The sequence below is a fragment of the Taudactylus pleione genome, unplaced genomic scaffold (genome assembly GCF_031769625.1).
Source record: "Taudactylus pleione unplaced genomic scaffold, aTauple2 ptg000178l, whole genome shotgun sequence".
In the NCBI taxonomy this organism is placed as follows: Eukaryota; Metazoa; Chordata; class Amphibia; order Anura; family Myobatrachidae; genus Taudactylus; species Taudactylus pleione.
In genome coordinates, this window is record NW_028284580.1 from 6,603,763 (window position 1) to 6,675,851 (window position 72,089).

Consider the following 72,089-nt stretch of genomic DNA (forward strand, 5'->3'; position numbering starts at 1 on the left):
AAATTTATAGGGGTATTCAATAAGGGAGCGAAAACATCGTTTTAATGACGTCATTATCGCAGGTTTTAGTTTTACACCGTATTCAATTTCAAAGACTTTTCACAGGTTCATAAAAACGGGGATAACTTTTCACCATTGAATAGGTGTCGAAAAAAAGTGCAGAATTGGGGTTTAGGGGTGCAGGCTTAAAAAAATTAGCCTGCACCCCTGGGAATGACATTTAAAAAAGAACTGTGTCAAAAAAAGTTTTTAAAAAAAATAGGGACACCCCAAAAAATTAATTTAAAAATTGGGGTGAAAAAACAAAAATGGGAAAAAATTGTTTAACAATAGGGAAATAGGTTCAGGGCTATTCTGCAAGTATGCAGCAGGTGTTTTCTAGAATAGATTTATAGCGGCAGGTGCACAATTGCAGAATTTTTAAAAACTTACTTTAAGGACATCAAAATATGCTAGTACCCATTTTCATGTACCCCAAATTTGATGGGACCACTTAAAAAAAACGAAAAAAATAACCTAAGTGCTCTTCTGCATCACTTCTTCAATGTCGGGAAAAAACACCTGCTGCGGCTATTTAAATCCCGACTTTCAATTACAGGCTAAAACGGGGGTACCCATAGTGATCCCCATGTTTTTACAACTTTAGGGGGGTCCTACAATTTTTTTAAGGAAAATTTCGTAACTTTACGCAAATCCCACTTCGCAGGCTCCCGTTTTCGTTAGTTTCATATTGAATACGGGGATAAGCGGGCGCGAGCCCGATACTTTAACGCAGGTAAAAGCTCCGATATGAAACGTAAACTTCGACAGCGAAGTTTACGTTTTATATTGAATACCCCTCGAAGTCTCCCAACAAAAAAGCAGTCACATAGTATTTACATTTGTGACTATGTTTCTGTCTATGGGAATGTATGATCTGTGCTGAAACTTCTGTAACTAAATTATATAAACAAATTAGTATACAATCCCAATAGTATAAAAAATAAAACATTTATTCCACCATATAAAATGTAATAATAGTAATCATATCTAGAATGTAAGCTCTTATGAGCAAGGCCCTCTACCCTCTTGTGCTTCTCTCTACTTTACTTTCATCTACTTCTTAAGCTGCATACACACACAACGATTGAGTTAATGAACGATTTTAGTAAACGATTTTCTACCTTGAAAAAATGAACTAAAATTGTTTACTAAAGTTGTTCATTTACTATGTTCATTTAAATGTAATGAACGATTTTTATGAACTACAAACGATTTTTGCATATTAACTTAATGAAAATCGTTGAGTTGACAAGTCTGACTGAACTACAAACTACAAACGTGAACGCGCATGAACAATAACCGTTCATTGTTTGACTCAGAAAGTGAACGATTTTTTCAAACGATTATCGTTAAACGATATCGTTAAACGATAAACGTTCAAAAAATCGTTGTGTGTGTATGCACCTTTACTCCCCACTAGGGCACCGAACACTTAAGCTCTACTGCTTATGTAGGTGTTATGGTTACTAAAGTAGCAATGTCTATTATCCATGTCCTTGTCCTGCATTGTATTGTAAGTCTTTGGTCACGTATTTGTTTATATACTTTGTAAGGCACTGCGGAACACTTGTGGCGCCATTCAAATAAATTATAATAATAATAATATATTCTTAAAATAATGGTGCAGTTATTAAGTGGCAATAAGTGCTATTCAACCACTATCAGATTAGCAGCAAAGATTATATGCATCAATTGTCTCATTAGATTCAGGGGGTCATTCAGACCCGGTCGTTAGCGCCGATGCGCTCGGACCGGGTCGATGGACCCCCACAGAGCATGCGCACGACGGTGCCGTCGTGCGCATGCGTGAGACCCGCTACGACCGACAGCGCCGGTCGTAGCGGGTCTCGATCCAAAGGGGGCGAGCTGTCGATGTTGATTGACAGCTCGTCCCGTTTGGAAGGCGGGCCGGGGGGTGGCAGCTCAAACGGGGCGTTCCCATGGGAACGCCTACCGTTTGGGGGCGGCCCCACTGACATCACTAGTGATGTCAGTGGAGAGCTTCCGGCTCAGACAGAGCCGAAAGCTCTCTGGGGCTTACGACAAGGGAGACCCTACCCTAGGGTCTCGTCGTAAGCCCCGATGGTCGCGATGGTCTTGACCATCGCGACCATCACCTTAGGCGGTCGTAAGGCTGTGGGTGTTAACCCACAGCCTTACCACCGCAAAGGAGGACGTCTTGAAAATTCAAGACGTCCTCCCCTCATTCAGACCGACCGCACGCTCTGTGCGACCGGCTCTGAATGAGGTCCTCAGTGTGTTGTACAAGGTACAAACAGGTGAAACTGGCAGAAACTATGGTATGCATCAATCATTTACCTGAGTTCAATTAAACATATCTACAGTAGTTTGTGTTTCATATAAGGTAATTTCATAAATGCTGAGGCAGTCTTATGGAATTCTGCTGGTTCTTAGTTGTCCAAATGAACCTCCAGAAAGTTTGTCTGAATTCTTCTGTTTTGTAGTATTTACAGTATTGTTGAGTTGAAAACTATGATTCTTAGCAATTTGGCTCTTCCGTCTTTTGTATAGAGTATAGTTTAGCGCTAGTTTGATTCCTTCTGAGTAATGCATAAGATACACTGAGAATTACAACTCCCAGAAAGAATGACATATAGGGGGGTATTTAATTTAGATTGAAAAGTCCGGACTTTTCGCTACACATCAGAGGTTTGGCAGGGGATAAAGTATCGGGCACGTGCCCGCTTATCCCCGTAATCAATTCCAGAAGCTGTGGAATCGGAACCCGGTGGAAAGGTAAGTATAGAAAAAAAAACAGGGAATTTTTGGGAACTGTTCCTGGCACTCCCCTAAAGATGTAGAGACATGGGGGATCACTATGGGTACCCTCACTTTTGCCTGCTGAAGGAAGTTGGGGTTTGTAATAGCAGCGGCAGGTGCATAAATGCAGGTTAAGAAGAAGGGTTGAAGAATAGCATTTAGATTATTATTTTTTTTAAATAACTATTTCCATCAAATTTGGGGTACATGAAAATGGTGCAAGCATATTTTTAAGTCCCTAAAGTTATTTTTAAAAATTCTTCAAAAATGCACCTGCCGCTACCACCTGCAATAAAGAAAACACCTGCTGCATACTTGGGAACCCCTCTGGAATCAATTTCGCTACTTTAGGATTTTTTCCCCCGGCAAAAAGTCTTTGAAATTGAATACGGGGATAATTAAAACAGGCGAAAATTAAGTTGAATGAAGAAATGATAATGGGTTTGCACCTCAAATTGAATACTGCCCATAATGGTTAAAGGCAACCAAGTCTTGCGAAATACATTCATGTGAAAATAAAATAATTCCTTGATTTCAGGTAGAAGGAGCATGGGCAAATTTTTGTCAATCCAAAATTTAATTAGAATACATAAAACTTGGATGTGTACGTAGAATTAACCTGGATCTGATCCGCTGACTGAGCAGGACAGCAACTTGATACAGAAAAAAGACAAAAAAACATATTTTAAAAAGAAGTTCCTTGTTCCAGTGTTTCCTCAACCAAAGGAGAAAAGAATATTGTTGGAAAAGCGGTTTTATGCATATAATAAAATTTATATCTACTTACTTGTAGGATTGAGTAGTCCGTCTCCTCCTGAGTGATAAGGATTTCTTCCTCCTTAGATTTCTCTTTTTAGTAATAATTACTCCACCGGTGGACATACAAGTCTCGTCCGAATCATCAATTCCTTGTTTCATTTAGGGAAAATTGTGTGTACACTTGGAAAAAGAAAAATTGCTAAAATTTGGCACAAAACTATTAGGGGTAAATTTACTAAGAATCGAGTTTGGGAGAGTTTGTTTTTTTTTCAACTTGATTAGCTTCGCTGAAACTCGGGTGATTTGAGGCTCCTGAAACTCTCAAATTTACCAAGAAGTGAGTTTCGCTGAGAGTGAGATGTCCAATGGTGAAGCAGAATGAGATACCTCCCCCGAGTAGCAGGTTTTCCAGATTACTTACCCGAGATTGCAGTATCTTCCCTCTGCAAAACTCTCTCGAGCAAGCAACCTACACATATTAGTGAGATATGTGAAAGCTGCTTGTGTTGTAGCTGTAAAAAAAACGGGTTAAATGTTTGTTAAAAAAAAATGACATATGGTCCCCCCACCCCTAAAGCTTAAACAGCACCGGACTTGCCAGCCAGTCCTGGTTTCTAAAATTATGGGGAACAAAATGTGTAGGGTTCCACCGTACTTTAGAAACCAACACCAGGCTGCAGGGCCAGTCCTGGTTTAAAATATAGGGGAAAAAAATTGCGTAGGGTACCCCCTATATTTAAAACCAGCACCGGATCCAAAACGGCCGGGCTGTAATGCCACAGCCCGGAGACCCTATTACTGAGTCTCCAGGGCCAGAGCATTATCAGCCCAAGCCGGGGATCTCAGGGGAAGTGGGGACCCCCCAAGAAGGGGTCGTTGTCGTCCCCCTGAAACCCCAGGCTTGGACTGAAGCCCGGGGGCTTCCCCGCACCCCTGGAGCATTGGGTACGGGGGTAATAAAGTTAAAAATAGAATGAAACTATTGTATTTTACAGTGGGACTACAGGTGCCCCCCTCTCCCTTAACCCCAGGCTTGGGCTGAAGCCCGGGGCTACAGGTGCCAGCATGCCTGCCCTTTGGCACTTGTGGAACTACAAGCGCCAGCAAGCGACCGGTACCAGTACCCCCACTGTAAAATAAAGTTAAAGAAAGACAAAACACACACAGTGCCTAGTATAACTTTATTGCATCCACCTACCCACTCACACATACCTACCTGTTGCCAGATGTTTCTGTCCACTTCTCCAGTAGATTCCGCAGCTGTAGCTGCATAAAAGATTCTATACTCACCTAGATCCTGGCGCTGGTCTCCATAGTATCCCCGGGACTTTGCAAAACAAAAAAATTAATCCCGACCAGACGAACCCAGTATCTGTATGTATGTTGCCACACATACAGATACCTCACGAATGCCAGCTGACGGGACTGAATGGAGTTTGCTCGTCCCGCCAGCCAATTAGCGGCCGCTAACTGTAGAGCGGTTTCGGCTACTGACAGTTCCCACTTAAGTCGTTTTTTTTTTTGCCAAGTCCCGGGGATGCTACGGAGAGCATCGCAAGGATATAGGTGAGTATGCAATCTTTTTTTGCAGGGCCATTCATTAAGGATTCTACTGGAGAAGAGGACATAAACATCTGGCAGCTGGTAAGTATGGGGGAGGGGGTAGGGGTATGAAATAAAGTTATACTTGTCACGGTGTGTGTGTTTTATCTTTAACTATTTATTTTATAGTGGGGGTATGGGTGCCGGCTGCTTGCTGGAACTTGTAGTTCCACAAGTACCAAAGGGCAGGCATGCTGGCAGCTGTAGTCCCACTGTAAAATACAATAGTTTCATTCTATTTTTCACTTTATTACCCCCGTACCCAATGCTCCAGGGGTGCGGGGAAGCCCCCGGGCTCAGTCCAAGCCTGGGGTTTCAGGGGGACGACGATGACCCCTTCTTGGGGGGTCCCCACTTCCCCTGAGATGCCTGGCCTGAGCGGCTTGGGCTGATAATGCTTTGGCCCTGGAGACCCGGTAATAGGGTCTCTGGGCTGTGGCATTACAGCCTGGCCGTTTTGGGTCCGGTGCTGGTTTTAAATATAGGGGGTACCCTACACATTTTGTTTCCCCCTATATTTTAAACCAGGACTGGCCCTGCAGCCTGGTGTAGGTTTCTAATTTACGGTGGAACACTACAAATTTTGTTCCCCATAATTTTAGAAACCAGGACTGGCTGGCAAGTCCTGGGCTGGTTAAGTTTTAGAGGGGAGGACCGTATGTAATTTTGTATTAAAACTTTTAACCTTTTTTTCTATTTACAATACATATATGTATGGTCTACACAATTAGCAGCATCCCCCTTGTCCCTCTGCTCTCCTAAGGCCACATGAGACATTCTCCCACATTACTATAGACCCAAGATATAAAATACGTATACTACCATATTTTAGTATAGCTGCATGTGTTCTTTCTTGGTGGTTATGAGAATACAAAATGTCTTAAAACCATATATGTGTGCAGTCTTCATTATATGTTGATGCAGTGAATATCATGAATTTAGAACATGAGAAGAATTATATTTAGGGCTTATATTTTATAAGTCATTTATTAATAAGTTATTAACTATAAATAGTTATGGAATGGTCAATAGTATATTTACTGTACTATTATAGATAATCCCTTTAGTGCTATAATATAGAGTGAAATAGCATGTGCCTTTACAGTGATGTGTGTACTTCTGAGTTAGACATGCTGACCACTTGGGAATATGAGGAAAAGCAGCTTCTGCAATGTTTACCTCTTAGAGAATATATATATATATATATATATATATATATATATATATATATGTGTCATGTACCCAACTGTAATGTTTTGATATACAGTATGTGCTCTAACACACTCCCAATGTATACTTCATCAAAACTACAAAGTATTATGCAACACTTCTCTCCTCTTAGACAAGAAAAACAATGAAACATATACAAATATCTTCACTATATGAATAAGTTAACCTATAAAGTGAGTCTTTGAGGAGGTCGCTGTTGCCTTTCAAAATAATAGGGGTGAAACCCTGGGGAGCAGGATTATGTAAGTTATACTTCTTTTGGGACATTCTCAAGTACACTTGAAGATTCACATTCTTGTTTGTATAACATGAATGTGTCTCTAAAGTTGTATCTTGTTGAAAAGACATTTCTGTAGAAGCAACTTAATGCTGCCCATCTACTACAGAGAAACGACAGCACGATTACGACATTGTAATCATGCTATCGTTTCTATGTCTGTGATAAGCCTACACTGAACGAGCAGTCGTTCAGTGCAGGGTCATCAATCATCTGGTAACATGCTGATGCTGACGTTATCGCCAGGTTGTCCGGCATGTTTGCCCGATGATAGATGTCCAATAGACCAGCGTGCACGCGCATCGCTGGTCGTATTAGACATTAAACTGCACGATTTGTGTGCGATTACCAAGCGATTGAGCGATAACGATGTTCGTTATCGCTCAATTGCTAGGTTTAATCGCCTAGTAGATGTGCAGCTTAAGGCAGCTCCACCAACATTATATTAAGCTCATAAATTGATCCAAAATTTGATCTCTTTTAAATTGATTTGATATCTGAGCTTGCAACCTCTCTCCCATTTGCATTAAGCATCTACACAACTGTTTAGTGCCTTCTGATGAAACCAGGGGATGTTGTTTCCCGGAGAAATGCGTCAGTTATTTTATGTGATACATATCCCAATACCTGCAAGTGGTTGTTTTATGTGTTCCTGTATTCCCACCATATCCAGCAATGCTGCCTGGTAATTACTACAGCTAACCTCCATAGACACATGTGGTTTCCCCACACTACAGAGGACTGAGCACAAGGAAGGGTGAACAGAAGGGTGAACAGCTCTAGTTACACATTGCTGCATCTGCTTCTCAACATCCTCCACACAGTACAAGCTTTGGACAATACCAGGCTGGGCATCTCTCCATACCAATACTGGAGGATGTAATGGTCCAAGTACCATATGAGTGCACGGTGTCCTAATACACATAGTTAGATCAGGGAGAATAACTTTGTCTTCAATACGCTGATAAACAGGTGGACTTCTCCCCTTTTAAAAGTGGGACATTTGCATATTTGGACTTCTTCATTTGGAGAGGGACTATTTCATTAACCCCGTGTTATACTCCTTAAGAATGCATAACATGGTTTTTATTTAATCTTTTGGAGGATTGTGGATTTTTGTATACATTATTTATACCATATCGCTAATTGCTGCTGTCATTTTAATAAAATTGTATCATCTTTCATCAGCTCAAATAAAGCGCTCCCCTTGCTCTTTTCTCCAGTTATATTTTCTGTAGGCAGCACGGACCACTGTGTGAGCAGCTGTTTTTAGGTGATATATGTAGATAGGACGTGAGGCACACCTAATTTATTTCCATACACAACATTATAAGCCTCCTTCAAATTGGTATTACATAGTACACATTAAGGGACCAGACCTTAAAATTAATTGCTTTTACCATTTAGCTCAATTAAGTGATTGGATAAGAAGTATTTTCCTCAGTCGGCATAAGAGCAGGGATTTAAATAATAACCCATCACAGACTTGTGTTAGGGATCATCTCAGAAGCATTCTTTTTCCATTCCAATAACCCTCCTTATGCATAAATTGTATGCTCTTATGTGGGTTTTGCAGGTGCATGGAGCATTTATTATCCATTCTTTAGGTCTAGGTTCCCAATGTTTTCATCTATTGGGTTCACCATGAAAAATTGAGGAGTGCCAATTTTAGGGGATACAAGCAGACTGTTTACATTATACTTGAAGCCTAATGCTGCCCATCCACTAGGCGATTATACCTAGCGATGGAGCGATAACGACGGTCGTTATCGATCCATCGCTTGGTAATCGCCTGCAAATCGGGCAGTAAAAGGTTAAAAACGACTAGCGATGCACCCGCCTGCTGGTCATTTTTAACATCAATCATTGCCCGAACATGACAATCAACCTGACGACCGCCGTCAGGTTGCCATGTTCGGGGATGATTGATCTGCATACACTGAACATCTTAACGTTCAGTGTATGCACTTCACCCCGCGGGAGACGACGGCGTCGTAATCGTGCCGTCGTCCCCTCATCGTGTAATGGATGGGCAGCTTAAAATAGTTAAATCAAACATGCAAACAAACCATAAAATACACACAGTTGCAAGTTAAATGTCATGTTCTACAAATTAGTATGGTAGCCCAATAATGTTCTTTGTCCTGGCTCCTTACATATCATATCCTTGCAAGTGTAATGCTTAAAATATTATGTGAAGGTTATGTGATTAAAAAATAAATTACACATTTTACTTTTTTTTTTCTCCTCATGCCTATATGCATACTGTATTCAGCAGTTACATATGGTTACTGTCTATTCATGGTCTTTGCCTTGACCTACAGAAGTAGCAGAACATTGGTCACACTCCACCTCTCCACTCCTTGTGTTTGGGATGCATCTGGATTACACGTCTGCCACTTTTGTGATATTGGCTATTTATCATTTACTGCTAGATTAGAGCACATCTTTAATCATGGAAATCAAATTTCTCTGTTGAGGTCTTTATTCTGTTATAGCCTTTTATCTGCAACATAAGAACTTCTCTGCCATTTACGGATCTGTCTGTGACCCCTTTCCCCACAAGCCTAATATACTCCATCCTTTCTAAACAGAGACATTATTTACATTAACAAGTATTAACAGGCAATCTGTCTCTCCAGAAAAACCCTCCAGCTAGTCACCAGAGCTGAAAAGGTACAGGAAGGTGGGGGATAGTTATATACAGACAAAAGACAGAATTGTCAGCACTACATATATACAGACACAAGACAAAAGTCTTGGATTGGGTAAAGAGAAACACAGATTATCAACAATATGCTGCATGGAAACTGTCAGTTCAGCTGCCGAGATATCTGGAATAAAGCAGGACTAGCACAGAGAAAGCAGAATGACGAGCACACGTTTAGCAATACAGCTTTAGCTTGTGAACTTGACCATTGTTAATGAAGGAAGTTACTGTCATGTGCAGAATTGTAAGAAATAAACACAGCAGTATGTAACTACATATTCTTACTATTTTATGTAGTGCAATCAGTTTTTTTCAGCTTTGTACATTGACTTATTCAGGCACACTCCATTATTATTTAGGCTCTTCTCTGTCAAGTTAGTAATCTAGTTTTTGGTGCCTGGATTATAGGGACCAATGTCCTAAAATGACCATGGGCAGCATCCTCATCTGACAAGTTTTTCTATGTTTCAAATGCAGTGAATGACTATTTTGTGGCCTATCTGCCGTAGAATATGAACAAACTGGCTGTGTGTACTACAATAAAATGCATCGTTCTACCCTAAGTATTATAGACTGTGCCATGATAACACATGCTGTCCTTGTTCTAGTGCCTCATCATTCTCAACCCCCTGGAATATGTACTGAAAGTAGCCCTATGGTGGACTGCCATATAATGTAAACGTAATATAATATAAAACAAGCATATTTTATTTTGATCCAATGTATAAAAATAAGAATATATCATACAGTGGCATTTGTCCATGGCCATCTGTATCTCATCATGCATTGTCTTTATTTAGATTGGGTGTAATATGTGAACTATGCCTAGGGATTCTGAGCACTGAACATGCTTTGTGTTTAATGGAGCACTGATATAGTTTTATTTAAGCTAACAAATTAAGAGGGCGTCTGTAATTGGTCTGTTTGTTACAGTATTTCTCACTTAAGCCATATAATTGCTAAACTAAAGCTAAATACGCCCCACGCAATTATTGGGCCGAAGAGCAGATTTCCGTCTGCTCTGTCCATTTATTGCACATTGTGTACACAGCACCCAAGGCCAATTATGGTTTCAAAACTCGTCAGATTTGCTTATCTGATCTAGCCTGCTGCATGACATATGCCGGTCATGATGAACAATTATCGTACATATTTTCCAGTGTGTACATGATCAGTCTGACAAAAATCATTTGAAAAGTCAATCAATAGGACATAAATTGTTCAGATAGTAACAGATAATTGAATAGTGTGTGCACTGGACATCAGCTCAGAAAAAAATAAAAATTGTTTTCCCTGCAAAGCCAACTCAGTGTGACTATTGGAGTAGGGTCAGTAATTTTCCATATGTTTATGTAATGGTGCATACACACGGTCCAACTTAAAAGAATGATATAAATGATAACGATATAGTTTGATCGTTTATATCGTTCATTTTTTCAACCCCTCTAACGACCAAACGATGGTCGATGCGTGGGCATGGATGGTCGATATCGACCATCGCCCGTGCATGCAGGCCAACAGGTTAGCCTGTTTGTTCTAGGGACCCGCGATTGTTAAGTCGTTAGGGGGTTCGTGCATGTTGCTGGATTTTCGATATCGAACTAAGGGAAGTCTTTAACTTGATGGGCTAAGGACAAGTTCAGAAAATGTGCTCTAGGACAACTGTAAAGTACACCAACTTCAAAATGTGCTTACTTTGTCTATTACGGGTCGTACATATGCTACAGAAAATACAGTTATACTGGAACCCTTATTTTGCATAGGTCATACGAATAGCTGCCTCAGTCAAGAACATTTGTATCACAAACCAATAATGGAATTTGTAACTTTATTTAGACAACTGCTAACAGGAAGCTTGCTTATAAACCTATGGTTGTATTCTGCGAAAGCAAAATCGAAACCCACAAAAATTATTGGAGGCCCATATTTGGGATTGCAAAAGTTTAGTAATAGCCCAGGGATAATCAGAGTAATGCCACAAGAGAGAGTTGTGTTCCTGCATATAGTAGACTGTAACAGGCAGCATAAGTGCAGAGTGTCTGACACACAAACGCTGATTTGTTCTGTAAGTACATCCACCATAATTCGACTCACTGGTGTGTGTGTCTGCTTACAACTATCAATGCAAGGGAATTTTGTCACTTTTGTCTCTGAAATCTTGACTAGTTGGCTCCATGGACCAGTGTTATTCTTCTGGGCGTTCAGTCAGGATGAACTGGGTTTCAATGATGTCATGCAAATGTAAGTTTTGTGCTGGGTGACCCTCTCATTGACAGTTTCTGCTGGCTCCGATGTCTTACATAGAAAAGCAGCCTGTGCTTGTACAGCATAATAATATTTATGAAACATACAGACCAGTCCTTCTGATGTCACAGATTGCATTAAGGTCAATTTCCTTAGTATGGTTTTTTTTTTAATTTCCTCCCAATATGGACTTGGTACATTGTGATTGTGGGAAAGTAAGAGGTTTATTGGACAGTGGTAATGTCTGAAACAAATATAATTGGTTATAGCATAGTCATTGTGACTGCATTTATTTCAGAAGCCGAGACATAAACAATGATCTCTAGGTTACTAAGTAATGGATGACGGCGTACGTTAGGAGGGAGTTGGCATGATGTCGTGGTCAGACACAATAACAATGTGAAATTGGTCTCCAGCTATTTTATTTGCATAGGGAGACGCTATTGCATCGGAGCTATGTACTGTGCAGCCAGAGACCACATCATACACTGAACTCACTAAAAAGCTCTTGTAGCTCCACATCATACCATATACTAATCTGGCGAATATGGCTCTAATTGAGGGAAAGTGGTTGGGAAGGTAGAGTATTAGATTGGGGCTGTTTCTGAGTCGCATGCAGCAGCATCTACTGGCGATCACCCATCTGCAAGTTTATCCAAATGCTGCTACAAACTCCTCCAGTGTACATCCATGTGTCTGACTGTGCAAGGTTTGAGACACCTTCTTTTAGAGTCCATACACACTGTAATACCGATTGGTGTGTCTTTATATGCCACCATTGGTTGCACCATCGAAAATTGCACCAGACCTATTGCAAGTGGTTTCTCCGACTCACCATGGCCACCTATGCCTGTACGTAAGTGACTGCAGCCGCTTGCATTGACACGGCTGCAGGCCCTCCATAACAGGCCCACTGAATGGACCATTTCTGCATGCACCTACTAGCCACCTCCCAGTCACCGTCCATCACTTTTCAGCAACATTTCTGATACGGTCTGTCCCTATGGCAACAGCACCTTTGTGCGTACACTCTGTGTAATGCATGTGCAGCAGTTTTCAGAAATTTTCACACATGCAAAAAAATCACTAAACTGTGTGAACATCGGGCATTGTGTGCGGCTGAATCAGGCCCATTGTCTGTTTTGCATTGGACCTTCCCTACGTGTACCCCTTCAGTGCCCAGATCTAATTTTGGCTGTCAGGGTTCAACACATAATACAAAGATGAATGGAGAGAGTAGAAACCCTGTGCAATGTCTCAGTGTGAATGTAGCCAAAGTGATTCCATTTGTCATAAATGATGATGGGTTGGAATGTAGCGCTCTATTTGCTGGAGGAAATATCTGTATTGCTTGTAGAGTGAAGGGCAAAGACAATCAAAAGATGTGACAAATGAGGCTGATATTTCAGATATCTGCCTAAGGCAACAAAAAGGGTTGATACTCTGCTAATATTTTGGTGACCAAGTCAGGGTTGGTGATCAAGGGGAAAATGGATCTATAGTCTGTGATCCTATACTCAGGAAACATGGCTCTGGCATCTTACCTCTTATGGCCATTCTGCAGCACTATAGACTTACTCAGGACTGCAGCAATTGAATGATCTCCGACCAATGCTGTGACTTTTTACGCAGATGCTTGGATTTGCAAAGCTGCAGGTGGGTGTCTCAATACTTCTCCTAGTGGCTGTAACATTTGCATATTGGCATGACACAGGGCAAAGACTTTCGGAGGATGGCCTGGTGTCAAGAAGTGCAGCATAGAAATCACTTCTCTCCAGCAAAAACATCAGGGACAGCTGATATTTTGAAAAAGGTACAGGGATTGGACTGCTGAGGACTGGGGTAAAGTTATTTTCTCTGATGAATCCGATTTCAGATTGTTTGGGGCATCTGGAAAAATGCTGGTATGGAGAAGGAAAGGTGAGCACTACCATCAGTCCTGTGTCATGCCAGCAGTAAAGCATCAAGAGACCATTCATGTCTGGGGTTGCTTCTCAGACAAAATTGTGAGTGAGCCCACTCCCTTGGCTAAGAACACAGCCATGAATAAAGAATGGTACCAAAATATCCTCCAAGAGCAACTTCACCCAACCATCCAAGAAAACTTTGGTGACGAACAATGCCTTTTCCAGCATGATGGAGCACTTTGCCATAAGGCAAAAGTGATAACTAAGTGGCTCAGGGAACAAAACATCAAAATTTTGGGTCAATGTTCAGGAAACTCCCCAGACCTTAATCCAATTGAGAACTTGTAGTCAATCCTCAAGAGGCGTGTGGACAAACAAAAACCCACAAATTCTGACAAACTCCAAGCATTGATTAGGCAACAATGGACGGCCATCAGTCAGTATGTGGCCCAGAAGTTGATTGACAGAATGCGAAATTGCAGAGGTCTTGGAAAAAGGGTGAACACTGCAAATAATGACTCTTTACATAAACTTAATGTAATTGTCAATAAAAGCTGTGAGACAATTATGAAATGCTTGTAATTTTACTTCAGTATACCATAGTAACATCTGACAAAAAGGTCTAAAAACTTTGTGAAAACGAATACATGAGTCCCCCAGGATTGGGTCAGCTTGTATCATGTTCCAATGTCGTAATATTGCACGTTTTAAAATAGTGGAACTGATTGAATATGTAGTTGGGAATTTAATGCGTTCAGGTTTTACTCTAATGTCTGATCTCAATAATGTAGATGGATCTACCTCTGTGCATCTCTTGATCGCCTCTTCTACCTCTAACGAGGCATGTCCCCGCTGGATAAATTTATCACCCATTTTCTCAGTTCACCTGGCAATTTAGTTTGATCCGATGTTATTCTGACTACCCGTACAAGTTGCGTATAAGGAAGTCCTTTTTTAATGGGAGAGTCTGAATACTGTCTGCTGCAAGTAATGTATTTTTGTCTGTGGCTTTATTATAAACCAAGGCATCAAAATGACCATCTTCAATCTTAATCATCACATCCAAATAATGTATCATTGATGAACTAAAATTCAGGGTTAATCTAATGGTACTATCGATAGAATTCAAGTCATTCAAAAACTTAAGGAGATCTGCTTCATCTCCAGTCCACACCACAAACAGGTCATCAATAAAGCGAACATAAAACAAAATGTATTTGGATAATGAATGTGCCAATATAAGTTTCATCTCATAACTTTGCATATATAAATTAGCATATGCCGGGGCCATATTCGAACCCATCGTGGTCCCTCAGCGTTGCAAAAAAATAAATTCATTATTAACCAAAAAATAATTTTTATGCAAAATAATAAGAATCAAAAGCCTCAAAAAATCAACAGGTGGACCCTTGTAGTGTGGACTGGAGGTAATCGCTTCCCTCACAGCCTCCATCCCTTCATCATGCGGGATGTTTGTGTATAAATTTACAATATCTAATGTAACCAATAAGACGCCACTGGAGGGTATTCACCTTATTCAAAATATGAGTTGTGTCTTTTAAATAAAAGTCTGTCTGTTGAACCACAGGCTGAAGCCAAAAGTTTACATACTGTGACTCTGACACAATGACCCCCGGGAGGAAATTATCGGCCTTCCCGGAGCATTGTGCAGTGTCTTATGTACTTTTGGAAGCTTATGTGGCATTTTTGCACTTTGTGGAACTGATTGTGGGACATTTGCCTTGTACAAGATAAATTGCTTTTTTGCATTTCAACTGGTGAGCTGATCGTCTGCTTTGGACTATTGCTACATTTAATTCTTTATGGTCATGCACCCTATTATTGTACCAAGTTTGAGTGTGCAGATTTTCTACTTTTATATATATATATATATATATATATTATACATACACACTCTTATACTGTATGGTAAAAATTTTTATTGCCCGATCACTGTGGCCAGCAGTGATCGGGACACATGGGGAGGCAGAACTGAGACCAGAAGGAGTGGGCGGGGACGCTTCTATAGTGGCAGTGTACATAGCAGCAGCCGTGGCTATCGGAGCCGCTGCTGCTTCTACACAGTGATCACACTGATCACTGTTGTTTCAGAGCCGCTGGCGGCCCAGATACATAGCAGCAGTGGCGGCTACCAGAGCCGCCGCTACTGCTTCTTACTGAAGGGGGTAGGGCCGTCTGCCTGATCATTGCTGGCCACAGAGATCGGTTCACAGCAGCAGCCGCGGCTACATGAGCCGTGGCTGCTGCTTCTATGGAAGTCCACCGAGTGGTGGGTGCCACTGGTGGCCGATCACTGTGGCCAGCAGTGATCGGGACACAAAGGAGGGGGAGCCACAGGTGTAGAGGGACAGCAGGTCCCTCTGAGATGGGCGGCTGCTAGAAGTTAATTTCCAGCAAGCCGCCCACTGTGCGTTTCTGACTGGTCGTATCGGATACGACCATATCAGGGAAAGCCCTGTCTGGTATGGTCGTATCTGGGGCTGAATTGTTTTTTTTATAATGGTCACTTTTTTTCGCTTTTTGACAATAGTGTCATTTGAGTATTAAGGTCTTCGAGTAGTGTCAGTAGTATAGGTACATTATTTGTAATGTTTTAGTACATGGGTCTTTTCTTTTTGAACCATCTGGAAGTTGTCTAAGCTACTTTGTTTCAATCATTGGATTGTGAGTATGATTACAGTATATTACATATTATGTACTTAGTGCTTGGTTTTTATCTAGTAGTTATTTTTTACCATACTTATTCATTAGTTTGCATGTGGCTGCGGTGTTGCTAGTTTAACAAGGAAAAATTATTTAAAATTATTGCATGGATGCAAAAAAATAATCAGATTGTGTTTGTTTCATTAGTAGGTTGTTGTGTCATTTAATGTGCCATGTTATTGATGCTTTCTTTTTTTTGTCATGTTCAATATCTTTAGATCTGCCAACATGGTGGTGTTATGAGAATGTCTGATTGCCATGGTCACATGCTCCTCAGCTGCTGATCAGATGACCACGGCTGCAGCGATTCTCCAGAGTGATGTCATTGATTGTGCGCTGGTATCCTCCGGTGTTTTCTTTGACACCCAGAAATGTGGCTGGCGTCCACGTATTACGAGTTGATGGGATCCAGGTGTATACAGGTATTTAAGTAATTATTTTTGTATTGTATTGTTTGTCTGTGAGTGTCCTGAGGAAGGAGGCCATGTCTCCGAAATGTCGATGATTAAACTCCACATCTTTCACCATGATTTAAGTCTTCATTGCAAGTAAACAATATATATCATTCTAGGATTTGTATTTGAGGTGATAATATGTTGATGGCATAATTTTTTTTCTGATGAGTAGCAAAGATTATAATTGTACCTCTAATTACTGCTTTGTTGGCTTAACAAATCCTTGTTAATTAGGATTCAAAAGTTAGATTGTTGAAAAAGTAATTTCAAAATTGCTGTATTATTAGATAAGGCCATGATTAAAGTGACAATGGACATTTTCCAAAGATACTCTTTTAGGGGCATTATTCATTGTGAATTCTTGCTCTCTTGGACTATGGGCCTGATTCAGACCCGCTCGCTAGTTGCGGTCGCTCGCTCCCAGCGTATGGAAATTCAGCTAAGTAACGTCAAGGCAGGTGATCGCACGGCAAGGCAAAAGCACACCCACTATGTCTGGGCGAGCATTCACCTTTTGTTTCTAGATGCCCACCAGCCTGTCTTTAGCCGCCCACTTGCGTACGTCATTTCCAGGATGGATGTATATACAACCATCGGTACATCGGGATCCATCGAATCTGACCGCAGCGCTTGCGGTTGTCTGTACCCTACCACAAGCACTGCGAGCAGTTCAGTGTAAAAATCAACCAAGTGACGTGAACTATGATGCTGCTTGTTAACTATTAACGCCCCAGAAACGGCGTGAAAACACTCTGGCACGCCTGCGTTCACAACTCCACTCCCCCGTTACTACTGCCCTGCCACTGTTACCACCCACAAATGGCCTCTCCTGTCACTCATTCCACTGGGCTGTCTTGCTGGGCGAGCGAGAAATTTCTGATCTGTGCTGTTTATGATATATTGTTTAAGAGATGCTGTAAAGGCGTTGTGCCTAATACCTCATACTTTGTTGATTTTATGTTTTTCTCAGAAAAATCAATAAATATTACAAAAAAAAAAATTTAAAGTGTGGTCAGATCAGAGATAGGCAAAAGGTCAAACTGGGAGAGGTCAAACTGTGTAACGTTCTATAATCATGATAATGCAAGTGTCCAGTGTTGACACAGCATGTAAAACAGCATGTAAAACAGCCCTAAACTGGTCAGCCCTAGGATGAAAATCCTGGGAAAGTCGGGACCCTAAAAAATTATTGGGGTCCCCTCTCCCCGAGGATCTACTAACCCTGGACTGAAAGCCCAGTGCTATTCCTTTCACCTCTGGTGGTGGCAGGTATAGGGTTAATTGTGTTAAAAATACATTTTAATATTGTTCTTTACAGTGGGACTACAGGCCCCAGCAAGCCTGTCCTGGAATGCTGGTACGTGCAGAACCAAAAGTGCCAGCATGCCTGGACATTAAGTGTCTGCTGACACCTGTAGTCCCACTGTGAAGAAAATATTAAAATAACAGGACACATACTGTGCTAATCCTCTTTTAGACACACTCACAATCAGTGCTGTATCAGGACCGCAGTGCGCCCTGTGCTGGACTGCCGCCCCTCTCGATGAAGGACAAAGTGCTTGCTGAATTAGACCGCATGACAAGACTCGATGTAACTATCTCAGCAGAGGAAGCAACACAGTGGTCTCAGCCATAGTAGCTGCAGTAAAAAAGACAGGTCAGTCAGAATATGCATAGACCCAGTACACCTACTAAGCACTGTTGAGGCCTCGACACCCATTGAGAACTGTTGAACAAGTTATTGCTGACTGAGCCAAAAATCTTCAGTACCCTAGATGCTAAATGCTGATCATTGGCAGATACTTCTGGACAGAGGGCGTGATTCATTACTGATCGCAACTGCATTTGCAATAGCGATTACGCATGCAGTCTCACTGCGATAGTATGCTAATCCACTGTGATCGCTATGCGGTTGCAGCACAACATAAGGACACCCACTTGACCTTACACACATCCGTAATCCTTAGCAAGACTGCAAAACCATTGGTAACATTGAGTACCATTGCAGCCTCACGCACAATTGCACAAGCTCTGACCTTACTCAGGAATTGCTAACTCATCGCACACTATGAGTACTCAAGCTGCATATGGCATCACACTGGATAATGCAAGTACATGCAATGGCGTTCAAACGCACAGGCACACCTGGCACTTTCTGTCAATCACTCTGTGATGGGTCTGTGTAGTCACTGCGATCACAGTGGCTGGCTCTCGCACACGCACTGCGATGGATGCGTATGTGCAGAACATAACATTCAGCCGATTGCATACGTAATCGCAGTTGCGATCGGTAATTTATCAGGCTCAAAGTCGTCCAAGCTCACAGCATTCATGACACCTGCTGGGCAATATGCTTGTTTATGTATGCCTTAGGGCCTAACCACCGATGACATCCTCATCTGGGGTACAACATGCAAGAGATGAGCTCAACCTAGACAAATGCAGGTTTTGGGTGTCGGAAGTCTCACATGTGGATCACCTTCTCATTAATAAGGGGGGTCAAGCCAAACCCTGAAAAAGCGGCAGCCATTCAGCAAATGCCGTCCCCTGAGAACAAACTCAGATTTTAGCGCTCTTTGGAATTACAAACTATCTGTTAAAATTTCTTCGCAACTACAGTGAGACAAACGCACCACTTAGACAGCTCCTACAACAAGATCCAGAATGGTGTTGGCAGAGCAACATCGGGCAGCAGTGTCAAACTTAAAACACAAGCTAACAAGCTTTCCAATACTCTAACGTACATTTACCGATGGTGATTTTTGCAGATGCCTCACAACACAGTCTGGGTATAGTATGCCTCCAAAAGGACAGACCCATTGCCTTCTACTCCAGTGCACTGACTGAGACAATAACATTATGCACAGATTGAAAAATAACTTTTAGCATTGACGTTTGCCTGTCACAAGTTCCATGACTTTATCTATGGGTGTCCCGTCTGTATTGAAATGGGCCATCAGCCACTCATCACCATTCTGAAAAAACCTCTGCATAATGCTGCTGCCCACATACAAAGAATGATGCGCAAGTTAGAGATACCACCTGGATGTTATCTACAAGCGTGGCAAAGAATTGCTTGTGGCCGATGTCCTCTTTTGGGCCTACTTATCTCACACGGATGAGCTGCAGCATGAAACCATGGTTGTCTCAAATCATACTACGAGGATGGCCTCAGTCCTCTAGGAAGATATCAAAGGATCTGTGCCCCTTCCTTGCCTTGAGCTTATGCTGTCTGATGGAGTCATTTTGAGATATCAGAGATTCATAATACCATACATCCTGCAGAAGAGAAGAAAGAAAAAGTACTCACCCTACCCGATATAATGAAGCTAAAACGTAGTGTTTATTGGTATGTATTAAAATAACATCTGTAAACTAATGCTATAGTATAATCAAATACAAATATACACCGCTTTGCAAAAGTATTCACCCCCCCTTTGCATTTTTCTTGTTTTGTTGCATCACAACCTGGAATTAAAATGGAATGTGTGAAGGTGTGCATCATTTCATTCACAGAACATGCCTACAACTGTGAAGTTGTGTTTTTTTTTTATATTGCGAATCAAACAACATTTAGGACAACATAATAGAAAACTTCAGCGTGCATAACTATTCACCCCCCCTAAAGTCAGTACTTTGTCGAGCCACCTTTTGCAGCAATTACAGCTGCAAGTCACTTTGGATAAGTCTCTATGAGCTTGTCACATCTTGCCCCTGGGATTTTTGCCCATTCCTCAAGGCAAAACTGCTCCAGCTCCTTCATGTTGGATGGTTTCCGCTTGTGAACAGCAATCTTCAAGTCTGAAAACAGATTCTCAATTGGATTGAGATCTGGGCTTTGACTATGCCATTCCAACACATTTAAATGTTTCCCCTTAAACCACTCGAATGTTGCTTTAGGAGTATGCTTCGGGTCATTGTCCAGCTGGAAGGGGAACCTCCGCCCCCTTCTTCAAATCACAGGCAGACTGAAACAGATTTTGCTCAAGAATATCCCTGTATTTAGCACCATCCATCTTTCCCTCAACTCAAATCCGTTTCCCAGTCCCTGCTGCTGAAAAACATCCCCACAGCATGATGCTACCACCACCAGGTTTCACTGTGGGGATGGTGTTCTTGGGGTGATGGGATGTGTTGGATTTGCGCCAGACATAGCGTTTTCCTTGGTGGCCGAAAAGTAAAATTTTAGTCTCATCTGACCAGAGCACCTTCCTCCATACATTTGGGGAGTTGCCCACATGCCTTTTGGCAAACTCAAATCGTGTCTTCTTATTTTTATCACTAAGTAATGGCTTTTTTCTGGCCACTCTTCCATAAAGCCCATCTCTATGGAGTGTACGGCTTATGGTCACATGCACAGATACACCAGTCTCTGCTGTGGAACTCTGCAGCTCTTTCAGGGTTACCTTTGGTCTCTGTGCTGCCTCTCTGATTAATGCCCTCCTTGCCCGGTCTGTGAGTTTTGGGGGGCGGCCCTCTCTTGGCAGGTTTGTTGTGGTACCATGTTCTTTCCATTTGATGATGATGGATTTGATGGTGCTCCGGGGGATCATCAAAGATTTGGATATTTTTTTAGACCCCAACCCAGAATTGTACTTCTCAACAACTTTGTCCCTGACTTGTTTGGAGAGCTCCTTGGTCTTCATAGTGTGATGCCTCTTGCTTAGTGGTGTTGCAGCCTCTGGGGCCTTAAAGAAAAGGTGTGTTTATACTGACAGATCATGTGACACTTAGATTTCTCACAGGTGAACTTCATTTCACTAATTATGTGACTTCTGAAGGTAAATTGTTGCACCAGAACTTTTGAGGGGCTTCATAGCAAAGCGGGTGATTACATATGCACATGCCAATTTTCAGAATTTTATTTATAAAGATTCTTTTTTATATGTATTTTTCTCATTTCACTTCACCAAATTAGACTATTTTGTGCAGACCCATCACATAAAATTCAGATAAAAAAAATAAATAAATTACAGGTTGTAATGTAACAAAAAAGGTAAAAAGCCAAGGAGGGTGAATACTTTTGCAAGGCACTTGTAAATATAAAAAAAAAACTTTTGACAGATAATGACCTCAATTTTCCACCTGAAAAAATTGGCATCAGCTGTCTTGTCTTTATACAATACGGGATGCAATAGTTCCAGATAAATTCAATCAGGTTATACATCTGTCATAAACCATGGTGAAAATATGACCAAACAATTGTTAAATAAATGGGACAGAGGGGGTCATTCAGAGTCGGTCGCAAGCGCTGAGCACTCGCAACCGACTCAATGTTGCCCCACTGGGCATGCGCACGACGGAGCTGGCTGGTGTGAGACCCAGCTAGCGATGGACGCTCCGTCGCTAGGGGTCTCGTAGCAGACGGGGCGAGCTGTCGATGGTGAGTGACAGCTCGCCCCATTTGGGAGGCGGGCAGGGGGCGGGCCTGCCCAAACGGAGGCGTTCCCACCGGAATGCTTGCCGTTTGGTGGCGGCCCCACTGACATCATTGCTGATGTCAGTGAGTAGCTTCCTGCTCGATCAGAGCAGGAAGCTCCCTGGGGCTTACAAGTGCCCAGACCCAACCTTAGGGTCTGGTCGTAAGTCGCGATGGTCTTGACCATCGCGACCATCACCCATGTCTGTTGCTAGAGCTGTGGGTGTTAACAGGTCTAGCAACCATGTGTTAAGCCACAGCTTAGCGATCGACAAGGAGGCAGTCGTTCAGGATGCAAGCGGCCGCCCTGATTCAGTCCAGAGTCCCAATAATGATTTTGGGTACACAGCACAATTCAAACAAATTACATCAGTATGTCAATTACTACACATAAGACCTATCCAGGTCCAAAAAGTACAGTCTGTGCCTACAAATGTATTCTACCTGCAGAACTACTATGCAAAGAAACTCCACCAGGGGCACCCAGGCCTTGAAGCCACCAAGCGCAGTGCGAGAGAATCGCTATATTGGTCCACTATGTTCAGTGACATTGTGAGAGAAGTCTCCATACGTTGTACCTGCAATGCTCTCAAAGCACATCAGACAAGGTGCTCTCTGCACCTAGACAAGGTTCTTGACTTGTCGTGGTCTGTCACTGCTGCAGATGTCTTTGAATGGAGAGGAAAGGATCATCTAGTTTTGGTGGACTCCTATTCAGGGTAGTTTGAGATTGAATACCTGCCATCAAGAGTCACTTGGCTACACAGGGCATCCTACAACATCACGCTCAGGTAGGCTTCTTGGAAATCATTAGCCAATCACACTTGATTTCGTTATGATGTCTGGTCGGGTATCCAAGCCCAACCCTAAATTCCAGAACTATGTAACTTAGGGCCGTATTCAATTAATTTTGCGTCCGTGGAAAAGATTTGCCTGCCCGACTTTCCGCTGACATCGCGTGTTTTGGAGGCGGAAACTTATCGTGCGCGTCCCCACTATTCACTGTATTCAATTCCAAACCACATGAAAACTGGAAGCAGCGAAGTCAGAACAGGCGGAAAGTGCTGTCCGAATAGGGGAAATCAGCCTGAACCCCCCAAAAAGATACACTAACATTGGGGGTTAATGTAGATGTGTCTGAATAGCTCTACTAAAACAGTTTGGGGTACTTAAGTTGTTTCAATAGCTTCTTATTAGCGTCTTTTCACAAGTGGTGAAGAATGGTATTAAGCAGTATGTTTTGGTGAAAATAAGTAGTCCTGTCAAATTTGGGTTACTTGAAAATGGGTGCTAGCATATTTTTATGTCTGTAAAGTAAACTTTTAAAAAACGTGAAAATCCACCCTCATACATGTACCTGCAATCCCAAAAACACTTGGCCCCTCCTTACAGCACCCCAAGATGGCTATTTCGCTAGTTTCCATGCTTGTCCCCCACTTTTTACCCCAAAATTAAAGTACTTTTTTGGGGTGTTCATAATTTTTTCCCAGGAATTTTTGACACAGTTGTCCTTTGGGGGGCTGTACCAAGGGTTCTGCGTGGTTTCCCCACCTTTGCACCCCAAAATAAAAAAAATTGTACTTCTTTTCACCTGCATTGTACTGACTTTCCACCTAGGCTAAAACCTGCTGGAATTGAATACGGAGATAAGTTCCGACCATACAAAAAGCCCCGATCCGCAATACTTTTCCGCGGAAAACTGCTTTTCGCTACTAATTGAATATGACCCTCAGTGGTAATTCTTCTATGTCTCTTTCTCTCTCAATAACCTGTTGCCCCTTCGCACCCCACTGCCACTCTAGGCATTGTCCATCATTTATATCGTGATGGGAAGGATGTAAATATCTGACACGGTAGAAAATGAGGTATTTAGGTCTATGCATGCTGGGACGTTACTGTTCTCTGTGCTCAGTCTTCATCAGTCATGTTCAAATTCTCTTTTGGACTCTGATCTGTTCTCAAATCCCCCCCCCCAGAGGTGGAAGGCAACAACAAACATTACTTATTACAAAACCAACATTTTAAATAAAGCCGGGTAGCAGATTGTGCCTTTCTCCACACTCTGCAATAATTTGTATGGAGTCCTGAAGCCATCACTTACTTACCACATACATCACATAGTTATTAATGATTTGCATTTACGAGCACTGTGTGGGGAAAGAGTTTTCTCTCATTTTCTTTGGCACCACTGAATGGTTTTACGTTTCCGCCTGTACAAAAAAAAAAAAAAAAAAGCAGCCTGCACTTTAAGTTTAGAGACTTAAAATACATTTTCTGGTTGACCCAAGCATGTGGGTTTGTGCAAATATGGCTTGTAGGGAGACATAGAGATGGGAAAATACATCATCCCTAGAGAGCGAAGTCTGAGCAGGCGGGAGAGCAAAGGGAAAGCATGAGAATTACCCTGCCAGACTCATTTCTCAGTTTCCTTTTCTTTTTTGTTTACACTAGCAGTAGCTGCATAACCTTACATTTCATTGATTATATAAATTCTCTCTGCATGCTAGCTGGAGTTCACATCACTCACCAGTGGTCTACAGTAGGTATGATCCCCTGGTTTAACTACATTGTTATTAACAACCACCATGTTTTGATCAAAGAGGAATTCTGTTTCATATGTATAGCCTATTATGGCTTGCTATACCCCTGATGAATTCCTATGGACGAAACGCGTAGAGGAATTTTATATAGAACCACCATATAGGTCTGCTAACAACCAAGAACCTTTACCCCAATAATAGGGCCAGATAAAGGATTAGTGTTGCCAATATACCATTGGTGGTGCTATATTATTATATGAAGTAAGCTTTTTATGTACAGTGCATCCGGAAAGTATTCACAGCTCTTCACTTTATCCACATTTTGTTATGTTACAGCCTTATTCCAAATTGGAATAAATTCAGTTTTGTCCTCAAAATTCTACACACAATACCCCATAATGACCACGTGTAAAAAGTTTTTTTGAGATTTTTGCAAATTAAATAAAAAAACCCAAAAAAACTAAGAAATCACATGTACATAAGTATTCACAGTCTTTGCCATGAAGCTCAAAATTGAGCTCAGGTGCATCCTGTTTCCACTGATCATCCTTGAGATTTTCCTACAGCTTAATTGGAGTCCACCTGTCGTAAAATCAGTTGATTGGACATGATGATTTTGAAAGGCATACATCTGTCTATATAAGGTCACACACTTGACAGTGCATGTCAGAGCACAAACCAAGCATGAAGTCCAAGCAATTGTCTGTAGACCTCTGAGACAAGATTGTCTCGAGGCAGAAATCTGTGGAAGTGTACAAAAAATGATCTGCTGGTTTGTGGCCTCCATCATCCGTAAATGGAAGAAGTTCAGAACCAACAGGACTCTTCCTAGAGTTGGCCGGCCATCTAAACTGAGTGATTGTGGGAGAAGGGCCCTAGTCAGGGAGGTGACCAAGAACCCGATGGTCACTCTGTCAGAGCTATAGCATTCCTCTTTGGAGAGAGGAGAACCTTCCAGAAGGAATCCAGCAATCCACCAATCAGGCCTGTATGGCAGAGTGGCCAGACGGAAGCCACTCCTTAGTAAAAAGCATATAGCAGCCCCCCTGTAGTATGCCAAAATGCCCCTGATGGACTCTCAGACCCTGAGAAACAAAATTCTCTGGTCTGATGAGACAAAGATTGAACTCTTTGGCGTGAATGCCAGGCGTTATGTTTGGAGAAAACCAGGCACCGCTCATCACCAGGCCAATACCATCCCTACAGTGAAGCATGGTGGTGGCACCATGATGCTGTGGGGATGTTTTTCAGAGGCGGGAACTGGGAGACTAGTCAGGATAGAGGGAAAGATGAATGCAGCAATGTACAGAGACATCCTGGATGAAAACCTGCTCCAGAGTGCTCTTGACCTCAGACTGGGGCGACGGTTCATCTTTCAGCAAAACAACGACCCTAAGCACACAGCCAAGATATCAAAGGAGAGGCTTCAGGACAACTCTGTGAATGCCCTTGAGTGGCCCAGCCAGAGCCCAGACTTGAATCCGAATGAACATCTCTGAGAGATCTGAAAATGGCTGGGCACCGACGCTTCCCATCCAACCTGATGGAGCTTGAGAGGTGCTGCAAAGAGGAATGGGCGAAACTGCCCAAAGATATGTGTGCCAAGCTTGTGGCATCATATTCAAAAAGACTTGAGGCTGTAATTGCTGCCAAAGGTGCATCAACAAAGTATTGAGCAAAGGCTGTGAATACTTATGTACATGTGATTTCCTTGCTCCCCAATTGTGGAATACCGCAGGTGTGCACGCTCCCGATACCCACCTTATTCGATTTAAAAAAAATGCACGTGGGGTTTTCAGCACAGAAAACCCAGCGGTGCAAAAAAAACCAAAATCTACTTACCGGTCTAGTGGTCTCCACAACTCCCAGTCATCTTCCCTCCATGTTTGCACTGTGGCAGGGGCTGCTGGGAGGGGAGGTGGCTGCTGGGAGATGTAGTTTTACCTGCAGCTGCCTCTGGGGGGTGCTCAGACAAACATGGGGGTCACACTCACACAGACTTACACAAACTCACACAACATACTTACATACACACACGCTGCTGCAGGAGACTGGCCACTGACGCTACTGAGGGAGAAGACAGCTCTTCGGAAGGTGAGTATTTACTGACTAATTAAGCTGATTATAAACTTTAGGTGCCGGGGTCCCAGAGCATTTCCCGAACATTTTTCCTAAAAATATGGATTTTAGGAAAAATTGGTCATGCTCTGGTGGTGCACAAAAAAACCTCCCAGTGCTCAAAAAAGTAAAAACACTGCACCTAATTAAATAGCAAAAATCCTGCACCTGCAGGAAAAACACAGCTGGTGCGGGATTTTGCTGTTCTCGCCTCTCATTGAATACCCCTCTAACATACATCAGCAATTGATTGCAGAAATCATGCAATTTGCAATCGATTGTGTCTAAAAATCTTTCCCTTTTTCAATTGATTGTGGCAATTCTGCAAACAATTGAAAAAGGGAAAGATTTTTATACACAATCGATTGCAAATTGCACGATTGCTGCAATCAATCTCTGATGTCTGGAGGCCTTTACTTGCAGTCACTGCTTGCAATCAGCTGAGTAAGTAGCAATTATGCTTTGTTTATTTGCAAAATCGTGTCCTTAATGAACTAATACGGCGCACCATTTACATTTGGGGCGTAAGAAAGTGGGGGAACCACTAGAAGCAGGAACAGCAGGATAGAGCACTAGATTTGAGCACTTTTCACCGTTTGCCTGTCAAGGGAACAGATCACCCTGGGAACCGCAGACTCACACAGATGTTATTGGACAACAAAGGAGTAAATGTTACTGTATAGACTTTGGAGTTGTACAATTTTGATCTTTTTTTTTTCTCTTCCTCTCAAAATACACCTTCCCAACACAATTCAGATACGACATCAGAGTGCCAACCTCAAATAAATCCCAATCTGTGTGATATTAGCCTGAAGGATTGAATGGCTAAATGGCAGGATCACTAGTAACATCTTACAATCAAGACTACAGGCTAGTTCTCTGCGGAAGACAATATCTAAATGTAACTGTTCCAGCTCACCCCTCCTGCTGCCCAATAGTTGCCTTACAGACCTCCAGACAGTGCATGTGCCCAAATTTGGATTTTTTTTTCTGTAGTCTAGTCAATAGGACAGCAAAATAAAGTTGCATATTCTCCTCCCTTGTGAGCTCAGCAAAGTACCAGTGGACAACACTTAATCCTACTTCTGATGATATACATGCTGCAGTGGTAGTAACGCTTTAGTAGCAAGAGAAACCTTTTTAGTAACAATATGAGCAGCAGAGTTTAAAACTTTTAAGTAAATCTGAGCTGATTACATAATTAAATGTTTAGCATTATTGAAACCAGGCTTCATATTTGCCTTACTGTAAGTATTGCATACACTGTACATAGCCTGCATTAAAATCAGTGTGGCTCTTTGAGATACATTACAAATGTCTTCTCAAAAAAACATGAGCAACACAGTTCTGTGGATAAAATGGAACAAAGGTCTGTGTACCTTAACTGAAAACTGAAGAATACCACAGGAAAACCTTAAAAACCTGTCTTTTACCTCGCATTTGAGGTTTTTTTTTTTTTCTAGTCCCAGTCTGTGCCCCTCTTCACACAGAAAAGCAAATTCCCGGGTCAAGCATTTGGACCCGATAATTTTTGATCAACTTGGGTATTTCTTCTGTGTGAAAGGGTCAACACGGATCGCAATTCCCGGGATTTCAACCCATGGTTGAAGTCCCAGGAATTTTGACCTGGGTTGACCCTTTCACACAGAAAAAGGATCCGTGTTGCTCTGCAAATTACTGTATCCAAATGCTTGACCCGTGAATTTGCTTTTCTGTGTGAAAAGGGTATAAGTGATATATATATATATATATATATATATATATATATATATATATATATATGTGTACTCATCACTTTTTCTGTAGCTATTAAGTAGAACAGAATGTCTTACTCATTAAAAGTTTAATAGTGAGTGAGAAAAACAGACTTTTTATATTAAAAAAATGATAAATGAAATTTTGTTTAGGTATGCAAGTAAATAAAATATTTTTAGATCCTAAATTGTTTTAAATATTTTCCAAAAAAAGATTCAACATAGAAACTTCATTATACGGTATAACATTATTCAAAGTTGTAACAGAAAATATCAAGAAATATAACAATGATGGATGGGAGCTAATAGAGTCATGTAAGGCCTAAAGTCAAGGGTTGCATGTCACGCTCTGGCTTGGAAGCTGGAACGCTGCAACAGCAAGTTAACACTGGAAGTAACAACGTTGTATAGGCAACTTCTTGTTGTCCAGAGCCCGGTTATATACCCTAAGGTAGCAGTCCATTGGAGGACACTGTCAGCTGACTGCAACCAACGCTACCATTGGGTAAAGGGTTAGTCAGGTGAAAACACACTCATGTCTGCGTCCATGATGGTAACCGCAGAAACTACTTCACGGAGCAAGCACATGGATGTCCTAACAGACCCCCGGTATAATCCTCACTCTAAGGTCGGAGCGTGGAAACAGTCAGACTGGAGACTTTGTGGCTCTATGCTCCGTGACTAGTGGGATGCGTCACCTGTGCTGTGGCTGAAATGCCCAGCGGTTCGCGGCAATCTCAGGGCGAAGAATGAATGGTATGTGGATAGCAGAATCGTATGGTATGTGATTGAGAATCCCAACGTCTCGTGGCGGGTAGCCAGCACAGGGAGAGGGCATTAGGCAGCACTCAGTGGAAGATACCGGTCTGGTATAACACAACGGAAATTACATGAATAAAAAACAAACATAAAAGGTGATGTGAAAAGTAACTATGTGTATTAAGTGGTGATGCCCTGAGGAGGCCCAGCCAGAGTAGCCTCGGGGGCCCTACGCCCAAACGCTCACCCCAAATGTAATATATACCAATTATAAGGCCTCATGATAAAGGCACAAATATATTTTGTCAAATGTAAGTCCTCATGATAAAGGCACATACATAAATGCATCCAAATTGAGAGCCAGCTTACCTGGGAGTTACCCCTGGGAACTCCAACTAGCACTACAAGAACCAGTATGCCTTCCTAATGCTGGTTCTAGTGGGGCGCCCTGTGCTCCGTATGTGAACCCCTTAGTGTTAGGGACTGCTAGTGACAGAGAAGCCGTGACGTGGCCTAGCAGCTTCCCATGTATTTGCAAATGCATGCAACTAATATCTCTGAATTTCTATTACCATATAGTCTTCATATATTGTTGCAAGTATAATTCAGTGTGCTGAGGAACAATAGGGGGTTAAACCCCCCCCTTTTCTACTTGGCGTATTAAGACAGGCTGGTGGGTGTCTGCCTACACAATGCGATCGCACACTAAGACATAGTGGGCGTGCTAATGCCTTGCCGTGCGATCTCATGCCTTGCCGAATTTACATACGCATCTAGTGAGCGGGTCTGAATTGAGCCCCTAAGCCGTAACTTGACACTGCATTTATATATCCATGGAAGAGAAGATGTTAGTAATCCTTTGGATGTGCACAGGCACGTTGTGGACCAGGATGGCATCTGTCCTCTGGCTGGTCTCCCTTTGAACTCTCTTGGGCTGAGGCAGAGAGCCATCTTTCCTAATTGGCTGCTGCACAGGACGGCCACAAATTATGACAATATTGACAGATTCGATGTCAATATTCTTTCAGTGTCAACATTAATGATGTTGACATGTTATCAATGTCGACCTTCTGCTATCTAAATTGCGAATGGCGCCATTTTCAACATAGACATGCTGACGGCATACCCATACAATGTATGTTGTACCATTAACCTACTTTTGCCAGATTCCATGGCTTGCATGCCCTCCCAGACACACACACAATGTAGGAAGTCCACACTCATGTCAATGGTAGCAATAACTGGGGTGTCACACCAAAGCTAGGAAAATATAATGCTCAAAAAATAAAAGGTGCACTCCCCATAGTTGAAATAAACATACCTCTTTATTCAGTAAGAGTGCACAAACACACATATATAATTATATTATATATATATATATATATATATATATATATAAATACATACACACATACACACACACACACACGCAAGCTAAAGTACCTGGTGATGCCTAGGTTTAAATCTTCAAGTTATCAGACCAATTTCCACCCCTCTGAAGTTTTCATACAAATCCATCCAATGGAAGGCTGGGAACAGGCTTCCCGGGTCAAAGTTATGCCCAGTGTACACCAACGGGAGGTCCGACTGGGGCTCTAACCCCCCTAAAACCTGGTCAGGATCCAACTGGACCACTTCATGTTGGTTTCATCCCAATCGATGCAGGGGTGTCCAAATGCATAATCGGACAGACAAAAACAGACCAATGAATTTTATATATAAGATATTTTGGGGCTGGAGCAGAGATGAAAGTAAAGCAACTCTTACTAAAAAAGAAAAGCTGCATAAAAAAGAGCATATTTTCACATACATGATACACCCGGCCCTGCATAAACAGCATATACATAATAATTAATGGTGCATCACCACACAGGAGTATTTGCAGATATATTCGCTCTGCATGGCCCAGATTGCACTTTGCCTACTTGAGAACGCCCAGTTCCAACCAGACTTCTGACACTCCAATTTTAAGGTGAGATGCAAGCAAAACAGGTCTGCCTAGGGAGTATGTGCGTGCACTGTAGTCCACTTGGTCTCTGAGCATACACAATAAAAACTGTTATAATTCTCACTCTGCATCAGTGAAATTGTTATTATAAATGCTACCTTAAACCATCTTAAAAGATGGGCTAGAGGTCAGTGCTATGTGTTCACTCCCTAGGCTAAAATTTGCAACCAGTCCCTGGATATAACAAACCAGCTAGGCAGGAGGATGGTGACCTTCTGCACCAGTGGAGTTACAAAGGGGGTGTACGGGCCTCAAACGAGTGACACCATCCAAGGGGATGACACCAAAATAGCAGAGCTACTCTGCTAATTTGGTGTCACCCCCTTGGATGGTATCACTGAGTGGTGAGCCTGCGCGGATAACCCTTTACACGCCCCTCTGTGTCAGGAAAGGCTGGGGGCTGCCCAGCAGCTCCCGGAGCACTGGGCAAGCCCCCAGAATGACATAAACGGAGCGTGACAAGCAGTCATGACCCCGAAACTGCACACAATAGGGGGTGTAGCTGAAGAGCTTAGGGCCCATTAAAAAGGAGAGATATGCTTGTTATCACTCCTTACTGATTTTAAATGGTGCTCCAACCAATCAGATCATAACCATCATTTTTTTAAACACAGCCTGTAAAATGACAGGAGCTGATTGTTTGGAACACCATTTAAGATTAGTAACGAGTAATAACAAGCATATCACTCATTATTAAATGGGGCCCTAATGCTGGGTACACACTGGGCGATATAATGGTCTTTCAATTGATCGGTCAGTATATCGAGGGCGTGTTGGCAGATGTGTCCCAGCGATATGTCTGAATGACGTCGTTCACAGACATATCGCTTTGTGATGGCTGATATATCTGCAGATATATCGGCACATCGTACTGTGTGTACAGGCAGTCAGCCGACCGTCAGTACACTTGCTGCAGAGGCTGCCGGTAACTGACATCACAACTAGCAGGCACATCTAAATGTCCACCCAGATGTGAAGTCAGGCACGACACATTGGGCCGACGATTGGGAAATGTGTATGCACTTAGGGCCTGATTCAGAGACGGACGCTCTGAAAGAGCGCTCGCTCTGAATCAGGGCGTTTTTTTTTTGTGCGGCCTCCTGGCCGCTCGCATAGCTGTGGGTGACCACCCACAGCTATTGCGAGCGGCCAGGATGATGGTCGCGATGGTCAAGACCATTGCGACCATCGGGGCTTGCGACGAGACCCTTGTGGTAGGGTCTCGTGGCCGCAAGCCCCAGAGAGCTCTCTGGGGCCGCAAGCCCCAGAGAGCTTCTGGCTCTAATAGAGCTTCTGGCTCTAATAGAGCCGGAAGCTCTCCCACTGACATCACTGGTGATGTCAGTGGGGCCGCCCACAAATTGCAGGCGTTTGCTTGGGAACGCCTCCGTTTGTGAAGCCAACCCCCCTGCCACGCCTACAAAACGGGGTGAGCTGTCGATCAACATCGATCAACATCGACAGCCGCCCTTTTTGTAGTGAGCCTCGGAGCGAGAGAATTTCTGTCTCGCTACGGGTTTGCGCACGCGCAATGCGGCCGCTGCGCGTGCGCAGAACCCACCATCGACCCGCTCACGAGCGCTCAAGCGCTTGCGAGCGGGTCTGAATCTGGCCCTTAGTGTGTATCAGAAAACAGGAGAAAAAAAAGGGCTTGTTGCTGGGGCACTCTTAAACCAATATATACATTAAATATAACTTTTAATGATTATACTTAAACTATTATTATGATCCCCTTGCTAAACAAAGTAAATTAAAAATGGATATGGCGAAAATATTCAAGAATTCAAGGTGATCAAACTCCTACAATAGTGTGATGGAAATCGAAATACTATGTAGATTCAATACAATATTTATGTAGGAAGTGGTCGCCTTAGTAACCCTAAAATTAACACCCACTTGGGTATATGAACATCATCATATGAACACTTAGCTGTGTTGCTAAGTGTTCCCAGTCCACCTCCTATATATCTCTACCTTCAGCACCTGGTATTCCCAAGTGGTCTCCCATCCAGGTACTAACCAGGCCCAATACTGTATAGCTTCCAAGATCAGAAGAGATTGGGCATATTCAATATGGTATGGCTGTACCTCTCCTTCCTGTCCTAGTGTGTACCCAGCTTTAGTCTTGTGAGAGTGTTGGGGAGGTGTATCAAGGCTTGGAGAAATATAAAGTGGAGAGAGATAAAGTACCAACCAATCAGCTCCTGTCAGTTTACAAGCTGTATTCGAATAATGACAGTTAGGAGCCGATTGGTTGGTACTTATCTCTGTCCACAGCTTGATACATCTCCAGTGCTTTGCATGATTGTAAATCATATGCAGTAGAATAGTGTAACAACGGAGGTGATGGAGGAGAATGTGTTGCAATAGAGTTGGACACGAATGTGTTACTGCAAAAATGAGAGGAGGTTAAATGTGTTAAAGGGCTAGGGCATAGATGGGGCACACCAACTAAATACAATGGTCTCATCACCCTGGTGGTGCACAGGATTTAACAGCAGTGCACCTATTTCTGTACCCATGAGGACTTTTTAGCAATGTTGAGAGCTATGGCATAACTGTAAAGAGGTTCCTCTATCCTTTAGTAAATTTGATATATTTTATATGTTTAAGCAAGTCCCAAAATGGCCCTTTAACCAAAAAAGGAGTGTGCACCCTTGGTATAATGCAGGGTTAGAAACACATTGGGAAAAAATGATTTACACCCATACAATTTGTACTATTTATAAAAAAAACCTGCAGTACTCATTATTATGTATTGCTGCATATGTTTATATATTACAGTTTTCTATGCAAAATACTTCCTTTTCACCCTACATGGAAATGCAGCTATACTCCATTATAAACACTCTCAATGGCACAAGCAAATGAAAAAGGAACAGACACAGGGCCTGATTCAGCAGTGCAAGCAAGTGTTCTGCTGATCGCAGATTCCCGATTATCGGTAATCTGTGCGTGCGCAGTGCACATTCTGCGAGTGTACAGAATGGGTGCTGCGTAGTCACACGCAGACCCTTCTATGCCTCTGCATGATGGACAGGCAGATGCGTTTAAGGGGCGGTGCGGCATGTGGTCCGTCAGCGTTTGTATGTCCATCCCGTTTTCCGGGAGTGGCAAGCCCAGGGACTGCGTCGACGCAGCGCCCTGGGCTTGCAAGCCTGCCAGCCTGCAGCCTGAGTAAGTTGAGACTTCCTCAGCTGGCTTTGTGGCAGGTCTGACGCCCATGTAACGGCGTTTAAACAGACAGGCACATCTGTGTTTCTCAGACCACCCCTGTCAACACCCCCAAATGCTGACAACTAGGGGTGTGCACCGGCCACTTTTCGTGTTTTGTGTTTTGGTTTTGGATCTGGATCTTTCTTCGTGTTTTGGATCTGGATTGGTTTTGCCAAAACCACCCTTCCGTGTTTTGGGTTCTGGGTTTTGTGTTTTGGATCTGTATTTTTTTTTTAAAAAGCATAAAAACAGCTAAAATCACAGAATTTGTTGGTTTCTCTGCTCCTATGCTATTATTAACCTCAATAACCTTAATTTCCACTCATTTCCAGTCTATTCTGAACACCTCACACCTCACAATAGTGTTTTCATGTCCAAAAGGTTGCACCGAGGTAGCTGGATGACTATGCTAAGCGACACGAGTGGGCGGCACAAACACGTGACCCATCTAGGAGTGACACTGCAGTGGCAGACAGGATGGCAGTTAGAAAAACTAGGCCCCAAACTGTACATAATGCAAAGAAAAAAAAGAAGTGCAAGATGGAATTGTCCTTGGGCCCTCCCACCCACCCTTATGTTGTATAAACAGGACATGCACACTTTAACAAATCAATCATTTCAGCGCCAGGGTCTGCCACACAACTGTGGCTGAAATTATTGGTTCGTTTGGGCCCCCACAAAACAAGCTGGCAATTAATGTGTCCCTGCACAAACTGGCTCTACGGAGGCAAGATGTCATCCTCATCCTCCTCATCCACCGATTCCTCACCCTCTTCAGTGTGTACATCCTCATCCTCACAAAGTATTAACTCGTCCCCACTTGAATCCACCACCACAGGTCCCTCTGTACCTTCTGGAGGCTGGTCTCCCTGGAAGAGCTGATAATTCATTTTGATGAACATCATCTTCTTCACATTCTGTGGAAGCAACCTCCTACGCCTTTCGCTGACAAGGTTCCCGGCTGCACTAAACACTCTTTCGGAGTACACACTGGAGGGGGGGCAACTCAGGTAAAATAGAGCCAGCTTGTACAGGGGCCTCCAAATTGCCTCTTTTTCCTGCCAGTACAGGTATGGACTGTCTGACATGCCTACTTGGATGCTGTCACCGATGTAATCCTCCACCATTCTGTCAATGGTGACAGTATCATATGCAGTGACAGTAGACATGTCAGAAATTGTTGCCAGGTCCTTCAGTCCGGACCAGATGTCCAAACTTGGTCCTGCCTGCCCTGCATCACCGCCAGCGGGTTGCTTAGGATACCTAAGTTTTTTCCTGGCAGCCCCAGTTGCGGGAGAAAATGAAGAAGGAGCCGTTGACGTGTCACGTTCCGCTTCAGCTGACAGTGTGTTCACCAGCAGGTCTTTGCACCTCTGCAGGCTTGTGTCGGCCGGAAAGAGAGACACCACATAGGCTTTAAACCTAGGATCAAGCACGGTGGCCAAAATGTAGTGGTCTGATTTCAACAGATTGACCACCCTGGAATCCTGGCAAAGCGAATGAAGGGCTTCATCCACAAGTCCCACATGCCGAGCGGAATCGCTCCATCTTAGCTCCTCCTTCACTTTCTCCAGCTGCTTCTGCAAAAGCCTGATGAGGGGAATGACCTGACTCAAGCTGGCTGTGTCTGAACTGACTTCACGTGTGGCAAGTTCGAAGGGCTGGAGAACCTTGCACAACACGGAAATCATTCTCCACTGCGCTTGAGTCAGGTGCATACCCCCTCCTTTGCCTATGTCATAGGTGGATGTATAGGCTTGTATGGCCTTTTGCTGCTCCTCCATCCTCTGAAGCATATAGAGGGTTGAGTTCCACCGCGTCACAACCTCTTGCTTCAGGTGATGGCGGGGCAGGTTCAAGAGTGTTTGCTGGCGCTCCAGTCTTCGGCACGCAGTCGCTGAATGGCGAAAGTGGCCAGAAATTTTTCGGGCCACCCAAAGCATCTCCTGCACGCCCCTGTCGCTTTTCAGAAAATTCTGCACCACCAAGTTTATTGTGTGAGCAAAACATGGGACGTGCTGGAATTTGCCCAGATGTAATGCCCGCACAATATTGGTGGCGTTGTCAGATATCACAAATCCCCAGGAGAGTCTAAGTGGGGTAAGCCACTGGGCGATGATTTCCCTCAGTTTCTCTAAGAGGTTGTCGGCGGTGTGCCTCTTACTGAAACCGGTGATACACAGCGTAGCCTGCCTTGTAACGAGCTGGCGTTTCTGAGATGCTGCTACTGGTGACGCTGCTGCTGTTGCTGCGTAAGGTGATACATCTACCCAGTGGGCTGTCACAGTCATATAGTCCTTAGTCTGCCCTGTTCCACTTGTCCACATGTCCGTGGTTAAGTGGACATTGTGTACTACGGCATTTTTCAGGACACTGAGGACACTTTTTCTGACGTTTCTGTACAGTCTCGGTATCGCCTGCCTAGTGAAGTGGAATCTAGACGGGATTTGGAACCGGGGACACACTACCTCCATCAATTGTCTAAATCCCACTGCACTAATGGCGGATACCGGACGCACGTCTAACACCAACATAGCAGTCAAGGCCTCAGTTATACGTTTTGCTTCAGGATGACTGCTGTCGTACTTCATCCTCCTCGCTAAGGACTGTTGGAGGGTCAATTGTTTAGTAAAAGTAGTGGTGTTCCTACTTCCTCTCTGGGATGATGAACGACTCCCAGCAGCAGCAACAGCAGCAGCGGCAGCAGTAGGCGTAGCAATGCAGGATCCTCCAGAGGAATCCCGGATAGGAGAGTCAGTCATGCCAGTGACATGGCCTGCAGGACTACTTCCGATCCTGACTAAGGAGGAAATTGACGAGGAGGGAGTTGACGGTGTGGTTTGCAGGCGCTTGGATACAACAGGACAACGGGATTTAGGTGTCCCTGGACTGCTTACGGTCTTAGCCAAAGTTTCTGAACTTGACAGTAACTTTTTATGAACGCGCTGCAGGTGCCGTATAAGGGAGGATGTTCCTAGGTGGTTGACGTCCCTACCCCTACTTATTTCACCTTTACATATGGTACATATGGCAAGACAGTTGTTGTCCGGATTTGGATAGAAATATTGCCAGACCAAAGAGGTGGAATGTTTGGTCTTCTGCCCAGGCATGACCGTGATGGGCTTTTTCATCCCACGGACAACAACTGTCACCCCCGGAGCCTGATTTAAACAAACCACATCACCATCAGAATCCTCCTCGCCAACTTCCTCCTCAGCGCCAGCTACACCAGTATCCTCATCCTGTTGTACTTCAACACTGACATCTTCAATTTGCATATCAGCAAGTGGACTGTGGGTGCTCCTTTCAGCACTTGCAGGGGGCGTGCAAATGGTGGAAAGAGCCACCTCTTCCCGTCCAGTGCTGGGAAGGTCAGGCATCGCAACCACCACCACACTTGGACTCTCCTTGGGGATTTGTGATATCTTCTTAGAAAGCACAGTTCTTCGCTGTGCTTTTGCCAGCTTAACTCTTTTGATTTTTTTAGTGGGAGGAGGGCTTCCATCGTCATGTGAAGCTGAACCACTAGTCATGAACATACTAGGGATCGACCTTAGCCGTTCCTTGCCACTCCGTGTCGTAAATGGCATATTGGCAAGTTTACGTTTCTCTTCAGCTGATTTAAATGTCTTTTTCAAGGTCATTTTCCTGAACTTTGCCATTTGGGATTGTATGTGCCCTCTACTATGACATTGGGCATCGGCCTTGGCAGACGACGTTGATGGCATGTTATCGTCTATGTCATGACTAGTGGCAGCAGCTTCAGCACTAGGAGGAAGTGGTTCTTGATCTTTCTCTATTTTATTTTTATCGGAGAAAGTTTGGTCCTCCATTTATGTTATATCGATTTGATATATACGTGCGGCTAAACACAGAAAATAATTTTTTTTTTGGTTTGGACTGGAGTGTACTTTGTGGGTTACAGCACCCTTTAACGGTCAAGCCAGCCGGCCCTTTACTTATGACACAGGCGCACTCTTGGCACTACTTTGTTGATGCACGTGCGGCTACTGCGCACACAATTCACAAACACAGAAAATAATTTTTTTTTGGTTTGGACTGGAGTGTACTTTCGGGGGTTACAGCACCCTTAACGGTCAAGCCAGCCGGCCCTTTACTTATGACACAGGCGCACGCTTGGCACTACTTTGTTGATGCACGTGCGGCTACTGCGCACACAATTCACAAACACAGAAAATAATTATTTTTTTGGTTTGGACTGGAGTGTACTTTGGGGGTTACAGCACCCTTTAACGGTCAAGCCAGCCGGCCCTTTACTTATGACACAGGCGCACGCTTGGCACTACTTTGTTGATGCACGTGCGGCTACTGCGCACACAATTCACAAACACAGAAAATAATTTTTTTTTTGGTTTGGACTGGAGTGTACTTTGGGGGTTACAGCACCCTTTAACGGTCAAGCCAGCCGGCCCTTTACTTATGACACAGGCGCACGCTTGGCACTACTTTGTTGATGCACGTGCGGCTACTGCGCACACAATTCACAAACACAGAAAATAATTTTTTTTTTGGTTTGGACTGGAGTGTACTTTGGGGGTTACAGCACCCTTTAACGGTCAAGCCAGCCGGCCCTTTACTTATGACACAGGCGCACGCTTGGCACTACTTTGTTGATGCACGTGCGGCTACTGCGCACACAATTCACAAACACAGAAAATAATTTTTTTTTGGTTTGGACTGGAGTGTACTTTCGGGGGTTACAGCACCCTTTAACGGTCAAGCCAGCCGGCCCTTTACTTATGACACAGGCGCACGCTTGGCACTACTTTGTTGATGCACGTGCGGCTACTGCGCACACAATTCACAAACACAGAAAATATATTATTTTTTTAGCACTTGGGGGGAGCACCCCTGATGGACAGAGCACCCCCTGGACAACACTACAGCACTCCTTTAGGACTGGGACACTGCACAGGACTTTGGAGTGGACACAGCCCCTATGGAGAACTGACTGCACAACACAGTCCAGCCAGCCCCTATGGACTTTGAAGTAGTGGACACAGCCCCTATTAACAACAGCAGCACAGCACAACACAGCCAGCCCCTATGGACTTTGAAGTAGTGGACAACAGCAGCACTACACTACACTACACTACACAGCCCTAACTCCCACCCTCCCTCTTCACTGTCCACAGCCGAGTGAGAAAATGGCGCCGACGCGGGTACCTTATATAGGATCCAAAACCCGCGAGACTCGGAAGGCGGGATGATGACGTTTTGCCTCGATTTCAGATCCGAGTCAGGCGGGAAAAGTCGAGCCTGACTCGGATCGGACTCGGATCGGGGGGGCTCGGGGGGGTTCGGATTTCAGAAATCCGAACCCGCTCACCCCTACTGACAACCTGTCATTCACTCTGCAATGGATTCCTATGCGCGTCTAAGATCGCTGCGCACAAGCAGTGTGGCTTATACGCAATGGCAAACAATCACCTGATCCGCGTGAGAATCACAATAGCGTCCATCTCTGAATCAGGCCCTCTGTACCTGTCAAGGTGAAGCTGGAATTGGGTAATACTCAACATAACTTTACAGCCGGACTCACTGCTCAACTATCTCGTCTGACTAACTTTATGCAAACTGACGGAAACACATTCTTTGGAATGACTGCTCACGTATGTTGCAGGTCTGGCTCTGGATATGTGTGTGACATGCATAAATTAAGTGTTAGGAATATATAAGTGCAAGAACATTAGGGACTGGCCAAGCTCAGGAGAAGGAGGGTAGGGTTGAATCACTCTAATTCCTGGTGTCCCATGTCATTGTATAAAGAGTATGAAAATAACTTCTGCATCATATTATAAAACTCCCTCAATATTCATAAGCAAGATAAATACAGTACCCCCTTGTTTATATTCATATATACAGTACATGCCTGTTCACTGCACCCACCAGCAAATGTACAGACTTTAAAACAAGGTTTCTATATAACCCTTTCCTCCCTTTATGCCTTGCATTATCTCTATGAGACTCCCCTTCCCTGCTGCTCCTTCCTTGGGGCTTATCAAATTGGCAGTTTTTAAGTGGCTGAGTTTCCATCTCACCAAAAAAGATCAAAACCTTGTAATTGGTCATGGCCACAGACTATCTTCCCTTTCTCACATGTCTAAACATTGCTTCCAAATGTTGATATTATGAAGGCAATCTGCCAGGGGAATAATCCCAGCCGCTCCTGGCTGTGCAGAATATACACATAACTCCCAGACTAGTGAGGTTAAACTCTGGATGTATAGTGCCACTAGCAGGCCAGGTTAGAGCTTGCATTCTAATTCCTCTATCACACCAACATGCTGATATTTATTTGATCAGAGGTCAGCTAACCTACCGGTATGTGTTTAGAATGTGGGAGGGCACTGGAGTTCCCAGAGGAAAACATACAAATAAGCATTCAATAACAAGCAAATTTACAAAAGTGAACTTCCAGTATGAAACTTGCTTACATCGTAGCTTATGTCTGCAATGGGCGCACTCATGAAATGCGACAATCAGGGGCATATCTATAATGGGTGCAGGGTGTGCGGGGAACACGGGACCCTGGGTCCAGGGGGGCCCCGCACCGCACACCCTGCACCCATAATATTACTTACCTCTCTGGGGTCCGTCAGCGCAGAGGTCCGGTGCTGTAAAATAACTGAAAAATGGCCGCACATGCACAGTACAGGGGAAAATGGCCACCACAGTGACCTATGCATTAATTATAGACTCTGGGCACACTCTAGTGTCGGAGACTGCACACGGGCCCCCTCCTCTCCAGAAACGCCCCTGGCGACAATTCAATTTGAAATGGCGATTTGTGGGGATCGTGGCAATGTCGCATGATTGCATGAAAGCACCCTGAGCCCCCAAAAATTGACAACTGAGACAGCAGGATAATATAGACTGTTAATGGCATGTATGGAAGGCTTGTTGAAAGATTTGAATGTTTTTTATAGCAAATGTAAGTATTTTGGGTTATATTATATTAAAATGCATTCAATGTGATTTATCGTTGTTTTTAAACAAGTTTATAAAATGTTAAAAATAATAATAAATACAAAAAAATTATAAAGATATAATATAAAAAATAAAATATACAAATTTTAAAAACATATCTGCAAGTTCAAAAACCCATTTCCCATAAACACAACACCTCAGCTTGCCTGTCTCATAATTTAACCTATTTTTGATATTTTTATAGAGAAAATCAGAAAAATTAAATGTCCTTTTTGGCCAAAATATACTATTTAAACCTCTTCAAGTGTGTCATTATTCATTGGGAGGGGTGTTCTAAAGGTTCTGCAGTTGTACCTTAAAATAAAGATTTGTCCTACCATTTCACCTACTCAGGGGTTGTGCACACAAATAATGCAAATTTCCTGGGAAAATGAATAGCACATTTGGTATTGAATTGTAAATGAAAATTGCACTGCAATATTGCTGTGAAATGGATCATTTAGTTCACATATTTATTACATAATCATTATAGTTTATAGTCTTAGGTGAAAGTTCCAAAATTCACATACATTTGATTTTGTGATGTATTTGAACATTAGTTGGAGGTAGAACTATATAGGTTAGTAAATCAGCTCTCACTGGAGGATCTTGCTGTATTACTCCTAAATAGTTTATTCTCCTGACAACTGTATTCAATATTGGTAAATACTGGATATCCATTGCACTACAGATCTTCATGATCTTTTATATGCAATTTATAAATTACTACATTTTTATTATAGCCCTCTCTACCCTTCAGCTTATATCTAAACCTTCATTATCCTCTTATGTAAATGTTCAGTTTATTTGTCTAATTTGCATATTGTATAATTTGATTTGTAATTATACTGTCCAATGCTGCACTATTGTGGTGTATTTTATTCTGATTGGCTTTTCTGCAGAAGTGTTATAAACTGGTAATAGTAAAATGTATGTGAACTTTATTACATGCTTATAAAGCAGCGTGCATTACAAAGTACAGCCACAAGCAATGTGCACCCTGCAGAGCCAGAACTGTTATCTGTCTACCATATTGCTTCACATAGCTAAAATGCTGGTTATAGCCCTCAGTACAAGTGTAGGACCAGCACTGTTGTTTGCTTGCTGTGTCGCCTCACAGAATCTTTACCTGTGGCATCCACTGTAATCAGGTGGATAACTATACAGGAAACAGATCAACAATGGGGACGTGTGACCACTAAATACGCTACCGTTATATGTTCATTCTAGGTCCAGTGCGGGGCAGGGCACCGAACCACAGAAAGGGCACTCCAATGCGCCAAAGGCTCACGTGCGCCCGAAAGGGGGCGTCTTTAAGATGCACCACTTTTTTAGCCCTCTTGGGGGAGTGTCAAGCACTTACGGACATGCTGGGTTGCCTCCAAGGTCTCCCTTCTATGGGGATAGATGCCGTGCGCACGCCATTTATTAATCGGGAATTTTTCCCACCCGCAAGTGGGGACGGCACCCGGCAGGGCGCATTCTGCCCTTTTGAATTGGCAGGGCGAGGAGCTCCGCTACAACAGCTTAGCGGGAATGCTATGTTATATGCTTATCACTATTGTCCCTGAACTGACATTTACCAGCAACTGACATTTAACACCGAAACAGTAAGTCAATACTTTTACTAACCAGCTTAATTTATTACTTTGGTAAATGCATCAGTACTTTTATCTATAGGTTTACAAATTAACAGGTTTTTGGAAATCCTTTTAGGTTCATGGTTGCAGACATTAACCCTTGTACCCCCAGTGATTTCTGGTGCTTATGTGCATATTCAGTTAGGCACAGGGTTTTTACCGTGCGGGAAAAAGCTATGGGTTTCACGCTTGTGCCATTCATTTATTTAGCATTTTCCTTACGCGGTAAACCCTGAAGTAACAGACGGTAACCCATAGATACTACGTAAAATGCTGGAATCTATGGGTTTCCCGGCCCATAAAACCCCAGAGGCTCCATTTAACATAGATTTTTTCCTTGCAGCTCTTGAGGCTGTGAGGAAAAATCATGCGGGTATCCAGGACCTCTTGAATAAGTACGGGCTGTCAATTAACTAATTGTATTGCACCTTAGTGTCTCTTTCTTTTAACAGGAAAAGGGGAATAAGTACCTATAACTGCTTTACCTTAGGACTAGGAGTATTGTATATGGGAATTTATTTGGCCAGTGGCAAAGTAATATGAGAGTATCAGCCCTGAGCCCAAATTGGGCATTGGGGACTCAGCTGGGCTTCTAGAGATCCTAGGCATCATTGCAGTTGGTGCCGCCAAAATGGGCAATGGGGACTCAGCTGGGCTTCTAGAGATCCTGGGCAACAATACAGTTGGTACTGCCAAAATGGGCAATGGGGACTCAGCTGGGCTTCTAGAGATCCTGGGCACCAATACAGTTGGTACTGCCAAAATGGGCATTGTGGACTCAGCTGGGCTTCTAGAGACCCTGGGCCCAAATGCAGTTGGTACCACTAAAATAGCAGTATCAACTGAATTGGGGCCCAAGATCTCTAGAAGCCCAGTTGAGTCCACAATGCCCATTTTGGGCTCAGGACTGCCAGACTTTAACACTTTTTGCAGCAGTGCAAATACCAGCATGTACTGCCTAGCAGCTATAGGAGGGATAAACTATGGATTCTGTATGATGACTTCACTGTCCAATATATCTGCTAGAATGGAGAACTAAAGAGGCTCCCATATCTACTAAATAGGTGGCAAAAAAAGTCTGAGCAGCCAAGTTTAGAATTTCCACTGGGCTCAGACATTTACTGTAGATAGCTTGTCAGACTTTTTTCTGTCACCTTTGAGTACTGGATTCATTTTCAAAAGAAAGCATATTTAAGGTGTAATTGACATGTTGATGATTATTTTTCATTCTATATTTTGTTAAGATGAAGGAGCAATACAAATACACACCACCCAACAATAATATCTGGCCATGGTATTCACAGAGAGACTACCAGTAATGGCCGCCAGAGACCAAGTGCGATTCAGCACATGCCCACAAGAGTCTATGCCCTGTGAACTCACCAGAGCAGCGACACTTAGCTGCTATAAGAAGCTCTACAGCATTCTCTGTGTCTCCAGGCATTTCTTACCTGTGCTAACTCTGCAATACAATATTATTTTATATCTACATTTATATATAAATCATGCAATATATTCAGTATATTAACCCTAATTATATTATATACTTTACCAGTAACACTTGCCTCCATATAATTTCCCTGCAATCTTTATAATTTATATACAATTGGAGAGTAATCCCTGGCCCTATATATAGGTATAATATGTGTATGAACATACATACCAGAATGCAATAAATAGGTATATAGTTATTAAATACCATTAAGTACAGTCTGGCAAATGTTCTGGTGGGAAAGTCCCAATTATGCTCAACTGTCCCACTTCATGCTGCTCAGCTTGGGGACAGAAAGCAGCATACACCTAACAGTGGGGCACACTCCATTTCCTGTCTAGCAAGAGAATGGAACGGTATGAGGGAGGCTTATCAAAGAGATTGTCACACTCTTTTATGCTGACACAATGATAGCCAAAATGCTGAACATGAATGGGTACCAAGGAGAGGGCTGGAGGATAGGCCAACGCTTGCATAGGGCTAGACATAACCCATAGTAGGTGGTATCTACTATCTCTCCCACCCATATATTAGGTGGTGGGCAGAGCCGTAAGTAGACTTTTTGGTGCCCTGTGCCAGAAAGAGCATTGGCGCCCCCATCATTTTTCAAAGGGACATAATGCATCCAAAAAAGGGCCATGGCCTCATGGGGAAGGGCCAGGGAAGAGATAGGGGAGGCCAGGAGATGCTGGGGATGAAATAAGAGGAAGCTACAAGTGAGAATGATAATAAACAGACATTTGACAGGCCCAAACAGCGCCCCCTGCCCTGTGGTGCCCTGTGCGATGGCACCGACCGCACTACCCTAGCTACGGCCCTAGTGGAGGGACCAATGTTCAATCTCATCTAGGACACTGAAATGTCCAGTTATGGCTGTGGTAATCACTAGCTAAATAGTGGATCAATACCAAAATACAGAGTTGTACCTATACGAGATGGGATGTTGTTACCATCCTGGCATTCAGGGCACCGGCATCCCGATGGTAAGTATTAGGGTTAGGCACCAGGGGGAAGGTTAGGCTACCCTTTTAGACTGTGGGAAAGGTGGGTTAGGACACTTACCTAATTGGGTCGGCATGTTTGCCATCGGTATTCTGACTGCCGGCATCTTGTACCCAACCCATACTAGATATACAAACAGAGGGAGGGGCACTAATTCTAATTAATTACCTTATATAGTGATACAATTACTTGATATGACTAATTGTGGAGATACAAGGAAGTAAGAGGGGTACTTTCATTGGGAGTAATGCTGGATGGGATTCCTACGTCATTTTGTCATATGCCAACAACAAAAATTGCAGCTATAGCCCTAGCCTAAAGTTTATTTTCACTCTGTTATTGGATGCACTAGCAATGGAAGTGGAAGAGAAGAATCATTAAAGTAATCTGGTTACTTGAAACGCAGGAAGATATAAGGAAGCACACACTGCTCCCTGCTGGTAGAAGTAGTTAATATCTGTCTCCTTTTGAAGCAATACAAAATATTTTATTTTAAATGTAGAGGTCAATTTAATTAGGAACAAGTTGGGTCCTGCAAGCCGTTTCACAGTGGATTTCCACAGCAAATTGTATTTGCCATTCAATTCCACATCCAAAATGCTTGGGAACAGGGGTATTTTGGATATCGGAATATTCGGTATTTTGGAATAATTGTATACCATATTGAGATATCTTGAGAATGGGACCAAAATCTAAACACAGATAGCATTTATGTTTTATATACACCTTATACACAAAGCCTTAAGGTAATTTTATGCAGTATTTGTAATAATTTTGTGCCTTAAACAAAGTTTGTGTACATTGAACCATCAAAAAGCCAAAGGTAACGCGATCTCAATCATGCTAAAAAAAAATTCTGTATTTCAGAATATTTGGATATGGGAGACTCAACCTGTATTGCATTGCCACCTTAAATTCACCTTTTATGTGCCCACCCCCTGAGCAAGTACAAATGTAAGGAAAATCTTTATTTTAAGATTAAAAAAAAAAAAAAGTTGGGACAAACACACAACCTCTATTACACCACTCCCAATCAATAATAATCTAGGTAGAGTATTTTAAATAGGAAAATATGGGCAATAAAGACATGTCAGTCTTCAGATGAAGGGTTCTCTCATGGGTTACATGATGTGGGACAGGTGACAGGTTTGCTGCGGTATAATAATGGGAATTAAATTTTTGAACTTTTCCAACATTGTACAAACTTGTATATAACACTGGAATATCACATTAAACACATTTTTCTGTACCCCAAAATTGTGGGCAGACTTTAATTTTCTGAAAAACATTTGTTGGATATAATTTTTCCACCATCAAAAAAATGCAAATATTAGCCATTTGAATCTTTTTTTTCTTAGAACCTCCAGCACTTTCCTTATGGCCCCACTAACAGCCTTCTATATGGTCCACCAGTTGTCACTTTGTGGGCGTCCAGGAAAATTTCCCACTTTTTCATGCATTTCTCCCAGTTGCTTGTTGTAGAGGCGCTGTGAATCCTTGCTGGGAATCTTGCTAATCACCATTTCTAATAGAATCTTACATTTTGTGTGCCCAGGCATTGCTGCGATTTAAGCAAGTTTTATGATGCAAATCCACTTTTGCAAAATGACATCTAATTGATTTGAGCACTTAGTGCTACATTAAGTGGCTTTTTTTAAGCAGAAACTGTTACATGACAGCAATAATATGTGTACCAGGAAAGTGCCCAATGCTTATAATAGTTGCTTCATCCTAACTATAAACTTTATTGATAAACTAAAACATAACTGCATCCAAAATAGTTGTTATTGGGCATACACACGGTCAGATTTCTTGGTCGATTTAAACAATAACAATATAGTTTATTGTTTGATCGTTTAAATCAACCTTTTTTTGTCCCCTCAAAGACCAAACGATGCATGGGCACGGATGGTTGATATCGACAATCGCTCGTGCATGCAGGTCAACCTGGTCGATATCGACCAGCAGTGGCGGGCTGGGCCTGGGGGCAGAGTGCCATGTGCCCCCCGGGCCGCAGCGTCATGCGGGCCGCGGGCAGTCTGTGTCACTGCACCGCGTGTGTAGCGGTGAACGGACGGAGTTCGGTCAGCGCTACACAAGTGACAAACATACAGCCGCCGGCTCCGGGAGCTGTGTGTTTGTTTTGATCATCAGCCAATGAGAGTCTGTCAGACTCTCATTAGCTGCAGCTGCGCCCACTGCAGGAGCAGCTCCATCTTCCGGCTCCCGCAGTGGGCAATGGGAGAGGCGTCATGACATCACATGACGTCTCTCCAATAATGCCCGGGAAAGACAGACGGAGGAGCGTATGGCGACGGCTGGAGCGGGGATTCAGGTAAGTGTTTTTTTTTTTTTTTTTTTACTACGTGTGTCTACTGGGGGGGAGGCTGGCACTACAAGGGGGAGACCACTACTGGGGGCACCACAAGGGGGGAACCACTACTGGAGGCACTGCAAAGGGGGGACTGCTACTAATGGGGGCAATACAAGGGGGGGGACTACTACTACTGGGGGCACTACAAGGGGGGGACTACTGGTGGCACTACAAAGGGGGAACCACTACTGGACTGGGGGCACTACAAGAGGGAGGGACTACTACTAGGGGCACTACAAGAGGGAGACCACTACTGGGGGTACTACAAGGGGGAGATCACTACTGGGGGCACTACAGGGGGGACCACTACTGGGGATTATAACTGGGGGCACTTCAAGGGGGGGACTACTACTGGGGGCACTACAAGGGGGGACTACTACTACTGGGGGCACTACAAGGGGAGGGGACAACTACTAGGGGCGCTGCATAGGGGGGAGGGGACTACTACTAGGGCCACTACATAGGGGGGAGGGGACTACCACTGGGGGCACTGCATTGGGGGACCACTGCTGGGGGCTCTATAAAAAGGGCAATACTGGGGGTACGGCATAGGGGGAGACTACAACTGGGGCCACTATTTAAGGGGCACTGCATAAGGGTTACCACTATTGGGGGCACTGCATGGGGTGTGGACTGCTACTGGGGGCACTATATAAGGAGCACTGCATAGGGGGTACCACTAATGGGGGCACTATATAAGGGTCTTACTACTGGGGGCACAAGGGGCACTGCACAGGGGGGACCACTACTGGGGGCACTGTATAAGGGGCACTGCATAGGGGGATCACTACTGGGGGCACTACTGGAGGCCTGCATAAGGGGATCCTCTCCTGGGGCACAGGGGGGCACTGCATATGGGCACCACAACGGGGCTGTTGCTAATCTTTATTTTTACTTTACATTAATCCTATATGGACCCGCCTCCTCCCTGGAACACTTGAGAGGGGGGGGGGGGCGCCGTAGCTTTCATGTTCTTCGGGCACCCTGGCCACATGCTACTCCTCTGCCAGGGCCGCCTGCATGCATTTCCCCCAGGCTAAAAGTTACCAGCCAGCCCCTGTCCACCAGGTTAGCCTGGTTTACTGTAGGGACCCTTAATCAAGGGTCGTTATAGTAGTTGGGGGAATGGAGCATCTGCTGGATGTTCAATAACGATCATCCAGCACATGCTGGTCGACCAGACAATGATATCTAATCGTTGTTTGATCTGACCGTGTGTATGCACCATTAGAATGAACTGTTTTTAACTAGGGTGGATTTACATTAGTGAACAAATGTGCCGTGCTGTAGCCGGGTCTGCAAAACTGACACTGGAGGAGTTTCTCCCGAGCCCACCTCCTGAACCCTGCAGAGAGACAGGGAGCTGGGCTTTCAATTCCCGCATCTGTGTCAACTCCACGGACGGTCAAGTCAAGGTGAGTGACCCTGTCAGCTTGTGCTGATCCAAGAAATTGGCGTTGTTGGGGATCTCAAACTTTACTCAGTGTTTTCTTCCACTAAACAGGAGTAACTAGCTTGAACACAATCTTTATACTCATTTTATTTTTAATGATAAAAGTTTTCCTTCAAAAAAATAAACTGATGGTGTGCCTTGCCAATTTTAGCATCTTGTTCAGTGTACTGTGGGTGAAAAAAAGATTGAAAATCATTGCCTTAGATCAGTGGTTCCCAAACTGGGCGCCGTGGCACCCTGGGGTGCTTCAGGGCACTTGCAGGGGTGCCTCAGGTTGGTAGTTCAGTACCAAATAAAATTATTTTTAGTCAGTGTGATTGGTAGCCAATAGTCATGGTTTTGCCTATCAAAAAATATGTGGACAAAATAAAGCGCAACCCTGTCACCACCACATAACGGAACCTAAGGGTGACATATATAGTAAGCACAATTTACTGCATTTAATTTTTGCTGAATTTCTCGATAAGAAACTTTTGGCTTATGGGTGCCGTGGAAAAAATGCTGACACTCTACAGCAGTGGTCAGGGAACAGGGGTAAATTACCCCACATGGGGTAAAAATGAAATTCCTGGGGGTAATGGACGGACAGCCGGGCATGCATATGAGTCCTTCTATAATATGAATGATTCATATGCATGCCCGGCTGTGCCGCAGGGAGGCTCCAAACCGGATGCCTGCTGAGATGTTATTACCAGCGGGCGCCCGTCTCCTTCCCTGCAGCGCTGCATTAGCCGGAGGCTAAAGTTCTCTTCTGAACTCCAGCTTCCAGCTCTCTCCATGCTCACTATGGGAAAGACATCATGACGTCTCTCCCATAGTTCCGAGGAGCAGCCGGGCGGACAGGACGGTGGCGGATGCAGAAGCGGGGATTAAGGTAAGTGTTTTTTTTTTTTTTGTACAAGCGGCACAACAGGGGAATTATATGGGGGCACTACTACAGGGGCATTATATAGGGGCACTATATGGGGCACTACTACAGGGGAATTATATGGGGACACTACTACAGGGGCACTACTACAGGGGCATAACTATGGTGGCACTACTACAGGGGCATAACTATGGGGGCACTACTAAAGGGGCATTATATGGGGGTACTACTACAGGGGTATTATATGGGGCACTACTACAGGGGCATAACTATGGGGGCGCTACTTCAGGGGCATTATATGGGGGGGTTACTATATGATTTCCTTCCTTTCAAATCAAGGGGGTAACGTCGGAGTATATCAATATATATTAAAAGTTCCCTGACCACTGCTCTAAAGCACAGTGATTCAAAAAAATTTGGGAACCACTGCCTTAGATGCTAACAAGAAAATGGTTATTCAACCTCTAAAACACCAGCAGTCAACAAGGAAGGCAAATCCCCAAAAGAATGAAACAAATTAGTGCTGGATATGTGCTTCTAGGTGTTTATGGTAAAAAAATTATATTAATGACCAGCATATATAATATTCTTAATTTATGATCACAAAAAACAAATTGATTAAAAGTCAACTCCTGGGAGCATAAAGTCAAACAAAAACAATAAAAAAATATATAAAATATAGGTATTATACACATCAAATACTACTACAATTATAATTACCAAGCCAAAGCATTAAGAAGTATTATAGTATAAAAAAGGATTTCATATTCTGTATGTGGGATAGCAGCAATAAAGGCAACCATATGTTGTATTATATTCCTCCAAAAATTTGATCCAGGACAGTGAAATCAAACATTCAGTATAATAAGGAACACACAGAGTCCACCAAACAAAGCAAAGAAGGAGCAGTCACTAGTAGTATAATGAAATGCTAGTATGCAAAGTTGTAATACATAGTGTTTTGCCAAGAGCGGTGTTAGGACATGGGGGCATGCAGCTGACTGTAGTGCTCTTTTGGAGAAAGTGCTGCAGATTTGGTGAAGTAAAGCTTTAGCTTGAATTTACTGTGCTGCTGTCAGTTGTGCTTGATGCAAATATTGGCATTAAACAGATTCCTTCCCTGTTATTGAGACAGAGCATGGTGTTTTGGGTGTGGAAAAGGTAGCCTCTGTAGAACATTAGACTCTTTTCTAACCAGCATTGAGCAATATTGATTATATGTCTAGTGACAGAGGTTGTTGAAGGACCTAGACATTAGTGATGCTTAATCGTTTCCTGTTGACCCTAACACTGTCTCTGTTGTTTCAGGAGTGGATCAAGTGCCAGTTCTACCAGTCGTTGAGCATCCATTGTCAGACTGGCCTTCCCAATCCTGTCCCTGGACCTGATACCTGTTCACACATCCTTCGTCTTGCAGTTCTTTGAAATGTAACCTGACAGAAGTTTGTGGGTCTCTCATTCTTATCATCTGCAATGACTCATTCTGATAGGACATATCAAAAAGCTATCTAGGGACTTGCAGCACCCTGGCATATTGCTGTTGAGTTGCTACTGAGGGTTTGGTCTCGACTCCTCGGCTTGATCAGAATGTGTTTTGGGTCAACACCTCTTCTGTCACACCATGGAAAAAGAAGAGTTCTTTACCTGCCCAGTAATTCACTTGATATAACAAGCTGGTCTTCACCTTGTGAACCTGGCCTTTCGTCTATTCTACTATTTCTATTGCCACAACCTTGGAGAACACAGAACCAGATATATTGTGATGAAGATGATTTTCTAACATTGTTTATTGTGGCAATATAAAATCATTTATATATGTAAAATATTAATAAAATTTTAAACAAAATTAATTGCTCTGACATGCCAGTCATGTAAGAGATGATAAGCACATGCATGACTCGGCTAGCCTTGGTCAGACTTGGACATTCACATTCACTTAATTATTATTATTATTATTATTATTAATAATAATAATAATAATAATAATAATAATATGTGCACAATTCAAATAAATATGAAAAAAATATATGCCACAAAAGTATTTAAATAATAAAGCATTTTTTTTTCTTTCTATTATCACCATCTGGAGATGGTAACAGCAGAACCAGTATTGAGATGGTACACTGGTTTATTGTCCTTTTTAGTAAATATGCCCATAAATGTTTAAATATTCTTAATTGCAGACTATGGGGCAGATGTACTAAGCACTGGAAAGTGATAAACTACCAACCAACGGCTCCTAGCTGTCATTTTTAAAAGCAGCCTGTTACATGACAGTTAGGAGCTGAGTGGCTGGTCGTTTATCACTCTCCAATTTATCACTTTCTGATGTCCCTAAAGCAACAACATTTTCTGTATTTGTACATATAGTTTAATACGCTTCTGATGCTTCCTAATATTTCAAAATTGTCTGGAAGATTTCCAGATTGATCTCAATAAGAAAACGACAAGATGATCATTGTTACATTAATTGGCCTGGTGTTGTTATTGAGGCCTCTAAGGAGTTTATGAAAGGACGTTATAGCCTTCAGAGCCAAATAATTAAAAAGAATACTTAAATATAAAGCACTGGATTATTCCTATATGGTTTGTTACCAACCCCTCCCTTGAATTGTAAGATATAGAAAATAAACTTTTAGAAAACTTTCTTATATCACATGTACAGCAAATTGTGGATCTTTACATTTTATAGAAGGTGTAACATATTAGGTTGACCACATCATATAAGGAAGCTATTCAAATTTTAATTTACCTCACCATCTGAGATACAGTACTAGCTCATCACATTTATTTATAAGGCGCCACAGATTTCACACCACCAGACAGTCCACATACCTATACATGAATACAACATAATAAATTAATGGATACACATAAGTATAATAACAAGCACAATTAAGCATAATAGCAATTATGTGGTACAGAACCCAATTAGGAGTTATGTTCGAACAATTACATATAGCAGAAAAACAAGTACAAAATCTGTGTGTATGATTAATTATGATGAATTAGTATAGCGCTCACACAAAGAATTTAGAGTAGGACATCACAGGGGCAAAGAAGATGCATAGACAGATGTAAGACCTAAGGTAGAGTCAACCATACCTCTTCCATCCTATAGACAGAGGTAGTGAGAAACAGTAGATGCAAGTGGGTCACAAGTGAATGTGATGGTTTTAGGTAGTGGATGGAGATCTGCTTACTACTCATGATTAATACTTTGGGTCTGCCTGAACATGAAACTGGGATACCCAAGTAGCTGAAAGATTGTTCAGCCTATAAAAGCCGCTCCATACTTTTTTTTGGGAAGAGAATCCAGTAACAGATGGCCTTTAGTTTTATATAATCAGAATCTGTTTGGATTTCAAATGTCATGGGTTATGACGTGAGGCGGCAGTGGTGCGCCATTCAAAACTGTGGGAGGCAGTTGGTTAAGAATTACTGTTTAGATGCCATTATACTTTAATATTAAACCAATAAGTGCAGATAATGGAAATTACATTTTATTTGGTTGAAATCCCACTTTGTATGAATCACAGATAATTCTTAATGGCTCACAAACTTGTACTTGACAATTGATATTATTTACATGTCAGATAATTTAGATCGAGGTCAGTATGTGACAGCAAGAACCTTATTTAATATTCCCAAATTCCAATTATTTTCTTTAAAAACTTCTTCTGTTGGTGTTTTCTGTTTAACCAGCAAGGCATTGCTGATATTTTCTTAAACTTCTTGAGGCTAAAGTAGTGAATTACTTTTGGCACGTCCCTCAGTCCTGGGGAATCTCTGAACAGCACTTGTGTTGTTTGACCTTCCCGAAGTCACTTAGGAAAGGAAGTGGAGATAAATGTTTGGTTGTTCATAGTTCATCTGTTACTCCTTTTATTCCATACAAGACATTTCTCAACGATCTGTTGAAATACAAATGATACATCTGCTATCCCAGCACATCCTGAACAGAGGGCTGCTGTTGACATAGAGGTGTGTCGTGTGCGAAACACTGAGCATCCCCTTATTCCCGCTGTGGACTTTGTTTATACAGAGGCAGGTGAGTTAGGGCTAAACAGGTGTCTGCAATCCAAACATAACCTATAAACCAGACAAGCTAGGAACATTATTTATTCTTAAAAAATTAACCCCTACTGTAAAATTACTTTTATTCTATAAAGCTCTGATTGCCGTTTTCTTGGATTGGTAGTCATAGGGGTATGTTTACTAAAGTGCTGGTTTTTAGAAGTGGAGATGTTGCCCATAGCAACCAATAAGATTCTACTTAACATTCATCTAGCACATTCTAGAAGATAAAAGCTAGAATCTGCTTGGTTGCTATGGGCAACATCTCCACTTCTAAAAACCTGCATTTTTGTAAATATATCCCCTAGTGCAGTGATTCCCAACCTCGGTCCTCAAGGCACACTAACAGTCCTGGTTTTGGTGATATCCAGGCTTGAGCACAGATGGTTAAATCAAAATAACTGAGGTACTAATTAAGTCACCTGTGCTCCAGTATGGCTATCCTCAAAACCTGGACTGTTAGTGTGTCTTGAGGACTGTGTTTGGGAACCCCTGCCCTAGTGTAAAATCCAAAGTGTTATTGCGTTATGCTGAAATCTTGCTGCATGGTAGTGCATTCATTTTTTATCTGTAATAATTTACACTCTCTATTGTCACTGGATGCAAAGTCAAGTGGAACAAAACTTCCCACAAACTACTGCTATCTAGTAGTGCTGTACAATTCTGTACAACTTGCAGATTAAACGCCTCATTGCCCAGTTTTCCCATTTACAATCCATCCTGAATGAACGACAAGGTAATTGCTCACCCAGCTAAGGATGCTCATCAAACCTTTCAATTACAAAATGAATTCATGCAGTTCACTTGTATCCCAAGATCAAACTAAGCAACTAACTCACTATATCATTTTCAGAATCTGCCTTTTTTCTTACCCAAGACAGTGTCGGACTGGCCCACGGGGATACAGGGGAAATCCCCGGTGGGCCCCACTGCCTGAGATCTCCACCCCCTCCCCTAGGGATCAGGTTCTAGACTGTTAGCTGACCACACCCTTTAAGCAGGGGCCCCTACCACTGAATTCCCCTGGTGGGCCCTTCATGTCTCAGTCCAACCCTGACCCAAAATGACTTTAAACTTCATCAATTCTCATCCCGTCACACCCTCACCACCCTGTGCTTAATATGGTGCATTCCCATGGTCCGGACACGGACCTCAGGTGGCGATGTTAATGTGCCAAATTTAGTATAGGGCAATGGTAGCAGCCGGGTTATTTTGATCATTTGAAGGACACTATAATCCAGTCACAAGTTTTTTTTGTGGGGGTGGGGTATTTTTTTTACCCCCTAATTTGATTAACAGATAAATGGCTTATTATGAGGGGTATCAGATGTCTTTATTTATTATAGCGTCTTTTTTAAAATAAAATTATGCGTTTTTATTTGCATTTTTCCATGGTTCAATACAGGTGCTAATGGGCACGGTTGCCAGAACAAGTTGACACATGTGGCTTCCTAGTGCCAGCATGCCTCAGCGTCCGCATTTGGTATCCAGTCATTCTGGTTTATGTAGTGATTAAAGGACAAAATCATTAAAAAACGTATTACCCTGTGCTCACCAGGAAGAGCTATAGTGCTATTGGCACTAGGACTAGTTATACCATAGGGAAGGGGAGAATACATATTTATGCAGGCCAACCCCCTGTGGAGGCCAGCCCTGGTGCCAACTGGCCTGGGGCTGGTGGAATCATGGAGGAACTCCCATACTGCACCTCTTTCCTCTATAGTTCAACCAAAATTGCTAAAGCCTAATTGCTAGTTACCTAAAATCAAGGGGAACCCACGTCAGTTTTTGAAATGTGCCACTTGTATATCTGTGTGTCCGATTCTGTTTACAAAGTACAACAAAACTTGGCATGGAAAAAAACCATGGCCGCTGCATCATACCGCTTCGTCTACAGATGAAGATCTAGGGGTCTATTTACTAAGCAATGTTAGGAGAAGTGAAAAGTGAAGAGTGAAAAGTGATAAGGTGCCAGCCAATCAGCTCCCAACTGTCATTTTTCAAACACAGCCTGTGAGATGGCAGTTAGGAGCTGATTGGCTGGCACCTTATCACTTTTCACTCTTCACTTCTCCTAACACTGCTTAGTAAATAGACCCCTCAGTCACACACAGATATGAGTTGCATATCAAAAAAATTAGTGCAGATTTCATGAAGCAGTTAAGATGTATTTTTGCTTGAAAAAGATGTGACAAAGATGATTGATGCAAGCAGAGTCACAATGGACCTGGCACGCTGAGAACTGCTGTTTGATGCAACTGCAACAATAGAGTACATCTGTAATACTTGACCCCAGGGTCGTAGCTAGGGTAGTGCGGCCGGTGCCATCGCACAGGGCACCACAGGTCAGGGGGCACTGTTTGGGCCTGTCAATTTTCTGTTTATTATCATTCTTGCTTGTAGCTTCCTCTTATTTCATCCCCAGCATCTCCTGGCCTCTCCTATCTCTTCCCTGGCCTTTCCCCATGAAGCCATGGCCCTTTTTTGGGTGCATTATGTCCCTTTGAAAAATGAGGGGGGCGCCAATGCTCTTTCTGGCACAGGGCACCAAAAAGTCTAGTTACGGCTCTGCTTGACCCTGTGAATGACACATTTACTTTAATCTTCATCTTAACATTTATTTCATCTTCCAACTCCATAGAAACCACTAGTTTAGAATTTTACAGAAAATGCGTATTTTTGGTAAATTATTAACATTTTAGTTGCCAAACATGCTGTCTTAGTGAGCTTCTTTATAGATGCTGCACTGGGGCCTTTATATTGCAGCAGCTAAGCAGGTATGTGTAGAGTAGATGTCTTCCTAATCCCGGATGGGTGGTGTCTGGAAATTGAAAGGTGGGTTGTGGTGCTTGTCACAGCACTGTAAGTGCGTCACCACCCGCAACTCTCTGCTGCTCAAGCCTGACTGCGGCTGCTTCCTCTGAATAATCCCTCCTGCCTCAGGCATTACTGGAACCAGGTCTGTGGAGTTGGACGGAGCCTGGGGAGGTGGTCACTGGAGGTAATTAATCCTTGAGGGGAGCTCTGAGGCATATAAGAGCATGAGGAGCTATGAGGCTGACATATAAAAGGGGCATGACAGGGGGCTCTTAGGCATGCATATAAGGGCATGATGGGCACTGAGACTGCATATTGAGACTGCATATAAGGGCATGAGGGGCTCTTAGACTGGCATACAAAAGAGGCATGATAGGGGGGCTTGAAGGCTGACATATAAGAAGAGCATGATGGGCTCTGATGCTGGCACATAAGACTGACATATAAATGGACATGACAGGGGGTCCTGAGGCTGGCATATGAAGGCAGCATGGCAGGGGGCTCTGAGGTTGACATGTAAAGGGAGCATGACAGTGGGCTCAGAGTGGCATATGTGAGACATATGGGACATTAAAAGGAATTATTCTGTGACATGGGGGCATTGTTTAACATCTTCTGAGCAAATGATGAGGGTATTAAAATTATTCTATGACATATGGAAGCATTATGTGACATTTTCTGTGTTATACAAGAGGCATTTTATGTGACATATTGGAGCACTATATGGCATTTTCCGTGATATTTTTTACGTAACAACTAAACATGTAATCTTTTAACAAATGCTCGGCTAAACACTTTGTTTCAGATTATGAATGGTGGTGAGCAGGTGTGGTAGATCAATTAGCTGTGACATATAAAAGTAGGTCACAACCTATTGGAAATTGGACATGGCTGGTAGAAGCCATTCACTGATACTTGCATCGTAAATCCACAGCCAGTATTTAGTATACACTCTACCACATTCTCACACACAGCATTTACCGGCCAACCATTAACTTCTTGCGTGCCTATTCCTAAATTAGCCACAGTCAAGCAGATTGTGTAAAGAGATACTCTGCCCTTTCCTACAGCTGGTAATATCACATTTTCACAATTCTCCATTGAACTATTAATTGGAGGATATGAGTCCCAACAGTTTAAAGAACAAGCAAACAGCACGTATCAGCCAGGTCTGTGTGCCGAGTGTGAGAACAGAGCCGCTGTGCACTGCGTTCCCAGTCTGCAAACACAATCCCTGCATGTAGACTCAGGGACAAAACAAGAGGAACAGAAGGAGAAAGGGACAAGCTGGGCCTTTGTTAACATTGTACTCAGCACCTTTAGAAAACTAACTGTACATTGGATTGGGCCCAGCCCCATTGGAAGGACTCAAAGTAGGTGCAGCTTGTGCCCCACTGAAGCAAAGTCTGCAGCTGCATTTGCTGGTGTCTCCACACACAATGCTTGGCTCAAGTAGACTGGTAAGTTTTCACACACGAGTATCAGTGATAGAGGATCAGTCTGCTGACTGGGCAATCTATACACAGTGGGCAGTCAGGGAGCATCAGCTGTGCATTACCTGTGGATGTCTGCCTTTTTTTTTTACAGTTTCCATCACCATATGCTTTGCATTACCTGTGGATAGGAATTGACATTAGATATTTCTATATATGCATGTTGTTATTTACCGTTGTATTGATTACATGTGAATGCAAGATGTTAGATTTATTTCAGTGGTATGTACAGACAGCCTGTGCTTTATCTGTTGTTATATGCTGTGGGTGTTGGGAAAGGTGACTTACTATGACATATGTAATAACAGTAATAAGGATTTTGAATATAGAATACTGTAGAGGGCATATAAGATAGAGTTACTTACAGTCACACAGCTACAAAAATGAGAGGCAAACATCTAATTGGTTGTTATGAGCAAGACTAAAGCTGGGTACATATGATGTGGGTACCCAGCGATCCGACGGGCACTCCTCCGCCGACGGGCCGACATATGAAGCGGCCGGTACACTAGACGATCCAGTGCCCGACATGTCGGTCCCTGCCACATCCTATTGCATGGGGTTGTCAGCCGCATTGCTAAGCGTGTACCCAGCTCAACTTTTCATTTTCATAAAAGTCCACCAGTGTCTGTGTGTAACAGATTCTTCATTACAGGTTGGGTTAGTTAAGTGTTTTAAGGGTAGATGTACTAAGGCTTGGAGATAAAGTGGATGAAGATAAATTAACAACTAATCAGCTTCTAACTGTAATTATTCAAATATGGCCTATAAAAAGTGACAGGAGCCGATTGGTTGGTACTTTCTCTCTCCCAGGCTTAGTACATCTCCACAGTGCGGAAATGTCCTTTAAAGGACATTAGCTTTGCTCCCATTTTTTCATCTTCGGTTCATTAGAGACAAGACATTATTACCATAGACAGAGCACCTGACACTTGGCAATGTTTCCATATAACTAACACTTTCATCTTGTTAAAGAAGGGTGCAGGCATGTCTAACAATACAAAGTGCAGACCATGTAGTGATCAGGCATATATTCCATGGTTTGCCATCTCTTAATCACACCATATGTCACAAAGAAACATGCCTTATCTGTTCATCCCATTGTAGGTCAGGTTTTTATCACCACAGCTTCAATTACATTCAATGATTTAATGCCCTCATTATGTTACTAGATACAATATATTTTATATTATATTGGCTAAGTTTAAAACTGTAAACTATCAGTATAGTTTCTACTCAACAAATGAGAACAGACTGTAGACTGTGGTGGGAATTTCGGCTAATTAGCCAACCAATGTAATGAGATATTTCACTTATAGTATAATTGAATCTAATTATAAAAAAGTGTTTAAAAGGAGCGCAATATTTGACATAAGAGATGTGGTTTTGTTTCTGGGCTTTCCATGTGAGAAGGATGTTTACATGAACATGTCACTTGCTAGTTTATTCTGAGTCGCACATTGAGGTTAGTCTAACATTTTTCCTTCCCCCTATTCATTTACACCAGAGTGCAGGAAAGAGTCTAGCAAAAATTTGGACTTTGAGCCCTATTAAGCTGCCAAAACGCTTTATGAAGTTAATCAATGCAAAGCAAAATTATGCTATAAATTATGTTAGTACTATAATATTTGCTGTGGTAAGAGACAGTATGGGTCTTCTACAAACCTGCCAAATGATACCCCTACAGCACATTTACCATTTACAGTTACCATTAGTGCCATTATGCACCTACTTTTGTGTAATCCTCTTTTGATCTCTGTGATGTATCTACTGTATGTAGATGTCAACATCCGATCATAGATCCCAACTGTTTACATTGAAGGGATACCCATTCGTGGCACACACCTCCCAACTGTCATGTAATGTCCCAGACCCAGTACCACACTGAAGGAGTTTTAGGGGAGTAGAGGGTGAATCTCTGATCTTTAGTAAGCACTCGCCACAATCCGCAAGAGTCCTGTTGTTCAAACGCTTTCATAATAATTTAAGAAATAATGAGGGTGCAAATAGCAGTATTTAAACAGAAAAATCAGAAAATCTAATTTAATGAAGAAGTGTTTCTAAGGTGTTATAAAGGCATGGCTTACAAGTCCTTAATACCAGTAACAATTTCTGCAAGACTGGAAAGCGGGCGTACACGCATCCATGCGGGCACAAGATAAATAGGTGCTTTATATAAACCCTCAGCTATGCCCACCTTCCCTGCAGAAAGTAAGTACACTCTTGGAGAAATGCCTGCTCCCTATGGGACCATAAGGGCTGCCTTTTATTCAAGAGTCTGCAGGACATTGTGGAAGAGTAGGGTAGGATTCTTTGAAATGGTGACCCTTGACATCTCTGCCATTACTGGTCGATGCGTTTCCACCATCTGTAAGCCATTAATGGTTAGGCTATGCACATAGGCAGCATTTTACCTTCCTTAGCATCCCATCAATGGTGAAAACACTCACCATCGCCAGACCATCGATGGCCACCCCTAATTCTTTGTTTGCCTCTCAGCCACCAGACACATCCATGTAGTGTGCAGTCACAGGCATCTTGACACTGCTGGGGGGGTGACCACTTGCTCATGGTCTAGTGCAGTAAACATGCACTAGACCATGATGATGGACCACTTCAATATGATGTCTGTAAAAGTGCAGTAGTTTGTATATGCAGAACATAATTATTATGTAAAGTTCAGAATGTTTAGCTGAACATGGAGAATGACTGTTGTATGATAATATCAGTTACTGATATGACATTGCCTACATTCATAGCTGCTGCTGTATGCCAGCTCTCTGCTTCTCGCCCACGTCTTCAGCTCAGATACTGTGAAGACCTCTAAAAACAGAAAAAAAAGCAACACCAAAGGAAAGGAGGGCAAAGCCCATGGGAAGACATCCCCAGATCCTGTGCTTGGAGTCAACTCTTTTGCTCCTTCTCCGTATTATAGTTTGGTGGAGGAATATGAGCAAAGCTTAATAGAGATGGTTCATCAGCTAAAAAATGGCTCAGAGTCCTCTGGTGGCCGATGTGAAGTAAATCTGAGGCTCTGGCTTTCTAACAGGAGAAGCCTTTCCCCCTGGACATACAGGTGAGTCTGTTCACTACTTCTAAATATAATAAACTACCACAAACATACCTGCATAGATGATACAATCACTGATTATATTTTTCTTAATAAACCACTGACATATTATGCAGTGCTGTAAATTCAAAGAATCAAGATATGACACATACAAACTACATACAACATGTAACAGAAAGTAAAGACAGCTCTATTCGAGAAGGTAGAGTTATAACAATTGGGTGGGAAATTAAAATTAATGGCAAATTTTTTTCTGGCAAAAAACTCAGCAGTATTTTTTTTTTTAATGGAGAACAGCCTGTAAACCCCCCCCCCCTCCCTCCCCCCCCAAAAAAACATTGGGTACAAGTAATAATGGTTATTACTGTCCCAAAGAAATGTAAATTGTTCTTTAAAAATGCAACAAATGGATGATTTGTGCTTTTTTAGAGTAAATTATGATACAAAGCAAACTAAACCTGCACAAATATAAAAAAATAAATAAATAAATTGTTTTCGGAGGTATGTTTAGGCCAATTAAAAAAAATGTAAGAAGAAATTATTTATTATTTAAATAATTGCTTTCATTAAATGTAGGCTGCATAAATTAATAAAAAAGTTGATTTGGGGGTCATTTGATGTCATTGTTGGATTTAACAACCAATAGTGACATACTTATTGGACCATTTAGGCTAACTGAAAACTTCCAATTGCCTAATTAGTCCTTAGGGGGGGAGGTATCTAAGGGGTTCTGGAGGGGTCCCCTACATTTTAAGCTTATAATAGGGATTATTATTATTTTTTTTTTATATCTGCTCTGGGTCTGTGCGAAAAATAGCCATGGAATTCCTATAGAAATCACTGTAACTGATTATGAAAAACCTCGCAGCTGCAGGAAAACCTTGCACCACAGGATTTGTAAAAACTTCACTTGCAATTAGCTATACCCCTTTATAAATCAGTAAGAACATTCTTAACTCTAGCCCTGACAATCACAAGACCACCATCATTATTTAGGGAAATTAGCATAGTTCCACTTTATACTAATAACTAGTATTACCATTACAATAAAACAAAAAATCAGCCATGCTGTAAGTGAAAGACGCAGCTCAAATGTTCCAACTTCTAAACAGCTATTTTACCTTATTAGACCTATGTTGATGCACAATTCTGTAAAGCCCCTGGTTTATTTTCCTATGTTTAACTATTAGGAGGGAATTATCAAGAAACTTAAATGAAATACACTGTGTTAAATAGACAATTTTGCAGCCGTATGTTTATTACTGTATCACCTGCTCAAAAGATACAGCACATATTCTGCATTCACAAGATTCTGTAACATCCTGACAGTATATAACCATTTATTTTGAAGGTCTGGGCCAGGAGTGGAACTCCTGGAGAAAATAGAGGCGCCTGCCCCAGGGCACCAAGCCCTGAAGGGGTTCGTCCATCTACAGCAGCACTTGTGTTGTTCACAGAGAAATCCAAGTGTGACTGCCGAATGTCCACTGCAGCTCGGCAGTGGTTCCCCCGCTTCTGTCACAGCGCTGATCAGCTCTGTCCTAGGAGGCCCAATTACACCTGCAAAAGGGGACAGGAAGGCTCCTGCCTGATGCTGCTAAGCCGCAGCTGCAGGAAGCGACGGTGCATCCGCCACTGCTGCTAGGTTGTGAGATGGGACCAGAGACACCTGTCAGATCCCCTATCCCAGAGAGCTCAGACGGCACTCACCGGTGACTGCTGACTCAGGGGCAGACTGGGCTGGGGCGGCATTTGCCCCCGGGGACGGTGCAGTTTTTATGCTTTGGGTCGCGAATGCTGCCTTCAGCCACCCTCTTCATGAACATGCCTGGCAGGTAAAGGATTCTATTATATTATAACACAATTAGAGAGGGGCTAGACAGCATCCTCTGCCTGCCTCCCGGCCGGCAGCCACATCACAGGGTTAGTCACACACATTCTGCTCTTTCTTTCTGGCCTAGTATGAGACAGGCTCCACCTCAGAGTCCTGTCATATACATTATTAAATGGCTACTCACATATTGATTGGTGGCCATTCACCAATCACTATGATCGGAGATCTTTACACACTGATTGGTGGATCCAGCCATCCACCAATCAGAATGTAGCTATCTGCAAGAATGCCAAGAGACATCAAAAGGAGAAAGATCACAGGCGGAAGGACAGGAGGGATGAGGTATTTTATAGGATCTCAGGTCTTATTTTTACTGCTTATTAAGATTCAGGGTATGATTATAATTTTTTTATTTTTAAAACAAAATAGACTAAAGGTCCCTATAAATGGTGTGATTTTTTAAACTATTTGGCTGTTTTTGACCAATTGGAATGACAAATCGTTTAAAATGTGCTGTGTGTGGGCATGATAACGATGCCGATGCGCGCTTCTGCTGTCGCTGATCAATTGAACCTGCAGAAAGATATCGATCTATCTTTCACAAATTGGCACACATAATGTGTGTGTGTGTGTGCGCGATGAACGATGCGATGGACGATAAGTTGTCAATTTTCCTCCCGTTATTTCAATTCCAGCATCGTGAGGTTGTTTGCTACAAACGATATATCGTTAACGATCTGCAGTCGTTGACGGCTGATCTATATCATTTGATAGTTTGAACAATCGTTCCATGTGTAGGCACAATATCATTTGTCCGGGAGTGTTTCAAGGGAAATCGCAAACGACAGTGGATCATTTGCAAATCGTACCGTGTGGGGACCTCAATTCATAAAAAATATATGTATACCCATTGACTATTAAAACCATACCTACCTACATTATACGAGCTACACCTACAGTGTTATTTTCATAGCCATTTTGCCGCTGTATGTGCTGTAAGAAAAACTGGGGCCACTTGCTTGTGGCATCTATGTTCAATTATGGAAAGACAGAGCGACAGTCAACTGCATAGTGTAGCCACAAACGGAGCTGGCTGTTACAACAGAGAAAAAGCAGCAATGCCTTGCAGAGGGTTGGGCACATGATGCCAGGGATCGGCATCCTGGTGGTCAGAATCCCGAAAGGGTTAGGATACAGACACCTGTCTGGTAAGTATCCTAACCCTACCCCTAACTCACCCTGCACCCAAATCCTAACCTCCCCCTAGTGCCTAAACCTAACCCTCCCCCTATATTGCCTAACCCTAACCTCACTACTTACTGTCAGGCAGGGGCGGATTGGCTGTTACCTACAGCGGGAAGATTCCCGGTGGGCCGATTGGGTTGTGGGTCCGCTTGTTACCTGTGGCCCCGCCCCCTATACACATCACCCGCCCAAAGCTTAGCAGTCTCTTTCTTGACAGGCAACCCGCCGACTGCCTGTCACAACTAGCAGTGCTGAGGCCCGGGCCACTGATAGTGTAAGAAGTGGAGAGGCCCCAGGACCGGCAGGAAAGGTAAATTAAGCAGCAGCAGCACAGGTTTGGTACATCGCCCCGCCCTCCTCCCCTCCTCGTGCATTGTGCAAACATAAGGCCAGCAGGTGCAGCAAGACGTCAGGAGGCTGCTCAAGTGCCCCTGTGTCCCCCCCCACCTCTCTCTGAAGGGCCTCCCAGTCTTTGATCGCAGCTACAGCAGCTGCGATCTGACATTAATTGAGAAGAATGGTGGAGGCGGAGTCAGACTAGGGGGCTGCACTGCACTGCCTGAAGTCAAGGCCAGGAGCATGGATGGAAGACCTGAGAGGAGGAGCAGCAGCTGCAGAGTGTAAGGTAAGTGGGACACTATAGTATTGTCTAAGTGTATTTGTGACATGTGTGTGACAGACAGTATGTGTGTATATATGTGTGATTGCAAATGTGTGTGACAGTATGTATGTGACTGTGTGTCTGTATATATGTATGTATGAGTATATGTGTGTGACAGTATGTATGTATGACCAGTGGCGTAACTACTGCCCCCACGGTGGCTTGGAGGCGCTGGGTAGCTTGGGGGCGACGGGGGCAGTAGTTACGCCACTCAGTGGCGGAACTCCCGTAACTACGGAGGGGGCAGTGGGTGCGGTCGCACCCCCTGCACCCTCCATCTGCCGGGCGCCCGCTGAGTGTGTTACCAGCGGGCGCCCGGCTCCTATTCAAACCCTCGGCGGCAGCCGGAGGATGGAGTTCCCTCCGTCTTCCGGATCCTGCAGAGCACTATGGGAGTGACGTCGGGGTAAGGACGGCGGCAGCACTGGAGCGGGGATAAAGGTAAGTGTTTTTTTTTTTGCGTGTGTTTGTGTGCGCGCGGGAGGGAGCAACTACAGAGGGCTAACTACAGGGGGCAACTACTGGGGGCTCACTACAGGGGGCTCACTACTGAGGGCAACTACAGGTGGCAACTACTGGGCACAACTACAGGGGGCAACTACTGGAAGGGGCACTACTTGAAGGGGCACAACTACAAGGGGCACTGCATATGGGCACAACTACAGGGGGCACTACTTTAAAGGGCACAATTACAGGGGGCCCTGCATAATGGGCACTACTACAGTGGACATTGCATAAGAGGCACTAGTATAGGGGGCATTGCATATGGGGCACAACTACAGGGGACACTACTTTAATGGGCACAACTAAAGGGGGCCCTGCATAATGGGCACTACTACAGGGGACATTGCATAAGGGGCACTATTACAGGGGGCATTGCATAAGAGGCACTAGTATAGGGGGCATTGCATTTTGGGGCACCACTACAGGGGGCACTGTATAAGGGGCACTAACTTGATACACACCGTGTACAGGTAATAAACTATGTTCCCAATAATCTGGTTCTACACGGACATAAAAACTGTGCAACCTGTCTTGAGCTGAGGTGACAGACTGGCAGGAGCAGAGAGGAGGGTTGGTGAAGTAGATCTGTCAGGGTGGGATGTAATGGGCATTACTGTTTGGCATAATGTGTATTTGGCATTACCTAGTGCACAATGTGCTATTAGGGGCATTACTGTGTGGCATAATGTGTTGTATGTGGCATTACTGTGTGGCATAATATGCTGTATGTGGCATAATGTGAAATAGGGGCATTACAGCATGGCATAAATTTGTTATAAGGGTTTTACTGTGTCATTATGTGTTATACGTTGCATTATTGTGTGGCATGTGTAAGGGGCATTGCTGTGTGGCATGATGTGTTGTAAGGGGCATTCCGGTGTGGCATAATGTGTTGTAAGGGGCGTTCCGGTGTGGCACAATGTGTTATAAGTGGCATTACTTAGTGTGTCATAATGTGTAAGGCACGTTGCTGTATCATGTAACAACACATCTTAAACGCCGTCTTTGGGTGTGTTTGATCTTTGGGCGGGGGGGGGTGCCTAAAACTTTTTTAGCTTGGGGGAGCAAAATTTATAGTTACGCCACCGTGTATGACTGCATATGTGGGTGACAGTATGTGTATGTGTGTGACAGTATGTATGTGTGACTGCATATGTGGGTGACAGTATATATGTATGTATGAGTATATGTGTGTGACAGTATGTATGTGTATGTGACTGTGTGTCTGTATATATGTATGTAGGAGTATATGTGTGTGACAGTATGTATGTGTGACTGCATATGTGGGTGACAGTATGTGTATGTGTGTGACTGCATATGTGTGTGTGACAGTATATGTATGTATGTGTGACTGCATATGTGTGTAACAGTATGTGTATGTGGGTGACAGTATGTATGTGTGACTGCATATGTGGGTGACAGTATGTATGTGTGTGACTATATAGATGTGTATAAGTGTGACTATGTGTCTGTATATATGTATGAGTATATGAGTGACTGCATATTTGTGTGACAGTATCTATGTGTGTGACAGTATGTGTGTGACAGTATGTATGTTTATGTGTGTGATAGTATGTGTGTGACAGTATCTATGTGTGTGACAGTAGGTATGTTTATGCGTGTGACAGTATCTATGTGTGTGACAGTATTTATGTTTATGTGTGTGACTGCATATGTGTGTGACAGTATCTATGTGTGTGACAGTATGTATGTTTATGCGTGTGACTGCATGTGTGTGACAGTATGTATGTGAGACTGCATATGTGGGTGACAGTATGTATGTGGGTGACAGTATGTATGTTTATGTGTGTGATAGTATGTGTGTGACAGTATCTATGTGTGTGACAGTATGTATGTTTATGCGTGTGACAGTATCTATGTGTGTGACAGTATTTATGTTTATGTGTGTGACTGCATATGTGTGTGACAGTATCTATGTGTGTGACAGTATGTATGTTTATGCGTGTGACTGCATGTGTGTGACAGTATGTATGTGAGACTGCATATGTGGGTGACAGTATGTATGTGTATGTGTCTGTATGTATGTATGAGTATATGTGTGTGACAGTATGTATGTGTATGTGACTGTGTGTCTGTATATATGTATGTAGGAGTATATGTGTGTGACAGTATGTATGTGTGACTGCATATGTGGGTGACAGTATGTGTATGACAGTATGTATGTGGGTGACAGTATGTATGTGTGACTGCATATGTGTGTGACAGTATGTGTGACTGCATATGTGTGTTACGGTATGTATGTGGGTGACAGTATGTATGTGTGACTGCATATGTGGGTGACAGTATGTGTGTGACAGTATGTATGTGTGTGACTATATAGATGTGTATAAGTGTGACTATGTGTCTGTATATATGTATGAGTATATGTGTGACTGCATATTTGTGTGACAGTATCCATGTGTGAGACAGTATGTATGTCAATGTGTGTGACAGTATCTATGTGTGTGACAGTATGTATGTTTATGTGTGTGACAGTATGTATGTTTTTGTGTGTGACAGCATGTATGTTTGTTTGTGTGTGATAGTATGTATGTTTATGTGTGTGACAGTATCTATGTGTGTGACAGTATGTATGTTTGTGTGTGACTGCATATGTGTGACAGTATGTATATTTTTGTGTGTGACAGTGTATGTTTTTGTGTGTGAAAGTATGTATGTTTATGTGTGTGACAGTATCTATGTGTGTGACAGTATGTATGTTTATGTGTGTGACTGCATATGTGTGTGACAGTATGTATGTTTGTGTGTGACTGCATATGTGTGTGACAGTATGTATGTTTATGTGTGTGACAGTATGTATGTGTGTGACTATATAGATGTGTATAAGTGTGACTATGTGTCGTATATATGTATGAGTATATGTGTAACTGCATATTTGTGTGACAGTATCTATGTGTGTGACAGTATGTGTGTTTGTGTGTGACAGTATGTATGTTTATGTGTGTGATAGTATGTGTGTGACAGTATCTATGTGTGTGACAGTATGTATGTTTATGTGTGTGACAGTATGTATGTGACAGTATCTATGTGTGTGACAGTATGAATGTTTTTGTCTGTGACAGTATGTATGTTTGTGTGTGACTGCATATGTGTGTGACAGTATCTATGCGTGTGACAGTATGTATGTTTTTGTGTGTGACAGTGTGTATGTTTATGTGTGTGACAGTATGTATATTTTTGTGTGTGACTGCATATGTGTGTGACAGTATCTATGTGTGTGACAGTATGTATGTTTATGTGTGTGACTGCATATGTGTGTTACAGTATCTATGTGTGTGACAGTATGTATGTGACAGTATCTATGTGTGTGACAGTATGTATGTTTATGTGTGTGACTGCATATGTGTGTGACAGTATCTATGTGTGTGACAGTATGTATGTTTATGTGTGTGACTGCATATGTGTGTGACAGTATCTATGTGTGTGACAATATGTATGTTTATGTGTGTGACTGCATATGTGTGTGACAGTATCTATGTGTGTGACAGTATGTATGTTTGTGCATGTGTGTGACAGTATGTATGTTTGTGTGTGCCTGCATATAGGGGGCATAGCCATCAGCTCGTGTAGCGGTGGGCATGCCCCCAGCATAACAAAAATGGAGGGGAGCGGCCTTCAGGAATTTCACATAAGGCCACACCCCTTGCCACGTGGCCACACCTACTTTTTCGGGCATGCGCCTTCGGCGAGCGCACATGGGGCCACTTTGAATTCCCAATCCGCCCCTGCTGTCAGGCGTTGAGATTCTGACTGGTGTTGGGATTCCGGTGCCAGCGTTTAAACTGCATCCCCTTACATATACACACAGCAGGTCACACAGCACTGTATCTATCATTGCCTTAGTATATTTGCATGTTCTTCTATACCTCTTTATACGGTCATTCATCAAGTATGGAGTACATGTACTGCATTACAGACTTGGACAACTAATCTTAGGATGACATTTAACATGGCCAAGAGCACCACTCTATACCCTTGGTTATACACTCTTCATCATCTCAACAACCCCTCCCAAATACTTTTCACCACCTTGGGTTATTTCAGTCACTTTCTTCTCTCTCCAAGTATCACACACACTTTTCATCCATTCTGTATGTCCTTTATCTTTTGCCAGCCAGTATACAACATGTCAAAACTCCTCTAACATTCATATTTCAAGGAGACTCAGTCAGGACAGGAATAAGATAATGTGCTTTATAAATATGTCTGTCTATCTGCTTTCAGAACTTTGTGACCAACGTTAGTAAATTGACTTTTGAATTAATGACAGACACTACAATTGCACAACAGAAAGTATTTGTTTGTGATTTTATATTCACACAAGAAATATTACATATATAAGTATAGAGATACACTCTAGTCTGCAGGATCTCATAGATGGTGTAGAAATAAATTAAAATTCAAGAGACAGAGGCTGTAAGGCATGCAACCCTCCAGGGTTATAATAAGCATGATCGTTTTCCTAACCTGCATTTAGCAAAACCTGCCAATTCTTGCAACTCCTGTACAGTTATGGTGCATACACATGATCAGATCAGACAACGATAACGACATTGTTGTCTGATCGTCCTGCATGTGCTGGATGGTCGATATCGATCATCCAGCACACCACCAACCCCCAAAGGATTATAGTAACTGGTCGATATCGACCAGGTTGGACTGCATGTATGGGCGATGGTCGTTATCGTTCATCGGTGCCAGTGCATCGTCTGTCGTTTGGGGGTTGGAAGGGGCCTAAAAATGAACTATATGAACAATATAACGATAAATTATATCGTTTGTATCGTCCTACAATGTCTGACCGTGTGTATGCACCTTTAGACTTAATTTAAGAGCTTCAGGTTTAGGTATGCAATCGGGAAGCCGACTGCCTAAATACCGGCAGCCGGCTTACCGACTGTCATATCCCGGCAAGGGTGAAATGCCGGGCGTCTAGATGCCCGGCATCCCTATCGTAGTGATGCCGGGCGCCGCGAGCGGACAGCCGCGGGGGGGAGGGTTAGGTTTAGGGCTCCCGGGGGGGACTTAGGGTTAGGCACCCCCCCGGGAGGGTTAGGCTAGGGGGAGGGAGGGTTAGGCACCCCCAGGGGGGACTTAGGGTTAGGCACCCCCCGGGGGACTTAGGTTTAGGCAGCGGGGAAGGGGGTGGTTAGGGTTAGGCACTTGGGAGGGAAGTTAGGGTTAGGCACCCTTAAGGAGGGTTAGGGTTAGGGGGGTTAGGTTAGTAGATACTCACCTATCCACGATCGGGATTTCCAGCGCTGTCGGGCTGTATTTCATACCCATTCCCAGGTTTAGGTAGCCACCAAAAGTTCTCATTAGATTACAGTAACAACAGCGAATCTGAAAGACATAATGGTCAATTTACAACTACTATTGCTTGGCATGTTTAAACAGGAAATTTAAAACGGCAATACTATTCAAAGCAAAACACGTGGTGTTTTGCTGTGAATAGCATTGCCATTTTAAAATTTCCTGCTTTTGCAATACACCCCATAACCTGTAACTGCATTTAAGAAAAATGTAATTACTTAGAGGGAATATTCTATGAAGGAGGAGAGTTGGAAATGTTGCCTTATCTTCTGCTTCTTTGCACACGATATGCTAAAACACACCATATTTTTTTCACGACTCCTTTATTAAACAATATTATTTTAAACAATAAAATGTGTCCAAAGTGCAGAACTTCTTATTAATCCACTTCTCTCATACTATGATTGGTGCAGATTTATTGCAGAACCACCTTCCATGGTTCCAAGATTATCAATTATTCTCGGTTCTTCTTTTTATATAAATGTTACAATAAGACACAGGCACGGTTTAGTTCAACTCACAATAAAACATCACTTTTATTGGATACATGTCATGTTGTAGTTAGTGGTATTTTAAAAAAAATAAAAAAGATTCTGCACTTTGCATTAAAAAAGGTAAGACAAGCTCCAGAGAACAGACAGAAACTGTAAAATATAAACATGACAAAAGGGGTGTGCTTATAGCCTAAAT

General features: G+C 42.9%; 1 protein-coding gene and 1 pseudogene across 1 annotated transcript in view; one reads left to right on the forward strand and one right to left on the reverse strand.

Annotated features, from left to right (window-relative positions):
• Nucleotides 1-33,300: 33,300 nt before the first annotated feature.
• LOC148520042 (5S ribosomal RNA) lies at nt 33,301-33,419 on the reverse strand (annotated as a pseudogene).
• Nucleotides 33,420-58,675: 25,256 nt separating this feature from the next.
• The window catches only part of IL17B (interleukin 17B), a 16,217-nt gene continuing 2,803 nt past the window's right edge, over nt 58,676-72,089 (forward strand). The window contains exons 1-2 of the mRNA XM_088475803.1: nt 58,676-58,718; nt 61,511-61,827. Of these exons, the coding sequence (XP_088331929.1) occupies nt 58,698-58,718; nt 61,511-61,827 (338 nt within the window). The 5' untranslated portion in view covers nt 58,676-58,697. The remainder of the gene's footprint in view (nt 58,719-61,510; nt 61,828-72,089) is intronic.